We start from the raw sequence: 72,089 nt of genomic DNA, 5'->3' as shown, positions 1-72,089 counted from the left end.
AAGCAAAAAAAAGAAAAGTTGAAAATGGTACCTCAACTTATCTTTTACTGTTCCTCCTTAACCTTCAGGCCTTATTTATTTATTACTTATTTATTCAGTCATACTAAGGTTAGAACCTAGGAGTCCCCTACCAATGAACTATAATGCACAGTCCTTTTTGATTTTTATTTTATTTTTTGTTAGGTCAGGATCTTGCTAAGTTTTCCAGCCTGACCTTGAACCTACAATCCTTCTGACTTGGCTTCCTGAATACGGCTAGATGCATGAACCACCATGCCTGGCAAGGCATCAGTATAAATGTAATTTCCTCTAAAACCTTTCCGTTGTACTGCTTCTTATTTTAGGATAGATTCCCCTGTCACACATGTAGCTTTTTCCAGAAAATATGCCTAATTAATTACTTGGTGCCTTTCATCTCCATTCGGCCATAAACATCCATGAGGGTGGTGGAGATTCTCTGTTTTGCTTACTGTCCTATCTCAAGAGCCTCATTCAATTCCTGCTGTTTAAAAATGTCTTTTAAAAATTGTTGACTTAGTGAATAAAGATTAAAATCCCTCGTAGAGGTCTTCTTACATTCGATGATTCCACTCATATATCTGCTTCTGTCATGTTTTTTAGTTTATCCATATAAGACTAGACTATAACATCCCTTTGTATTTTATAGTTGGCAACAAGTAGAAAATTGAATGAATGTAAATTAATGCTCAGCTAATTTTGGTTATATATATAGCACATATGTTTATTTACAAAGGCACTCTACCTTCAAGCTTTTCTATTTTCTTTCTTTCAGGTTTGAAATAAACATACGTAGTGACAAAATAAACATCATACTTCTGGTAAATTGCCAATGGCTTAGGTACTATACCACATGGAGTATGGCTTAGGTACTATACCACATGGAGTAATCTCTTGATTTACTAAATAAATCATTACTGTCCATTTGTAGATAAACATACAGACATGTATTTCTTTGCTATATACATTTTTCTCTTAAGTAGCTGTTATGCTGCTATTTGTTGTAATTTCAAAATGATTTAGTGACACAAACAAACAAAAATCACTTCTTTAATCATGATACCAAATCAAAAAGAAGACACAGCTATCTCCTCCCTACACAAACACTAAAATATGTCAGATAACAAAATTTCAAAGAGATTTCAACCCTATAATTTGAAAAGAAAAAAAGCTTGAAGTCAACTTTATTAGTTCTTTCAGTTTTATACAGCTTTTACATATTATTTTATGTGACATGATGAACAATTTTTTAAAAAATATTTTTATAACAGAGCTTACTATTAAGACAGTGAATTGACTCATGAACTATTATTTACTCATTCATTTGTTAAGAATACTTAATTTGTTGTGATTATAGAAATAAATGGGAAAGTCTCAAACTTAGGGAACTCATAGTCCCAGACAGGCAGGAATGGCTACACAATTTGCAGGACACAGAGAAAAACAAACGAGATTTGTTCAGAAGATAGAGTAAAGGTAACAAAATTTAAAGCTTTTTTCTCCAGCCTCTTTATTGATATATGATGGAGTTTCTTATTTGTTCTTTAAAGGGCCACATTCTGGGGTATGATTATAATCCCATTACACCGTCTCAGTGACTTAACTTCAAACAGATAGGCTATGCTGAAGATATTGTAAACACAACTAAACCCACTTTTGATTTTGGACTCACTTTGATATAATCATATACTAGCTCAGGATGGAGACAGCCATATGCCCAACACTGAAATGCCATGGAACATACATTTCCTTCTGTGACAACTCTCATTTGAAGCACAGGGTTGCAGTGGTCACTGGATGGGCCTGGGAAAGAAGAAATGGAATGGGGCCCACAGCTCCAGATAGCAGATGAGTTAGCCACTGAGGATCTATCCAGGGGAGATGGGAGACAATTGGAGGTGAGATTGATACCGAGATTTTTTACGAGGTCCTTTTCTCATCAAGTTGAAGTTGAAAAATGAAATCCTCAGACATTAAGAAAGTGGAAGTAATAAACTTATTTTAAAAAGGAAGCAAGTGGATGGGCAGGTCACTCCTAGAGGCCTTGGCAGACTCCAGAGTCTAGTGAAGCCTTCTGGCACTGCCTGAGTATAACCCAAGCCATGTACTCTCAATTGCACATAACTTTTCCCCATAGCCCACTCTATCTACCAAAGAGAGTAGCAGGGTTAAAGCTCTCACCCAAGGGAGGGCTAGGATGGGTTTAAGATATACCCAGGAGAGGATACCTGATATTTATGCTGAATATAGGACTTTTTTGAAGCCCCTATGTATAGACATTAAGCAATAAAGTCCTCATTTTTTCATCTTGGTTTTCTTGACTTAGTTAACTGTCACCTGTGGTCTTTAATTCACTGAAGTCATGTGACTGTATGTTCTGTGTGTTTGTTACCTGGTCTATATGTAGCAACAACACCACAAGTCTAAGGTTGGTACAACACAGATCTTTTGTTTCTGAATTTGTGTTCAGGTTCAGTGAACAACAGAAAAATACCATCTTTCTTGGGAATGTTCTGAATTTTGTTTTTCTTAATTTTTTCCTCCTGGGAGTCCTGTTTCCTCACTGCCTGCCCTATACCTAACCCCTCAAAATGACTTTGAGTTAAAGCCCTAAGCCCCTTCTTATCTCAGTCTTTTCCTCTCTCACCCTCCCCTCCATTGTCCTATCACAGTCTACTTACAAAGCACAAATTCAATATAAAATTATTAAAAAATCTGAGATAGTGGTCACTGAAACCAGAACATGAGCCCTTCTGAGAGAGGAGCCCTGAGTGACTACACTAATTGTCATCCTTTAAAGCTGATGCAAGAGTCAGGAGAGAGGACTGTGAAGACCCAGAAACAGGAGACTATGGAGAACAGAGAGAGGAATGGAGTGCTAACTCAGTTGCAGTGCACTTGTGTGTATGTGAGTGTGTGTGTGTGTGTGTGAGTGCGTGTGTGTGTGTGTGTGTGTGTGTGTGTGTGTGTGTGTGTGTGTACACATGGGTAGACAGGGCAAGTTTCTTAAAAGGTATGGCTTCTGAGATGAAAGGTAAAAATATATAAATAGACCAACTCTAAAGAAAGATATGACAAGTACAAACAGAAAAGTCATAAAAGACATACGTTTGATACATGTGTACTGTCTGCTTAGTACAGTTCATTATTCTTGAGCCTAGGAATTAAACCAAGAAGATATAGAATATGAGAAGGTAAATTAATGGAGGCCAATATAATAGCTTACTGAAGTGCTTAGACATAACCCTACAGAAAACTGTAGTCACTAAAGGTAACTAAATTTGGGAGTTTGGTGGCCCAAAGGGATGAGCTACATTTCCACTGGCTCTGGTATTTCTTTCTATACCTTCATTCAACTATTCAAATATTAAGATCTTACAGACCCATCAAAATGAAACTGATAATTATCATTGAAAACTTATTCTGTGCTATGTACTATGTTAGACATAGCTCAAACCTTTCACCCCTAAATTTTAACATCAAATAATTGAGCTATGTACAAAAAACTAAAATTTAGAGAAGTTGATAACAGGCTTAAGAATATAAAGCTAGAAAATACCTGAGGTTGGATTTGAACTAGCTATCTACCCTTTAGAACACTTGCCTTAAACTCTGTCATGGACTTGCAGAAGAAAGACATGTTGTCTAAACTACTTTTGTTAAGACAAATCTGTTTTTAAAATATTTTATTATAACATACAATATTGGTATGTTATTGTGAATTGTTGAATTGTATTCTCACATCACAATGAAACTTAGAGTAATAGGAACATGGTAAAAATCTATTATCACTCATGTGATTCAGCCCAGTATATACCATGATTATAACTTCTTGAGAACCCAGAAGAAAAAAAATGAACTTTTCCTTTTAGTACATGTTTTTGTACATGTTTTTCCTGGGAACTTGGAAAGTTGGACAAAATGGTTAAGATTTGGTGATTCTGAGTCACAGGACTCTCTCTATGACTTTCTTTGAAAAGTAAATAATAGAAGACTCACTCCATGGCCATTAATATTTTAATGACAAGCTCAGAACACTACATCCTCCTGTATGATATAAAATTATCTGTATTATATCATAATAAAAATACAATTAAATATTACATGTGAACACACTTTTTAAACACTTAAATAATTATAACTTTTTTATGGCACTGGGGATTGAACCCAGGGGCATCCTACCTTCCTGCTGTACTCCCAGCCCTATTTTATTTTTTGTAACAGGATCTCACTAAGTTGTAGAGGAACTCACTAAGTACCTGAGGCTGACTGCAAACCTGAAATCCTCCCGTCTCAGCCTCCCAAGTTCTGGGATTACAAGTGTATGCCACCATGCCTAGCAAGGTTTTTGTTTTTAATTATTAGTTTACAGAAGTAATGTGAAGTTAAAATTAATCAAAATTTCAAATAATCTATAATTTTAATACATACAGAAAGTACAAAAATATTTGGAGAATTTACAAAAGAAACAAGAGGGGCTCTTGTTTCTGGTGATTTAGGAACTACTTAGTATATCTCCAAACCCTACTATCTCTAAACCCCTAAATTTACTATTTTATGTTTGAAATAGATAAACAGTTATGCCCACTACACTTATTTTCATTATAATATTTTATGTTTTCAGTATATCAAAAATGTTCAGATAGTTACATAATTTTAGAATTGAAGTATGTTTTTCCTCTCCATGGAATAATTCTTAATATCAGTAATATTAATAAAGATAGAAAACATAAACAACACACTGTAAACTATATACTCAAATAATTTTCTTGTGTAAACTGAGGAGCATTCATTAGGAGAAAATGAGTTTCTTTAGTAGCAACACTTGTTGATAATTTTATTTTGAACATATATTTTGTGTCTGTGGAACTGGTAACCTGGAAGGATTGTGCATGTCAAGGATGCTGACGCTCGTTAATTTGAATGCATTATTTATAAAAACCTGATCCATTTCTACTCATAGAAAGTGCTGCAACAGCTATTCTTAGCATCCCTGTTTCTAATAATTTGAATGAATGGAAACAAACAATGTAAAATGAGTAATTCTAACAGGGATCAAATATAGTCCTACCTGTATTTTAGCATTTTCAATAATAGAATCCAAACTGAAGTTCCAGCTTTCCTACTACTAATACCTATTTTGCCTAAATAAAGCATTACATGAAAATTTAGGAAAAAATAGATTAGATAGATATTTGGTTTTATATATTTTATTTAAAAACAGTTAAAATATTCATTAGCATTAACAGATCTGGGGAAAAACATTTCCAAACATTTCCTTTTTTTTTTTTTTTTTTTTTTTGGTGGTACTGGTGTTTCTGGAAGCCCTTCTACCTCTGAGCTACTCCCCAGACCTATTTTATACTTTTTTTTAAATTTTGGAGACAGGGTCTCTGAAGCCAGCACTGCTGGCTTTGAACCTGTGTAATCTTCCTGTCTCCACCTCCCAAGCGTGCGGATTGCAAGTGTGCACCACCACGCCCTGCTAGGGGCAAAACATTTCTATCCAAGTCAGTATGCTAGTTAAGTGTATATTATATAAATCAGACTCTGTGCTCTACACCGAATTTTGAAACATGACTTTTAAAATTTATTTATATATAATTAGTACATTGAAATTATCTATTATAGTGAGATTCAATGTGATTAAAAAACATACATGGTAAAAATTATTCATATGATTCAAAAATGTACCTCCTCAATTGTCGTGCTTTCTTTCAGCCTGTATACATATAAACTATGTATGCATGTGCTTTCTTACATCTTTGCGTGCATATGAAATGTTTCCCCGGCATTATGAAAATGAGTCCACTCCTTGCTTTTGAGGAAAAATAATGCCATGTATACACATGACTTTCACCCCAAGAAATGGATTTACTCATTGGATGTCATTGAAGATGTAGAAAAGATGTAAAGGTGAATGTGGTGTCATAGTGATAGCAAAAGAGTCAAAATAAATATGATTAATTCTGCTTCATAAAGGGCCCTCATCCACTAGAAATTGAAGACCTATTTTAAAGTCAGAGGCTTGAAATTCATGGTATTCTTTCATTTTTCTCTTTCTCCTCCTTTAACCTTTTATTATCTTTCCAATGAGGAAAACTTATTTCTCCTTTTATCATCTTTTCCTGGGCTCCTTCTCATATTCATCCCCTGATCTGCCTTCTTTGCCTTCACTCCATGATAGAAATTTTCTGTCAGCATTAAGTGCTCACATTTTTATCCCTACTAAATGCCAGACACTCTAAAATATGGGCACCTCAGCATTTCCCAGGTAGATATAATTAAATTTTGTACATAACAAATACAAGGAAGACTTAGAGACATGATTGATTAGCCTTTGCTCATTTTGCTGCTGGGAAGAAATACAAAACTTTGTAAAAGTTTCAAAGCTTTGCAAGAGTCTATAAAAATGATCTCTGCTGGGAACCATCACCTTAGAACCTGTCTTACTGGAGAGCATATACAATTAGAAGATAATTAGTAAAATGAATATATACTCTTTATGGAGACTGTAGCTCATACTTGAAGAATGTCAAGCTGTCTACAAAGCTACAGACATGTTCCTAACTTTAGTGACATCCTTGTTAGAACTACTCATATCACTGTACATGAAAAACCCGTAGTCTACCTTGTTCTCTTTGTTCCTTTCACACAGTATGTATGCAGTTGATTCCCAAGAATTTTAGGCAGTATAATAATGTTGAAAAGGGTACTTGTTTTGGTAGAGGGACCAAGGTCTAGACACTAAATAAATCAATAGTTGGGAAGTAGAGGTTGGCTCCACAGTTATCTCTTTGATACAGACTCTGAGTGCCTGAACAGATAGTAGGTAAAAGCAGAAAGATAAGGATCTCTGTACTTCCCTTCTTCTTTCAGTCTACATGACATATTCTTTTAAAACAATAAAACTTGAGTTCATTAATGAGAACAATTCTGACTTCAATACTATTGTCTTGCAATTACTGAAAATAGCATGAGGATTCAGGTCTCGGGTTGCTTTTCAGACTTCTCTTTTTTGAGTCATTCATTTTAATTTTTCTCCTACTTTCAAATAGTTTTATAAGAATTTAAGGAACAACATTCAAATCTTAGTAAGATGATGTTTTTTTACTAGAAAGAATTTAGAACACTTAAAAAGGTTATGTGTTATGTAAGCAGTGAGATCAATCATGCAGTCATTGTACAGGCAAAGATGGATTGTGCTATATAATAATATCAATAATGTAAAAGGTAATGACAACCAAAGACCTTTAAATCTCTGGGAGATATTTTTGAGATGTAATACTAAGCTCTATTTCTCTACCAAATCAGAGAATAATGACTGTTCTCTGTTAGGTTTACTGGTGGACAAGAGAAATGTGCTTTGTAAAAAGAAATGTTAAAATTTCATTCAGTTATTAATGATTTGTTTTTTTCTTTTATTCATCAGTTACCTCATTTATATTAGAATCACTATTTGCTTCTTGGTGTGATTTTTGCAAAATTAAGCCAAAGTTAATAAAAGTCAGTATTTAAATTTAAAATATCAGAAAATTACTTGAAGACTGAAGAGGCTGATCTCATCCAATGGCCTTTGTAAAGCTACAGGGCCATCATTACAGGTACAAAATTAAGGTTACAATGTAGTCATCATGAAAGAGATGAGTCAGAGTGCTTCTGGGATAATTCATAAAATATTGCTGAATTGGATTTAGTAAACATGATGATTTCATAGATTGAGGACCACTACTATTGTCAAATAACTATTAAACAGATGGTATTTAATTGTAAGATTTTTCACTGGTATTTAATACATATTGAATAACTATTTTGCTTCCTATTTGTCTAGTTGACACTGAATATTTTCTCTTATTTCTAGAATGATTATTTTCATCTTTATAAAATCTTTCCATTCCCAATTTACTTAAGTCCATAATTAACCTGCTTAGAAAGTTTGCTCATGAATCATTCATTCATTTAATAATTTTCCAGAAAAATAGAAGCACTATTCTTCAAAAACACTACCAAGTAAATTATATATTGATATTGTGGGGAAATATGACAGCATGATATGCACCACTCAAATATATCAGAATATTCAAAGGCCTATCTAAACAAATCATGGTAGATAGGTAGACTATCATGCAAGTAAATAATACTCTGAAGCATCCCAAGTGTCTAGCTTCCCCTTAATACTATGGCTAAAGTGTCACAGATTGCAAATGAACTAAATAGTTGGTCCCTTTGATTTATCAGTTATACTACTTGTTTTTTATAGGGACTAATGCTGGCTTCCACAATTAGGAAACAGAAACTTATCAAAAGATAGTGAACCTCCAAAAGGACTCTTGGAAAGAAAAAGTTTTCATAGTACACACACACACACACACACACACACACACACACACACACACACCCTCATTTGGACATATTAAAAATAAATATTTATGGACCCATGGCTATATTATATAGAATTTAAAAGAAATATTAAGTCAGAATTTTAGCCATCTTAAAGCTGTCTTCATATTTATTCAACTTTTCCTCAAATAAAATATACATTTATCATTGTTACAGACACTACAGTTCACTTTACTTTAGTAATCAGTTTGCCGTGATTTATGTTTTCCAGTTTTTAACTGACAACGTGGACTTATCATTTAACTTTGTTTTAGTTTTATTACCAATGATAATAAATATTTTCCTATTTTCTCTGGCTAGAAAGATTCAGTATATAGTGATTTGTTTCCTTTATTCATATATGCATTCATCCAACAAGAATTTATTAATTGTTTAGTATGAGGAAGAAGGGCTGTCTTTATTGGATTTACAACACTGAACAAACAGGTTAAACAACAAAAACAACAAAACACATCCTTCGGCCACTGTTATTCCTAATGAACAAGTAAAATATGTTCTAGATAATAAAATGTGCTAAAAATTGAAGATAAAAGATATGAGGTAAGGCGATCATAGTGTAATCGTACTTTTTGATATAAGGTAAGGCTGCAGAAAGAAGGTAATTCATGAGTTAGTTACTGATACATGAGAGTCAGCCAGCCATACAGGCAGAATACCTGATGTTTCAGCCAGAGTCACTCATTTGTTTAGTGAGTTGAAGCTATGGATAGAAGATGAAAATGGAGAGAGCGGCACAAAGAAGGAAAAATAATAGGATCATTGGCATTCCAAAGAGAATGTAACAGATGTCCAATATTAGAAGAAAGTATAAAGGGATATACTTTCTGTAGGGAATGCATTAACTACAAAAACTTACTAAAATTATTTCTGCTTTTAATTGTAACCATTCACCTAAAAAGTGTATACAATTTTAATGATAAAACATTCCTCTTCCCAGGACAGATTCCTTTCATTATTTCTGCTTAGGGATGAACCTGGTGAGACTTTATTTTATTCTCTCTTACTTTTTTATTGCTCACTGTTAATGTACAAAAAAGTAGCTGATTTCTGCTTATTGTTTTTATATCTTGTACCATTGCTGAGTCTATTTATTAGCATATATATATTTACATTATATATATATATATGTTATACATTAAGTATTATATATAATATAATTATGTCATATATTAGAGCTTATTAAGAGATCCAGTATATATTATAATTATATATTATATATGTATTAGAGCTAATAAAGAAATCCAAATAGATAGATAGATAGATAGATAGATAGACAGATAGATAGATATAGATAAATTTATTTGTGCTGGGTATTAGACCCAGGGGCATTCTACATCTGAGCTATACCCACAGCTCATTTTTTATTCTTAATTTTGAAACAGGGTCTAAGTTGTGGAGGCTTTCATTAAGCAGCTGAAGTTATCCATGAACCCAGATCCTCCTGTCTCAGCATTTTTTTAGTTCTTTCGTTGTGAAATATGTAGGTCCTTTATTGCAAATAACATGTTGTCTCTGGTTAGAGATCATTTTACTTCTTCACTTGTTCTCTTCTTTTCCTAATTAGTCTAGATAAGCATTTATCTTTGTAAAGAACCAGGTCTTTTTTATTGATACTTTGTATTCTTTAGTTGCTATTTTTAAGAGCAATATTACTAAGAATGATAAAAATAGATTTTTTTTGTAAAGAGTAGAATGAAAGGAGGGAGAATGGATAGATGAGTGAATATGAAAAAATAATATAAAAAAGGAAAAGGAAGGAAAAGTCAGACAAAGGATATGAAGAAACATAAGGAAATGGAAGGAGGAGGAGAAAGGCTGGAAAAGAAGCAAAGAGAAATAGAGGGGGAAATGCCCCAATTAGTATTTGCAAAGACTGAAGCTGAGCTAGTAAATTAACATTTGTCTAATGGATGTAGGGAGAAAAGTGACTCATTAAACCAAAGAGAGAAGAAGAGAGAGGGAGATAGGTCTTTGAGGTCAGTGTTTGAGTGTAGTGTATGTCTATTGCATAAACATTGATTCATGCTTTGAATGGGATCAGAGTGCTTTGAGAAAAAGAGATGCAGCATCAAGCAAATTTATTAGCTTAGCAAAGATGAAGATGTCATGAGCATTCACAGCACTATAGGAAGTACAGCGGTGCTGCTGCTAAGATAATCATTAACCACCAGTACATAAGTCAAGGGAAGGTTTAGATTAGAACAGCACCGAAACACTTCTGATTACAAAAACCATGGTTTTGCTTAGTGTTGTGGTCAACGACAACACAATGCCTTAGAGCTGTAACATCTTAAGTACATTATGTGAAGTTAAAAAGAATATCTGTTCTTCTGAAAGAACTTTTATAGTTACTTTCACTCTTTGAGGTCAAGAGGCACATAGATATTGATGTTGCTTTTGGGTGTTCTGCTACTACAAGGACTAAGGATGGCAAAAAGTAGTAGAAGGGAAATAAAATTGAACCAATAAATCAATAAGCAGTAAAGCCCTTTAAATTGTAAATGTTTTGATGAAATGAGTCAATACACAAGTGTCTTTATAGTTTAAGACAGGTCAAAAGGCTTTTCTGTCATATCCAATCTGCTACAATGTCAATCTTCATTCTTGTATTAGAAAGGATTTAGAGCATTTATATGTTTATTCTGATAATATTTTGGTTTATTTATACTGTTTATCCTTCTTTTTTCATATGTCCTTTCAATAGGTTAAACACTTATTATGAAAATGCAAAATACAAAATGCTCCCAAATTCAAGGTCTTTGAGCACCAACATAATGCTATAAATGAACCTTCCAGATTTGTCTTCATGCAATGTGTTGAAGTCAAAACACACATTAGAGCTAGAGTATTTGTCATGGTTTATATACAAAGTGTTCCCTAAAGTCTCGTGTATTGTGTATTGAAAGCTTGTCCCCCAATGCAGCAATGTCAGTGTTGGGGCATGTAGGGAGCTATTATTTGGAGGCACTGGCCTCAATTTTGAACTACTTTGCTGCCAGCTAAAAGGATTATTTGGAACGGCTGGAGACTATAGGCAGGTCTGGCATGACTGGAGGAAGAAGGTGTCTGGGGGCATCACCTTGGACATTATATTTTCCCGGGCTTTTTCCTTTTTCTGTTTCCTAGCTACCATGAGCTGAGCAGCTTCCGTCCCCAACCTTTCCACCATGATGCTCTGTTTCACCTCAATTAATCGACCTACCAACTATAGACTAGAACATTTGAAACTCAAAGCCAAAGTAATTTTCCCTCTGCTCAGATGTTTTTCTCAGGTATTTATCCTAGTGATGAAAAACTGACTGAAACAGCATTTAAAAATATTTAATTGAATAAAGTTATATTCAGGCTACATATACAGGGTGCATAGAAAACAGAGTTTCACATGTAGACCTGGGTCCCTAGGATGTTTCAATATGTAAATGAAAATATTCCAAAGTCAGAAAAATACCAATTTTAAAATAATTTAAATCCAAAGTATCTTGACTAAAGTATATTCAAATTGCATACATTTTGCTTTATTTTATGTAGAATTTATTTATATTTCTTAAAACTGCCAAGAAATGTTTTGACATTTGACATTTTATAGAGATAAATTTATTTAAAATGTACTTTCTTATATTAAAACATGCCCCTAACATCTTGTATTTCATTAAGATGTATGACTACAGTGCAGCAACAAAAAAATTAAAATAAAATTTAAAAATGTATACAATTACTTTGGTCACAGAGTTTATATTTTTATACTTACATATTTTACATTTGTTTTATATTTTATTCTATTCCTTTCTACTATTTCATATAGCATATTTCCAAGGCACTATTTAAATACCTTCAGTTTTTGATACTGCATAATTTTAAGACAATGTCTGAGTGGAATATTTTTATAAACCCTGTGAATAATTTTAATGCCTCATATGTAATTTCCTATATTGTTAACATTTTCTCTGAATTGTAATCTGAACTTTTTATCTATTTTATTTAACTCTGGCCATAGATTTAAAATTTCTCAATATATGGAATATGGTTACTACCTTTCTAAGATTTCATTTTGTCTTGAGATGGTATTTATTTCTCTTATGTACCTTGATAATTTAAAAGAGCTTTTCTGGGAAATATTTAAGAGGAATGGTTAAGCACCTTAAATTAACTTTGTCCATCTAATCAACCAACCTTAATATGATTTGTATTTATAGTAATTTATAAATTACAACTAGTGTCTTATTTTCCTGAAAATAATTCTTATTTAAAAGTGGTTGATTTTAGAATTAGTCTTAAAAATTTTGTCTGAGGCTTATTTTCTCACTTTGTATAAGCAAGTTGAATAAATTATGGGATGACCTTTTCATTAAGAAAAGAGTACTTGTTTTAACAAATTTCAAAGACTAAATATCAAAATCACTTGTGTTTAAAGCATGATTTTAATTTCTAAATTTCTAAATGATGATAAAAAACATACTAACATAATATGCATATGGAAAGTCTACCACATTCCTGAAAATTAAATACTTCATTTTATCAATTTTGTACTATGTGTGCTCTAATGTATTGAATAATTTACAATATAAAATTAACTTAGGGAGCTGGGTGTGGTGGTGCATGCTTGGGAGGTGAAGACAGGAGGATCATACAAGTTCAAAGCCAGCCTCGTTGGCTTAAGAGATCCTGTTTCCAAATAAAAATATAAAAATGGGTCTGGGAGTGTAACCCGGAGGTAGAAGGATTTCCAGGATCCCCAGTACCACCAAAATAAATAAATAAATAACTTAGGATGTACTTATTTCTGATCTAAAAGCTAATACTATAGTATTTGGTGAAGTAAGTTTAGCTGGTAGGCATCTATATTTGTAGAATTTATAATTAAAAGGTATACATTACAAAATATTTTATTATGGAATATACATACACATAGAAACTGGTGCATTTCCCCCAGATCCCACCTCATTCCCTCACCTCCCCACTCATAATATTAAAATTGACATTGAAATCTTCAAATTTTACATATGATTATCTGAACTCTGGCCTCTTTCTATTGCACTAAGCCTCAGTATGATGTACAGTTTACAGTGCACTAATAAAAGTATATTATTTTGTTAAGATAAAATATATTAGAAATAAAAGCAACATTTTAGAATATCTCCACAATTTCTATACTAAGATTTAGAGGAACCCTATGCCCTAGAGTGGTTAATATCCTGTTTTTCTACAGTAGTATAAAAGTATGTATATAAGTTAGGATATAAGTATGTATGTACATATATATATATATATATATATATATATATATATATATATATATATGTTGGATATTCATTAGAATACTCAAATGACTTTCTCTGATAACATCAATATTGGCTTCTGGAAATTTTTGAGAATTTTTTAAAGTACACTGAAGGGAAAATTTCATGCTTTGCTTCTAATTATTTTTCTTGGAACATGGCCCAAATTTTAAAGGAAAGTTGGCACAGAACACATGATAAAACAGTATCTTCTTAATGTAAGATAAATGTGATTGTTAAAGAGATATACTGGTGTCGAATTTCCATCCTACGTATATTTGAAGCTTGCCTCTGATACCTGCAATTCTGTGTCTCAGTGATTGACCTTTGGGGAGGTCTCATTGTCCTCATCTATAACAAGATCGTATTTGTTGTTTTGAAGACTAAAGGAGAAAATGTAGCACTTTTAGAGGAGTGACAAGCACACAGTACCTACCTGGTAAATAGCTCCAATTTTTATCTCACATATGCTGCATAATTTCCACTTTTCAAATAAAGCTCCATAAAATCATTTGTTGAAGATGTCACACATAATATATGACCTAGTTAACATTTGCAACAAGACCTGTTCGACATTAGAACTTATGACTTGTGCTGCATTTTACAGGCAGTAGAATCACTGTTGACCAACCTAGAAAGTAAGAAAAGCTAGAATAAGAAAGAGAAGTCAAACACCTGGAAAATACACTCGCTGACTAATCCATTTATGAATAATCATTGTAACTATGAGCTGTACTGGTAAAAAGACTTCATCTCAGTGGATTTAGTGCAGCTGACAAGAAAACTTTTTTTTCATTGGAAATTCACTTGGGCTTTATTTGTATAATTATATTTAAATTATGCTATTTGAATTGTGGCACAGTTGTGCTGTTAGAGCTTGGTACCAAGAAATGAATAGAGTTTTCTAAGAATATCCTTGAAGGCAACATAATGAAAAGGAGGGTTTAAAATATTTACACTAAACCTTCAGCTACTCCATTTAACAGAATATGAGTGTGTGTGTGTGTGTGTGTGTGTGTGTGTGTGTGTGTGTGTGTGTTTGGATATTCAACCAGTTATTTCTGACAGATATAAATGTAATACCTGCCAGATAGCATTTAAGGCAGCTGCAAAGGTTTAAATTAAGTGCTCTGATGTCTTCTGTTTATTATCAATTTCCCAATAGAACAGCCTCTAATTTTCTCTGTTTTTGTCATTTGCACATTAACATAAAACATGAGAAAAAGCATCTTTTAGATTTATAATTCTGCTCTGTTTTGAAAAGATAATTGTTAATTTTGCAACATTTTTGTTTCAATTTTATTGTCTTATTTATTTTACCCCCAAATAAGGGAATAAAAGTTTTCAAAAAGAGTTACCTTAATCAGTACTCTTTTAAGAGTACTTTTATACTCTTGCAACAAAAATGAACAAATTTTATTTTCTTCCATAAACTCCCCAAAATATTTTGTGAAAAAATACATTTTATGAAGTGTAATTTACATGGCAAGTGAAACTTTTTAAGCTTAATAAAATACTGAAAAGGAAGAAATGATTAAAGAAACAATTGTAGTTATTTTATGATCATATAAGACCTATTGTTGCCAATCTTACTGTTATGTGGGGAGAAGTGGGGAGTGGGTGGGACCTGAAGCAAAACCAAAATCCAGACCTGTATGCACATCTGTTTCCATTATTTTGAACCTCACTAAGATGTATAATTACAATACACCAATAAAAGTAGTTTTAAAAAACTTGAATTTTTTGTTTTATCGCTATTTCATAGACATATAAATTGTGAAATGTACATATTGAAATTACTATATATCTTTTATGTAAACATACAGAAAAATGGGTTACATTTTTCTTAATGGCATGTTCATTTAACTTTATTATTTTGTTGTCATAAATAATACATTTTAAATCTTGGTTATTATATCATTTTAAATGAATAACATCTTTTTATGGGCATTTTGATGTACTCTATACTCTGTTCTTAAAATCATACTACAAGCCGGGCGTGGTGGCGCACGCTTGCGTTTGGGAGGCGGAGACAGGAGAATCGCTAAGGTTCGAAGCCAGCCGCGTTGGCTTAAGAGACTCTGTTTCCAAATTTAAAAAAAATATATAAAAATAGGTCTGGGAGTGTAGCCCGGAGGTAGAAGGGTTTCCAGGAACACCAGTACCACCCCCCGCAAAAAAAAAAAAAAAAACATACTACAAAAATAGTGCTGGAGTAATGTGTAATTACTAATGGCTTATTTGCAACTTTTTAATTATTAGTGTGATTTAACAATTTTTATGTTTTCAGCCATTTCCATTATTTCTTTTAAATTTCCTACTTATATTGTCAACATATTCCCCCCTATAACTTAAGTTAAGTTCTCATTAACTTACAGAGGGCATCACTAAGTAGCTGAGGCTAGCCATGAACCTGTGATTCTCCTGTCTCAGCCTCCCAAGTACTGGGATTACAAGTGTGTGCCACCACACCCAGATTAGTTCTTAATTTTAATTTATTCATCTTAAAGATTCATTGGCTTAGTCATAGTTATGGGTTTTATTATATTACTTTCAAAAGATTACAAGAAGAGACAATGAGTCCATAATTAGTTGGGAAATTCTTTTTGCAGAAAGTCATTAATTAAAGGTTAATTTGATAATTAAGTAACAATATATATGCAATGGCTTTTGTAAACCTTAAAATGTTTTTTAAATATTAGTTATCAGTTGGGCATGTTGGTGCATGGTTGTAACTCCAGCCTTTGGGATGCTGAGACAGGAGGATTGTAGTTCATGGCCAGCCTCAGCTACTTAGTGAGGCTCTTTGCAACTCAATGAGACCCTGTTTCAAAATAAAAAATAAAAAATAGTGCCGGAGGTATAGCTCAGAGTTAGAAAGCCCCTGGGTTCCATCTCTAGTACCACAAAGAAGAAAGTTAGTTATCATTGTTATTGTTACTGATATTTCTTTTCATGGCACTACCAATGAATGCCTGCACTGATTGTAATTCCCACTTGATGTTCTGATCAAACAGAAGAGTGACTAAGAGCACTGAAAAGGAGTATCAGACACGTGGAATAAGGCTTCTTTCACTTACCCCCTGCAGTGGCCACTTGCACACATAGTCCAAACTAGTTTTGATCAATTTAAATAGTTTCATCTGGAATTAAGGTCCAAGATGGTGTTGGCCACCGAAAAGGACATGCATTCCTCGGAGAAGCCCTGGATTTTGGTTTAATATCTGATTGAGACAACTTAAGAAGACATTTCCAGCTGTGACTTTCTTTCTAGAATACAGGAGAGAGAGTGGATAATAGTGGAATTAGAAGCAAGATGACAAGGAGATGCACACCATACAAGAAAAGTGATTTTTGGAAGAACATCCCAGAACGAATTAGAGAAAAGAACGCTTTAGCCGCGCATACTGGGGACTCATAGCAACATTCCTTGTAAGAAAAATGATCCAGGCATGTCGGAGGAAGCCCAGAAGCACCTGGTGGGAAGCCCATCCACGCATCCCGGGGAGCTCAGTGTGCCTGGCGGTGCTCCTCTATGCTGCTCTGGGGTTTGTTGTGCGCTTGGAAGAGCAGATCCTGCTCTATGCAGTGAGGCTGTGGGCCTCCACTCTTGGAAGGGAGATAAAATTAATTGCTGCTGAGTGTTCCATCCCACAACCTTTTCAAAACACACATACTGTCTTCTCTTATTAAAAAAAAATACTGGAGAGGGGCCAAGATGGCAGCGGCAGCAGCCAGGATTCAGGAGATACAGACAAATCCTATCTAATTCAACTGGAACTTTTGGAAAATAATCCCCATGAAGGGGACTGCTCCTGCCACTCATCCTTAAGAATTCTGGACATCATATCATGTAAGGAAGGAGCTCAGCAAAAAACCAGGAGGAAGTCGGTGGCGGTGGCGGTGGCGGCAGGGGCTGTGGAGGCTAGAATTTGGGAGTATTTCTTCAGAAGAAATTGCTCCAAAGGTAGAATGCTACCACCACACATGCTCAGGAATTCTTGACAACATGCAGTGTGGGAAAAGTGTTTGGGAGAGAACTGAGATGGTGGAGGCAGTGGCAATGGCAGTGGCCAGTATTCAGGAAAGGCAGATATCTGATTCAATCCACCTTGATCTTTTGAAGAAATTTCCCCAAAGGTTGAATGCTACCACCGCGCAAGCTCGGGAATTTGGGACAACATGCTGTGTGAATAAGGTGCTCAGAAGAGAACCGAGATGGCTGTGGCAGCGGCAGAGGTGGTCAGTATTTGGTAGAGGCAGAGATTCAATCCAATCCACCTCATAATTTTAAAGAAATGTTCTCAAAGGTATACTGCTACTGCTGCACATGCTTGGCAATTCTGGAAAACAAACTATGTGGGAAAGGTGTTCAGGAAAGAACTGAGATGGCAGTGGCGGCAGCGGTGGTGGTGGTGACCAGAATTTGGAGGGGCAGACAGATCCAGTCCAGTCCACCTTGACTTTTGAGGTAATCTCCCCAAAAGTAGACTGCTCCTGCCACATATTCTCGGGAATTCTGGACAACATGCTAAGTGGTAAAAGGGTTTGGGGGTTTAAGAGGGAGCCCTGCATACCCAGGATGGGCCTACACGCTGCATGTTCTGGGAGTCATCAGCCCTCATGGCCCCTGTACTATTCTGTGCAGAGTGGGAAGCCAGGGTACATGTGGAACAGCAGAGCCTGCACTCCGAAGTGAAGTTGTGGGCCTCTGCCTTTAAAGGGAAGACAAAATTCATTGCCACTAGGTATTTGGGGTTTCAGATTTTGCAAAAGATATGTACTGCTCTCTCGTATTAAAAAAAAAAAAATCAAAGAACGCCAGGTGTGGTGGTGCACACTTGTAATCCTCGTGCTTGGGAGGGGGACACAGGAGGATCACCCAGGTTCGAGGTCAGCCTTGCTGGCTTAAGAGACCCTGTCTCCAAATAAAAATTTATATAAAAAAATAGGTCTCCAGGAGTAGAGCCCAGAGGTAGAAGGGTTTCCATGGTACTACCAAAAAATAAAAATAAAAAAGGAACATCTGCTCATAGTGAGAGACCAGAGTCCAGTGCATAGCAAGACAGCAAGGCCGGTGCTGGAATGAGGCCAGGATAGGAGCCTGCCGAGGGTTGAGGCTGGTGCCAGGGCCAACGAGGCTGGGATTGGGGCCTGCCATGGGGCAAGGCCTGTGCTGGGGTCAGCAAGTCCAGGATCAATGCCTGCCATGCTCTGAGGCTGTACCTGGAGCCAGCGAGGCAGGGATAGAAGTTTACCTTAAGGCAAGGCTGGTGCTAGAGCCAGGAAGGGAGGCTGGCATCAGAGTCTGCCAGTAGACCAGGCCGGTGCCGGGACCTTCAAGAGTGGGATCAGAACTTGCAATGCGGCCTACACAGAGAAATATCACAGAAAATAAAAAATCAGATGCTTTCCCTAATATGCAAAAACTGGGAAGAAATGGGTAATAGGAGGAAATCTAGTGGATTAAAGGGCCCTATGGAGGAGCAATTACGGTGACCAATCAGAGGGGATGGAATGGGGGAAGATGGAATCTCTTTAAAACACATGATGTAAGTAAACAAATATATCAAAGTTAATTACTAAATCAAGCATGGCATTGAGGGAAGGGGAGGGTGTGAGATGGGGATTGGATAAAGGCTAATTGGACGATGTGTACTTGGATATCCTCACAAGTCTTGTATTCCATTGTGATGTTTGACTACAATGCACCAATTAAAATATATTAAAAATAGTTTCTTGTCTGTTTTTCTTTCTTTCTTTTCTACATATAAAACTTTTTTTGAAGTGAAAAAATGTCAAGTATATCTAATACAGCATTAAAAGTATTTATTTGTAAATGTCTTACCATGTAATAATTTATCACCTTTTTAATCACCTTTTTTGAATACCAAATAAATATAGGATGAATTTAGTTAAAAATAAAAAGATATTCAAAATACTAATATATCAACAATAAATTTCTTTTCAATATTGATAAATTTTTTAAGTAAATAAAATTATTTTTTCAGTTATATTCAGGTGGTTTTCATTTTTTTTAATTTTTATATATTTTATCTTAAAATGTACAATTTTAGGCTTTCATTGATATTAATACCCAAGAGAGGCCATATATGTCTTTTGCAACTTTAGTAACTGAAATGTAAAAATTAGCTAATCTTTAAACAAAGCTGTACTTTGCATTAATATATCCCTGAAATAAGAAAGAAGCAGTATTTTTTTTTAACTATTCATTTTAACACTTCAGGGAATGGCCTTATATAGGGTTATATGTCCTGCATCATAAGTCAGTTACTAGCTATAAGATTCCTTAATATAATTCATTGTAAGAAATAACTTTCTCTGTCTTTATTTGTTTTGTTTTATTTTTTTTCTTCTTTTTCTAATGGCAAGAATCTAAGAATCTAGTTTTTAAGGCAGGCATAGCTGGCAAAATCTTTCCTCTTTACAAAATAACTAAAGCTTAATAAGAAAAAAATACAAACACAACTCCTCCTGTTGAAGGTTCAACTGTGTGTTATCTTTTCAATTATCATTGGTGAAGCAATTATTTCCACTACACACTCGGAGAAATCAAGAGCATTTACAGCCAAAATGCTACTTGGAGAATGCCCTACCTAGTCCAAGTAGGCAGATATGATAAATGGTATGCAGAAAAGTTTTTCCCCTACTCAGTGACTTCAGATAATGTGGATTTACTAAATTTGGTATTATTATATAACAATGTATTGTATATAATACTATTCATTATTTAAAGCTCTACATATTACCATGTCTGCCTTGTTCATTTTCCAACTAATTTTCTAATCTCCGAGACTTTACCCCTTGCAGAATAGAAAGTGCTCCATACATATATTTGAGTAAAATATGTATATAAAATTCTGAACATTTTAGAAAATTTTTATTTTATTTAATTTATTTTTAAATATTTTTTATTGGTGCATTGTAATTATACATCTTAATGGGATAAAATATGGTTGAGACATACATGCACACATCACCCATTTAGCCTCTACCCAATTCCAGCCCCATGCCCTCCTCCTTCCTCCTTCCCATGCTTGGCTTAGTGATTGATATGTTTGTTTAAATACATCATGTACTTTAGAGAGTTTCCGGTTTCCACCTCCCATTCCCTCAGTTAGGTCACCTTATTCGCTCCTCTATAGAATTTCCTTCTTCATCTAGAGTTCCTCCTATTACTCATTTCTCCCTAGCTTTCACATATTAGGGAAAGCATCTGATTTCTTACTTTTTTGTGACTGATTAATCTCACTTAGCATAATGTCTTCCAATTCCTTCCATTTTATTTTTTTAATACCAATCTTAAGTTTTCAGCCAGATTAAAATTAAATAAACCTAGAGCACATATTTGTCAAATCCACAGTTATGCAAAAGGAGTTTCTTCAAAATACAGGGAATGTGTCAGTCATTGTCATTTCCTAATCTACTTGGCCTTCCTCCTTTAAGAAGGAAAAGAAAAAAGGAAAACTAAAATACTTTAAAAAGATCATTAATATGCAAAGAAGACACACAATGAGCTCATTGCCCCAGGGTGATATTCACCTACATCTGAGTCTTCTTTGTTGAGTCATAGTAATGCAACTTGCTGGCACAATAGGACAATTATTTTCAAGTGAATTGAAATGATAAGTGTAATGCATTATGTGGGCATTAGTTAAAACAGCACATTAAAAAGTTTAGAATAAGAAATTCTGAGCCATTGAGAATCTGTATAAAAAGGAGTAACAACAGAATTAAAATAATAACAAAATGTGAACAAAATTAATGAAATATTAAAAGAAAATGATAGAATACTAAGTACTGGTTATTGTATTGACAACTAAAATTAATAAGCATTTAAAAATGATAAAGAAACATGAAGATAAAAATTAAAATTATTAATCACAAAACAAAAATATAATACTACATATATAATAGTGAAATTAATAAGACAAGGAGATATTATTATTAATATATCTAGATGCTATACAACTTAGATAAACGGGATAAATTATTTAAAAACACAAAAAAACTTTATCAAAAACTAATTTTAAATAATTTTAAAAGCCCTATATCTATAAAAAAAATATGAAATGAATGACTGAAAATTTCACAGAAAGAAAGCATCTAGCTCAAATTGGGACAAAGTGATTTCTATCAAACATTTAAGGACCAACATTATTTTATATAGTTTTACCAAAATTTAGAAGCCAACCCCTAGTCATTTAATAAGTTCAGAATTCACCTGCTACAAAAAATAATGCAATAAAGTACTGATCAATGTAACCCCCATGACTAGGATTAACACATATTAGCAAGCCCTGCCCAAAACTTTATAGAAAGAAAAATAATTTATGGTTAAGCAAACTTTATTCTTATAATCCAAGATTGATTTAATATTTGTGAGTTACTAAACTTTCTCATTTAAGAAAATAGAAATACCATGTGATCATCTCAGCTTATGCTTATCAAATATTTGATGACCGGGTGTGGTGTCACATGCTTGTAATCCCCGCACTTGGGAGAGATGGAGGATCACTCTGGTTCGAAGCCAGCCTTGCTGGCTTAAGAGACCCTGTTTCCAAATAAAAGGTATAGAATAGGTCTGTGAATGTAGCCTGGAGGTAGAAGGGCTTCCAGGAACCCCAAAACCACCAAAATAAATATTTTATAATCTTCCATTCTCACTCATTAGACATCTTCAAGGAAACTAGAAACATTCTCTCAAACTGATAAAGGTCATTTACGAACAACATGCAGATAACATCAATATTGACTTGATGAAAACTAGATATTTCTCCCTAAAGATTAGGAAAAGGCAAAAATGTCTTTTCTAATATCTTCTGATTTGTACTGAATTATGGGGTTTTGGGAATATTCAAAACTCTGGTATGATGACAGCCACACAATTGTATACATTTGTCAAAACTCAATGAGTTGTAAATTCAACTGAATTACATGCCAATTAACTTGCTAAACTTGATTAAAATTAAAGACACAAAGTGTGCAGCATCATATTTTAGGAAAGAACATTCTTGAATATCATTATGAAGTACAAGCTTAGGAAACTAAAGTAATAATTGAAAGTCCACGGTTACTATGCTGAAATTGGAAATAGAACTATAAGAAAGAATATAATAATGATTAGCCTATAATTCTGTTGTATTTAAATTGTGTTTCTTTGCCTTTTATTTCTTATCCTTCTCCCTTTTCTCCTATTTCATTTTCTGACATCAAAATTCAACAGTATTCACCTTAGTTTTATTTAAATTTAATATTTATAGAGAAATGTGAAAATTGTTAATAGAGCTCAATAAACTTTTATAAAATCAACATACATGTGCAACTGAAATCCAGATTATTAACTATGATTCACTATTATTTTAGAATATTCCTGATGTGAATGATTATGGTTGTTTTCACCTTTTTGTACTTGTAAATAAACATTTTCATCATCTCTATGAGATATTACATATATTGTATATCTCTCTAATATTTAAAAACATTAAATTACATAAATTTTTCTCCTTATTATATATTACTAACAGCAATACACCACATGAAATGGTCAACATATTAGACTAATATACCTATGTGCAGTATGCTTCACTGAAATACCTAGCTCCTGAATTGTATTTGAGAATTTTCATTTTTGTATAATGGTAGAAAGAAATCAGCTGAAGCTGACTGAATAATAAAGAAAGAAGTTTATTATGGCTAACATTAAAAAAGAACAGATCTTGGTGTCTCAGTGAACACTCTCAATATTGTAATCCAAAACAACTGACCATACCATATAGAAGAAGGAAGATGTATTTGCAAAATTTCTGGAGATTTCAGAGATTCAGTTCATGTCAGGCTGGATCTATGAAGCTCAGAGCATAGTGGTAAAGAGGAGAGAAGGAAGAGAACAAGGCTCTGCTCTCACATCATGTAGGCCTGAAGTCAGAGAGAAAGAGCAAGTGGAGGAGACACAATACATGATTCTCAAGGCCACACCTGCAAGGATTTCACCATAACCAAGCCCCACTTCCACCATGGCTACCTTGTTTTCCTAGTACTGAAGGGACTTTCTAAATTCAAATTATTGGATTTAGAGATAAGAACAGTTAATTATGAAAGACCATTTACCAACAGCTCATAAATATAATACATATAATGAGTCTTGTGATTCATGATAGAAAGATAGTTATATTTATAACTGAGAGATAAGAAAATGGAAGTTTATAGTTTCCTCAGTTAATATTTTTATTCAAATATTAAGACTTTTTAAGTTTTATACTATATAATATAATGAGGTTACATTTTAATCAAGGTACTGGTAAATATAAAATACCAATATATCACATAAGGATTTATAACAAATCTCATATATATGTACGTATGTACATATGTATACATATATATGTGATAAAGCATTGACTAGCTTAAAAATAACTCATAATTTTTGGTTCACAAATGTAATGAAAACAATAGGCAGAATATGTTTTATTTTTATAAGGTGAGTTAAAAAACACTCTGACTGGCTTACAGTGACTAATGATTTTATACAGCCACGTGAAAACACTAAAAATATGAATTAAAATGTCTAATGCTTGATTCAGTGTCACATTTCAGAGCTGAATGCATGCCTTTAATTGGACTATGCTTTGTCATTGGTACTATAATATACTCAAAATAAGCAATGTTAACGGAACACATATTTTTATTTTTTAATATGTTATAAAATTTGAGTTAAATAATGAGTCACAAATTTGTAAACTTTTAGTTTTCAATAATTTTGAATGTATGAAAGCAAATGATGGAAAGGGCAATGTGGGGGTAAAATAACTTTCCAAAAGACCTGATCGTCTATTCTCCAAGCAAAAAAAGAAAGTAAGTATGGATTCCTGCAGAAGAAGGAGAATAAAAAAAAAAACTCCTACTTTAACTCTCTAACCATTTTTGAACTATCATTGTCCTCTTACCTTAGGATTATGAGTGTTTTGCCTTAAATAGAGAACTGGTAGATTTAGAGTAGATTGGGCAGATAAATAAGGGGATTTTTAAGATTAGTGAAATATAGAGAATAAGATATTCTATGGTATTGGGGATAGAACCCAGGGGCATTCTACCTGCGAGCAACACTTGACTCAGCCCTATTGTTTAATTACTTGTTTTGAATCAGGGTCTCACTGAGTTGCAGAGGGCCTCACGAAGAAGCTGAGTCTGTCCGTGAATTGCCATCTTCCCGTCTCAGGCTCCCAAATGCTGGAATTACAAATGTGCACCACCACCCCTGGCTGAAAAATAAGATTTTTTTAAATACCTTTCTGAAATTCATGGAAGTATTAGGGTTATCCACATAAACAGTAAAGATCGTGATATAATACAGAATTAGGTAATATTTAGTCTTCAGTTTGTATTTCCTTATCAAAATACTGATGAAAAAGAAGGTGCACAAAGTCCAAGTCACACAATTAAAAAAGGCTTTAAGAATTTGAGAATGAGTGGATATCAGTAATGATAAAATGCCTAGAGCTTTCAAGAAGGTGTTTTGGGGATTAATCTAAGAACATTATATAGATCGTTTCATTAGTTGATTTATCCTTCCTTTGCTGATACAATTCTCCCTGACCAACCTCATACACATACCTACCTCCCAAATCATATAATTTGTATTTGGTGAGGACAGAATGAGTGTGTTCTGAAGAAGTGGGACTGGCTTACTACAGCATTGTACCATAGCTGAGCCAAGAGAAAAGTTGAAAATTACTGCTATACGTAATTATCAGAAAGAAATGGAAGTCAATAAAATCTTTTGAATTCAGCCTTCTATCAGGGTGTTTATGTGTTATCTTGTGATTTTCAGTTCCTAGGACTCAGGCTACATAAAAATCTGTTCTTGACAATGTAGCACTGCCTATTTTTCAAGGCTGGTCAGAAGAAATAGAGCTGAAGCACACTGAAACAGTAAGCTTGAAAAATTCAGGAAAATCAGCTTTGCAAAAGAAAGCCCATGCAGTTTAACCAAACAACAAAACAGCATATTAGCTTTTGCATTGCAAACCTAGCCAAGTAAGATGCTCTTCTATCGGGATACAAATAAAATTTTTCATTATTGAAGAGCTATGTTCAGGTATATTGTGCTCTCACCTCAGATTAATCTTGCTGTGAGAATCCTACTGCAGTGGCAGATTTCATATCCTGTTAAATGTTTAATAGCTATCTCTGAAAGAATGGCTCCATGCAGTATCATGTACCTTTCAGAACTTAACTCCAACTGACTTTTGACAAGCAAATGAATGAAAGCTATTATAAAAAGAATTCAACACTTCAAAACTTGGAGACATTAAATACTTTTTCCTCTGAGGTCACACTTCCTTTGATGTGTTGCCATTGTCAAAAAACATATTCTATTGCTATCATGCAAAGAATGATACTTTTAATATATTTTCTTTTTTAAAACAACTTATCATCACTATTAAACAATGAAAATGAAACAAACAGAAGTAAACAAAGTGCCACTATGTAAGAGCATCATAATATTTTATTGGGTAGCATTTTTATCACATAATATTTCATTCTGTAGTTTTCTATGCAATTTAAGGTTTAATTTAGTGTTTTGGGTTGGTTGTTTTATGTCTATCTAAATGTGTGTGATGCTGGGGATTGAATCCAGGGGCATTCTACCTCTGAGCTATATCCCCAACCCTATTTTTTTTTAATCTTTAAACAGGTTCTTATGAAGTTTTAGAGGGCCTCAATAAATTGTTGAGGCTGGCCATGAACCTGTGATTCTCTTGTCTCAGCCTCCCAAATACTGAGATTACAAGTATGCAATACCATGTCTTACTCATTTTTTTAATAGTTTTATTGATGGCAAAGTGTGTGTGGAATGTAATGGGGATCAGTCCCATGGGCATGATACCTCTGAGCTACACCTCATTCCTGTTTTATTTTTTTTTTTAAATAGAGTCTCATTAAATTGAATCAGACCATTCTAAATTGCTGAGGCTGCCCTCAAACCTTTGATCCTCCTGTTTTAGTTTTCCAAGTACTAAAATTACAGGCTTGAGTTACCACTCCCAGCTGTTGGGCAATTTATATCATATTCCTTTCTCCAAATGTGTTGGGAGAAAGCTCATCAAGTGTTGTGTGCCTAGATGTCACTAGTATTCTGAACTATATTATAACGTGAGAAGAAAATTCACCAATAAAAGTATAAAAGAAAAATGAAAAGAGAAACACTAAGTGCTTAACTTGATCCTGTATTTACAAATGATAGACATACCAGTGATGGTAAATCACAAGCATTTGGTCATTAAATATCTCAAACTCACAAGACCTCCATAAAGGGATCTTGTGTGGGGGGGAACTAGGTTGTGTGCAAACATGCACATTGGAGATTGAACTGATAGCCTAAAACATGCTAGACAAAATCTCTATAACAGATCTGCCTTCCAAGCCACCAAATTGAGTAATCTTAATGGGCTGACAATATCCCTACTCACACAGCACCCCAACATGTAAATTGCAGCACTTTACTGTACACACCTTACATTAGACTAAAGGAGAACAAAATATTAATTAGCCTTTTGTATTATTATGGGTATATATGTGTGCTATTTGTTTGTTTAAGGTTTATATAGTTTTAGCTTGAAGTGTTTAAATTAAGATAAAATATATTTTATAAAACATGTAGTTGGATTCAGGGATGCATTGTACTGATTGTCCTAGGGACAAAACTGGAGAAAGAACATTTATATTGATTCTTTATAGTGAAAGGCTAGCTTGAATAGAGCCTGGATATCAGAGAGCTTAGTTTCAAGAGCTTTCTCTGGTCAATAGATAAAAGGAGAATCAGAAGGTCATTTGTATTTATTTCAGAATTAGACCTCTACTAGAAATGCAATTTGTGCCTATGTTTAAAGTAACCCTACTTAATGTAGTTTTTTATTGTCACTACAATCAGTAGAGAAGAGTCCACAGGGATAGAAAAAGCTTCATTCATTGAAATTGATTCCATTTCAACAACAGATGCCTCAAGCTTCACATTTTCTGGATCTGCCCTAAAAGTTGATATTTGATAGTTTCTTAATTAATATCTTGAAACCTTAACACATCTGGTGGCAGTTTTTTTTTTTTTTACCATTTTGCTATTTATCTATACCTAAAAGCTGTAAATCCACATGAAGTTTATTTTTTGAGTGACATGACTTCCATGATTCACTATAGCAGTGAGTTGGTCATGTTAAGGGAACAACATTTGAGAAAATGTTGAGTGCCCATGAGTGGTGAGGAGGGATATGGGGTTCAATTTTGTTCTGTAGTATATTAGAAAATATCCACTTAGAGTCACACACTTGAATATGCACAGTAAGCACTGACTTTGCTTTCAAAGGTGTGAAAATATCTATTTTTGCATGGTGCTCTGGAGGTACTACGTACCATAAATTAACTAATATCCAGTTGTTGTCCATAGTTTTAGAAACAAAGGCAGCAATAACTAAATGAATAACAAAATCACATATTTCAAAATAACTCGGCAAATATACCATTCTCAATTTTTTTTCTTTTACAATGAAAGCAATATTTTGAGTGCTTTGAAAACTAGAAGATTTATTTGTTTTTCATAATTATTTGGACCACCAACAGTCTAGAGGAAAAAAATAGAAACACAACAGGGAAATCTGTTTGGGAATTCCACACTGCTATTCCCCCGGAGACAAGTCATACATTTTAATTAATTTTGAAGTTCTATTCTGAACTTAGTTCTTGTTTCCCAACAGAGCTTCCTATAGAAAAGCATCCGTGAGATACACCTGGAAAGAGATTCAAATATAATTCAGAGGTAATTAACCACAAGAGGATACATAGTTGAGAAAAATCCAGGCAATTTAATGAAAGGATGAAATCTCTGGTTGTATTTACAATCAGAGTGAAACCTGGAAAGAAATCTAATCAATACAAGGAATAGAAATATGATGAATTTTAGTGGCATGTGGGTGAATATAGGAAGGAACTTGGTAGGCTAAACATTAAAAATTCAGACTTCATTCTCAAGTACAAGTTAGGTTTCTCATTTTTAAAAGTTTACCCTTTCAAAAGAAATTTGAAACTAGAGTTTGAGGGAAAATATAACATGGATAAAGAACAAAATTTATTACTTATATAAAGAATTTTAAGATAAAAATTTAAAAAACTTTATAAGATATTTATAGTGGTTTGACCCAGTTAATAACTCTACCTAAGGAGAAAATATATCATTAGAATCCTTCAATTTAATTAGCTACAATTAAAAAATTAGTTTTTTGACGGGGCGTGGTGGTGCAAGCTTGTAATCCCGCACTTGGGAGGCAGAGACAGGAGGATCGCGCAGGTTCAAAGCCAGCCGCGTGTGCTGGCTTAGGAGACCCTGTTTCACAGGGTAATAAAAGAAAAGGTGAATAATTGCACCCATCATTTGTATAATCACTGCTGAGTATTAGTGGTGGATTTTTACTTTGTAAGTTGTTATTAACAGGAGATAGCCTCTCATTGATCTGAAGCACAGAAAAAGAAAAGTAGCAGGTGCAATTAGGTAAATAAGTAATATAAGTATTCTACTAGGATATTTATAAAAATATTGTGTGTAAATTGATGGGAATTTCAACTGAACATATGAGAGAAATATTGCTTGCCCTTTCTTTGTACTGTAGTTTGAATCTGTGTTGTACCTCAAAGACCTATGTATTAAATGCTTGCCTGTCACAGTTGTGTTATTGGGAGGTGGTAAAGTCTTTAAGAAGTGAGGCCCACTGGCACACCTTGAGGTAACTGAGGATGAGTCCCTCAAGGAGTCTCTATTGTGTTTTGAATGATTGCCATTCTAATTGAGATTAGGTAAAATCTCAAAGTATTTTTGATTTGCATCTCTCTGCTAATGATGTTGTATAGTTTTCATACATTTATTAGCCACTTGTATTTCTTATTTTGTGAAGTGTCTATTTTACTTGCCTATTTTTGGATGGAGTTAATTTTTGCATTGAGTTTCTCTGTATATTCTAGATATTAGTCCTCTATCAGAGGAGTAGCTGGCAAAAAAATATTCTCCCATTCTGTTAGCTCTCTGTTGGGGCTACTGATAGTTTATTTTTCTGCACAAAAGCTTTGCAGGTAAATGCAATTCCACTTATTAATCCTCATTTTAATTTCTTGTGCCTCTGGGGTCTTGTTAAGGATGATTCTACCCATTCCTATATGTTGAAGCATTGGTCCTATGTCCTTTTTAAGTAGCTGCAATGTCCCATCCAATTTTAAGATATTTTATCCATTTTGAATTTACTCTTGTTCAAAGTGATAAAGTGGAGTATATTTTCTTTTTTTTTTTTAATATGTGCACCCAGTTTTGACAACACCATTAGTTGAAGAGGCTCTCTTTTTACCAGTGTATGTTTTCAATACCTTTAACAAAAGTCAATGGGTATAAGTGTGGATTTTTTCTGAGTCTTCTATTCTGCTCCATTAGTCTATATGTCTGCTTTTGTACCAATAACATGCTGTTTTTATTACTATCAAAACTATAAAAATATAGTAATACTATAATAATTATCTTATTACTATATTATTCTGTAATATTTGTTTGAAGTCATGTATTGTGATGCCTCCTGCATGGTTCTTGCTTCTGAGAATTATTTTGGGTTTTCTAAGTCTTTCATTATTCCAAATTAAGGACTTATTTTTCTTGGTAATTACCTTGGGATAAATTATCTTGGTAATTTACTTGGAATTGCACTAAATATGTAGATCATGTTTGGAAGAATAATCTATTTATTCTGCCTATAGAAGAGCAGAGAAGGTCCTTCAACTTTCTAAGATCTTCAACATATACCATGACCAAGTAGGGTTCACCCAAAGATGCAAGGCTGGTTCAACACACACAAAAAAACCAATTCATGTAACTCATCACATAAACATAAACAGACAAAAATCACATGGTGATTTTAATAGATGCTGAAAAAGCTTTTGATGAAATGCAACACCCATTTATGCTAAAAGGGCTGCAGAAAATTAGAATAGAAGGAACATACCTTAACAACATAAAGACAACATAAAATAGGACCACAGCCAACATCATATTAAATGGGAAAAACTTGTGAGAATTTCTCCTAAAAACAGAAACAAGCTGGGCGTGGTGGTTCATGCTTGTAATCCCAGCATTTGGGAGGCTAAGGCAGGAGGTCATGGTTCACAAACAGCCTCGGCTCCTTAATGAGGCCCTTTGCAACTCAGTGAGACCCTAGTTCAAAATAAAAGAATAAAAATTATGGCTGGGGATGCAGCTCAGAAGTAGAATGACCCTAGGTTCCATCTCCAGTACCGCAAAAAAAAAAAAAAAAAAAAAAACAGGAACAAAACAAGAATGATCATTATCATCAGTTCTTTTCAATATAGTACTTGAGACCTTAGCCAAAGTAATAAGAGTAATAAGACAAGAGAAGGAAATTACATGAATACAAATAGAAAAATAAGAACAAACAGTCTATTTGCAGATGATATGATATTATACATAGAAGACCCAACAAGCTCAAACAAAAATCTTATAGAACTGATCAACAAATTCAAAAAAGTTTCTGGAAGCAAAATTGATCTTAAACGTGAGAAGCTTGCCAGACGTGGTGGCGCATGCTTGTAATCCCCGCACTTGGGAGGTGGAGACAGGAGGATAGAGCAGGTTTGAAGCCAGCTGTGCTGGCTTAAGAGACCCTGTTTCCAAAAATAAAAAAGTATAAAATAGGTCTGGGAGTGTAGCCCGGAGGAAGAAGGGCTTCCAGTAATCCCAGTACCATAAATAAATAAATAAATAAATAAATAAATAAATAAATAAATAAATAAATAAATAAATAATTTAAAAAATGAGAAGCTTTCCTGTATGCCAATCTCAAATCCAACGAAAAAGATATTCAGAAAATTCTACTCAGAATATTCCACACAAAAAAATAATACTTAGTAATAAACCTATATAAGAAGGTAAAAGACTTCTACAAAGAAAATTATGAAACATTGAAACAAGAAATCAAAGAAGACCTTAGGAGATGTGAAAGATATTTTTTCGGTATTTTATAATTATTTCAGGGGTCTTTTACCTCCTTGTCTAGGTTAATTACTAAGTATTTATTGTCTGAGGGGATATTGTAATTGGGTATCTGGATTTCTTTTTCATTGAATTTATCGTTGGCAAACAGGAAAGTTTCTTTTTTGTGTGGTATTGGGGATTGAAGCTAGGAATTCTACCTTGGAGCTATACCCCTACCTCAATTTTTTATTTTTAAGCAGGGTTTCACTAAGTTGTGGAGAGCCTCACTAAGTAGCTGAGGCTGTACAGGAACCTGAAATCCTTCCTATCTCAGCCTCTTAAGTACTGAGATTACATGTGTGTGTGTCACTATATGACCAACAAGCAGAAGTTTCTGATATTTTTAAATTGATTTTTAATCAGAAACTGATGAATTGGTTGATCAGCTCTAAGAGCCCTTTGATTGAGTTCAGTGAATCTTCTAAATGTAAAATCTTATTACCTGAAAAAGAGATATCTTTAGTTCTTCATTTTCTATTTGTATTCTTTTCTTCTCTTGCATTATTTCTCGGGCTATAGTCTCAAGTGCTATAGGTAAAAGTACTGGTTATATTGGGCATTCTTCTCTTCTTTCTGTTTTTAAAGAGAAAACTTGTAATTTTTTCTCCATTTAGTGTGATACTGGCCTATTTAAATTGACTTTATGATGTCAAGGTATGTTTATCCTATTTTGAATCTTTGCAGTGTTTTGCATAAATGGGTGTTGGATTTTGTGAAATGCTCTTGCAGCATCTGTTCAAATGATCATATGATTTTTGTCCTTCATTCTTTTTTTGTAGTGCATTACATGGATTATTTTTTATATATTGAAGAAGTCTTGGATACCTTGAATGAACATGACTTGGTTGTGGTTTATAATTTTCTTGATATGTTTTTGAATGCAGATTGCTAGTATTATGTTTAGAGGTTGTGATTCTAAGGTCATCAAAGATATTCACCTATAGTTTTCTTTTCTTGAGATATCTTTATTTAATTTTGATATTAAAGTGATGTTGGCATCATATAATATATTTAGGAAAATCCAGTTTCTTTCTCTTTCATGGAATACATTGAGAAATATTGGAACTAAGCCATCTATAAAGATTTATAAATCTGGCTGGGAAGCCATCTGGACCTAAGATTTTCTTTTATGATAGGCTTTTTATTGATGTTTTAATTCCTTTGGTTTTTATTGGTTGGTTTAAATTTTCTATATCTTCTTGGTTCAGTTTAGGAAGGTTGTATTTGTCTAGATATTTGTCAATTTTTCCTAGGATTTACATTTTGTTTGAGTATAGATTGTCAAAGTAGATTCTGGTTTCTATACTGTCTGTGATAATATCATCCTTTTCATCTTTTATTTTAATAATTTTGATTATTTTTTCTTAGGTTGTCTACTGGTTTATCTAACTTGTTATTTTAAAATTTATTTTTATTGGTGCATTGTAATCATATATCACATTGGAATACAAGACTTTAGAGGATATACAAGCACACATCATCCAATTAGCCCTCATCCAGTACCCATCCCATTCCCTCTACCTCCCTCGATCCCATCCTTGTTTGGTGATTAACTTTGATATATTCGCTTATGTACCTCCTGCGTTTTAAAGAGGCTCCATCCTCCCCTATTCCATACCCTCTGATTGGTCACCTTAATTGCTTCACTATAGGGCCCTTTCTATAGCTGGAACTCTTCCTGTTGCCCCTTTCCTCCTAGTTACTGCTGATTAGGAGACGCATCTGGTTTTTATTTTCTGTGATATTTCTCTATGCATGCCCCGTTGCAAGTACTGACCCCACTCTTGACGGCCCCAGCACTGGCCTGGCTACCCGGTGGACTGATCCAGACCTCGCTGGCTCAAACAGCGGCCTTGCCTGATGGGAGACCCCATTCTGGTCTCACTGGCCCTGACACCGGCCTAGTCCCACAGCTGGCTCCGATCCCGGCCTCGGTGGCCCCAGCACCGGCCTAGCCTCAAAGCAGGCTCCGATCCCGGCCTCGGAGACCTCAGTAGCAGCCTTGCCTCACAGCAGGCTCCGATGCCGGCCGCTGCCCCAGGCACTAGCCTAACCCCTTGGCAGACTCCGATCCTGGCCTCGGAGGTCATGTAAGACCCCCGCCGAGGGGAGACCCTCAATCAGCCTCGAGATAAGCGACGACAGCAAGAACACATGAGAAACTTTAATTTCCTTGATGCAAAAGCAAAAGGTAAAAGGTTTATTAAGGAGCCAGTGCACTGGGGCCGACTCATATAGGAGTTCGGCCCCGAGCCACTGAAACTGAGGGTATTTATAGGGAAAAGACCATTAGTTAGGGGGTTTTGGGCTAAATTGCATGCGTTTACAGGAAATTACAGAATCATTTGAAAAGTACATTCTGTAGTCAAGTGTTAGATAAAATACCAGGTGCAGTCAGTAATCTCCCGGGTCAAGGCGCTCTGGCCCAGACAGTATAGATAAGATGGGGTGGGCTTATCGCATATCTTACATTCCTAAGCTGTAAGCTGCAGTAAAATATACTTTTTCTTTTTAACTATTAGCTGGCTGTTTTAACTATTAGCTAGCTGATAGGGGCTTATGATTTTTCTTCTAAATGGAGCCTTTCAGTCCCAGCACCGGCCTTGCCTCACAGCAGGCTCCAATCCTGGCCTTGAGGGTCGTGGCACCGGCCTAACCCCTCGGTAGGCTCTGATTCCAGCCTCGGAGGCCTCAGTAGTGGCCTTGCCTCATGGAAGGCTCCAATGCCGACCGCTGGCCCTGGCATTGGCCTAACCCCTTGGCAAGCTCTGATCCCGGCCTTGGAGGCCCCAGTAGCAATTTTGACTCACGGAAGGCTCCGATGCTGGCCGCTGGCCCCGCCAACGGCCTAACCCCTTGGCAGGCATCGATCCTGGCCTCGGAGGCCCCAGCACCGACCTTGCCACAAGGCAGGCTCCGATCCTGGCCTCCCTTACCCCAGAACCCCACGGCAGTCTCTGATCCCGGCCTTGGAGTCCCCAGCATTGGCCTTGCCTCAGTAGTGGCCTTGCCTCAAGGCTGACTCAGATACCAGCCATTGGACCCGGCCCCAGCACCAGCCTAACCCCTCAGGAGGCTCCAATCCCAGCCTCGGAGGCCCCAGTAGTGGCCTTGCCTCACAGCAAGCTCCAATCCTGGCCTCGCTGGCCCCGGCACCACCCTAAACCCTTGGTAGGCTCTGATCCCAGCCTCACTGGCCCCAGAACTGGCCTTGTCTCACAGCTGGCTCCAATTCTGGCTGTTGGCCCCAGCACTGGCCTAACCCTCGGCAGGCTCTGATCCCAGCCTTGGAGGCCCCAGCACCGGCCTTGCCTCATGGCAGGCTCCAATCCTGGCCTCGCTGCCCTCGGCACCGGCCTAACTCCTCAATAGGCTCTGATCCTGGCCTTGGAGGCCTCAGTAGAGGCCTTGCCTCATGGCAGGCTCCAATCCCGGCCTTACTGGCCCCAGCACCAGCCTAACCTCTCAGCAGGCTCCAATCCTGGCGTTGGAGGCCCCGACATCAGCCTAAACCCTTGGCAGCCTCTGATCCTGCCCTCAGAGGCCCCAGTAGCAGCCTTGCCTCATGGCAGGCTCTGATCCCGGCCTCACTGGCCCCAGCACCGGCCTAAACCCACAACAGGCTCTGATCCCGGCCTCGGAGGCTCCAGCACTGGTCTTGCCTCACAGCAGGCTCCAATCCTAGCTTTGTTGTGTCCGTCGCCGGCCTCACCCCTTGGCAAGACCCAATCCAAGCATCCTCTTCACCCAGCCATTTGTCCCCCATTCTCAAGGGTGTGTGGTGGTAGCATTCTGCCTCTGGGGTTATTACTTCAAAGGTTCCAGGTGTAATGCATCAGATCTCTGTCTCCCCTGAGTACTGGCCACTGCCATTGCCACTGCCTCCACCATTTCAAATCTTTCCCAAACTCTTTTTCCACTCTGGATGTTGTCCAGTGTTCTGAAGCATGCGCAACGGAAGCATTCGACATTTGGTTTAATTTCTCCAAAAAAAATAAGGTTGGTAGGATCCAATTTCTGCTTCTCCTGAATATAAGTCTCCACTGCCATTGTGGAGACCACTTTCAACACTGCCTTTCTCCTAGGTCTCTGCTAAACTTTCCCCTTACAGGTGATGTCCTAGATTCTTAACAATATAGAGAAGAAGCAGTCCTTCTTCGTGGGGAATTTTTCCAAAAGTTCCAGTTAATTTGGATAAGTTTTGTCTGCATTTCCAGTATCCTGGAATCTGCCATGGCCTTCTTGACCCCTCTCTGATATTTTTCTTTTTTTCTATTTCTTTTTCTTTTCCTTTTTTTTTTTTTTTTAATAAGAGAAGACAGTATGTATGGTTTGAGGAGGTAGTGGGATCAGGCACTCAGTAGCACTGTGACCCAGGCCCGGTTTCCCCAGGGGTCCAGCGTGTTCCTCACGACTCCACCTGGGGCCCAGAGTCTTGCGACCTGGGCCCCGGCTCTTCCACGGGTCCCATGTACCCCACTTGACCCCCGCCTGTGGCCTATGGCCTTGTGACCAGCCCCGGTTTCTCCAGGGGTCTGGCATGCTCTGCGTGATCCCCCGCAGGGCCCAGGGTCCTGCTACCCAACCCTGGTTTCTCAGGGGGTCCAGCGTGCTCCGCTGGACCCCCGCCTGGGGTCCAGGACCTTGCAACCAGGCACTGGTTTCTCCAGGGGTCTGGTGTGCTCCACGTGGTCTGGCCAGGGTCCAGAGTCCTGCGACCTGGGCCCCGGCACCTCCAGGCTCCGGCATGCCCCTCCTGACTCCCGCCCAGGACCCAGAGTCCTGCAACCCAGGCCCTGGCTCTTCCAGTGTCTGGCGTGTCCCACCTGACCCCTGCCCGGGGCCTAACTTATTATTTTTTAAGAAACAAGTCTGGTTTTATTATTATTATTATTATTATTATTATTATTATTATTATTATTATTATTTTTGTGTGCCTTTGTTGTTGTCGTTCTCTACGTCATTGATTTCTTCTCTGATTTTGATATTTTGTCTTCTACTGGCTTTGGAGTTATACTGCTCATGTTTTTCAAGAGCTTCGAGATATGCCATTGGGTTATTTATTAGGTGCTTTTTTTATGTGAGCACTTAGTGCTACAAATTTTTCTCTTAGTATTGTCTTCAAAGCATTCCAGAGATTTTGATGTGTTGTGTTTCTATTTTGGTTTGTTTCTAGAAATGTCTTAATTTCTTCTCTTATTTTCTCTATGACCCATTCCTCATTTATCAGTGTGGTGTTCAGTCTCCATGTGTTTGTCAAGTTTCTTGGGTCTTATAGTTATTTTCTAGTAACATCCCACTGTAGTCTAAAAAGAAGCAAGATAGGTTATGTCACATTTCTATAATTTACTAGTGCTTGATTTCTGGCCAGGATGTCCTCTGTCTTCAAGAAGGTTTCATGAGAAACTGAATAAATGTGAATTCACCTGTATTTGGATGGAATATTCTGTATATATCTAGTAGGTCCATTTTGATTTATGGTGTTCCTTAAGTCTGAGAAATCTTTACTGACCTGTTATCTAGAAGATTGGTCTAGTGGTGTGAGAGGAGGGCTGAAGTCTACCAATATTATTGTATTAGTACCTATGTAAGACTTTATTCCATTAAAAGTTTCTTTTATTAAAGAAGTTGCACCTATATTTGAGGCATAAATTGTTTACTACTATTATATCCTCTTACTCTATTGTTCCTGTTCCCAGTAAAAAATAACCTGTTTTTCTCCTCTAACAAGTATAAGTTTGAAGTCTATTTTGTCTGATATGAGAATTGGTACCTTTGATTTTGAGTTCCATTAACATAGATTTCCTTTCTCTAGCCTTTCATCTTTAGTTTGTAAATATCTTTACATTTAAAGTGCACTTATTTCAGACAGCATATAGATGGATTATGATTTTAGCCTATTTTGTCACCTAATGTCTTTTAACTGGGGAATTGAGGCCAATAATATTCAGCATGATTTTCAGGGATGATTATTTTTACAATGTTATTTTATTTTTAATACAAAATTTTATTGAACATAAATGGTATACATTTAAACTATACTTGGTGTCCCATTTTCCCTCCCCCCCTACCACCAATGATTGTCCAGGGTAACTATGCCATATTCATACTTTTACACATATTCAGATGTAGACCATCATTAATCAAGTTCAGCCTTCCTCCTCTCCTATCTTCCTCCTCTCCTATCTTTCCATTCATCTTTGCTGATATTTCCCCTCCATTATCTGGAGTCCCTCTGGTATCCCCTATGATCCCTAGTTTGGGCATATTAGAGGAAACATATGTACCTTCTCCTTCTGTGTTTGGCTGATCTCACTTAACATAATGCTCTCCAGGACTTTCCATCTTCTTGCAAATGACATGATTTTGTTCTTCTTTATAGATGAATATAATTCTATTGTGTGTATTTCCCAAAATTTTGCAATCCATTCATCTGTTGATGGAGACCTGGGTTGGTTCCATATTTTGGCTATTACGAATTATGCTGTTATGAACATAGGTATGCATATGTTGCTATAGTTCTCTGGTTTCAACCCCTTTAGAAAAATTTAGGAGTGGTAGAGCTGGATCATATGGTAGATCTATTCCCACCTTTCTTAGGAATCTCCACAGAGATCTCCATAGTGGCTTAACTAGTTTGCACTCCCACCAACAGTGTAAAAGTGTCAAAGAGTTCCTCTTTCCCCACATCCTCACCAGCATTTGTTGTTATTTGATTTCTTTTTGCTTGCCACTCTTACTGGGGTTAGATGGAATCTCAGTGTAGTTTTGATTTGCATCTCCCTGATGGCCAATGATGTAGAACATCTTTTCATGTATCTATTGGTCCTTTGTATCTCTTCTTTTGTGAAGTGTCTATTCATTTCAATTGCCCATTTCTTGATTGGGTTGTTTGTTTTGCTAGTGTAGAGTCTTTTGAGCTCTTTGTATATTCTGGATATTAGCCTCCTATCAGAGTGGTGGCTGGTAAAGATCTTTTCCCATTCTGTAGGCTTCCCCTTTAGGTTGCTGATAGTTTCCTTTGATGAGAAGAAACTTTTTAGTTTGATGCCATCCCACTTGTTAATTCTTGCTTTAATTTCCTGAGCTTTGGAGGTTTTGTTGAGAAAGTTACTGACTGTGCTAATATGTTGCAGTGTTGAGCCTATGCTCTCCTCTAATAACTTCACAGTCTCAGGTCTAATTTCTAAGTCTTTGATCCATCTTGAATTGATCCCTGTGCATGGTGAGATGTAGGGATTTACAGAAATTTAAAGTCCCAAAGATAAAAATATAAGTTAAATCTGAATTAAATCTGATTGTAGGGCACAGATTAACTCTGGAGTGATATTTGAGAATGAATCATTTAAGGATAAAAAGAAATTAAAACAATAAAAAAATGAACATTTTGTAGTGTGATATATATATATATATATATATATATATATATATATATATATATTATATATAATCTTAAATCTGAATTTCTAACATAAAGGCCACCATCATGCAGGAAAGCAGAATATAAAAGGACAAATAAAAGCTTTCAGGTAGAACAAACAGGTAACCTATTAGGAAGCAAACTCATATGCAATGGAATATAACTACTATCAAACAGTGGCCCCAGTGTTATGAGGAAAAACTATTTCCATCCAATAATTCTACAAAAAACAAACATTGCAATAAAGTATGTGGTTAAAAGAAAATAAATCAAAAAGATTATCTATGGCAAAAATTAACTTTGGGGTGGTATTTGAAAATGAATCATTTAAGGTTAAAAAGAAATTAAAACAATAAAAACATGAGCATTTTGTAGTGTGTGTATTCGAAAAATTCAATGGGTAAAAATACTATAGATAATGTATAAAAAGTTAATAGTAAATATATTTTTATTGTGAGTTTAAATTAATTGAAGTCCATGAAAGTGATACATTTAAGCAAATTTACTTAAGAAAATTCCAATTTTAGGCCTCTGAATATATCTTAGAGTAAAATAAAGCTTATAATAAATTCTCAAAAGTTATGTTCAAGACAGACATAGGGATGCACGGTTGTCATCCCAGTACTTGGGAGGTTGAGACATGAGGATCATGGGTTCTCATCCTGCTTCAGCTACTTAGTGAGGTCTTCTGCATATTAGTGAGACCCTGTTTCAAAACAAACAATAAAAAAGAGGGCTGGGGGTTTAGCTTAGGGGTAAAATGTCCCTGGGTTTCATCCCCAGTACCATATCAAAAAGTTATATTCAATGATTCACCTTGGATCTCGAAAAACCAGCTCAGTCAAATCAATGCACATCTCTAAAGCAATGAAAATTTTCAATTTTTCTAGGACACATTATTGTACAAGTACGGGGTGACATGGGTGGGTAAGCATAACCTACAAATAGAAGGTGTGGAGTTGGAAATGAAAGATAAATGGAACAATACCTATTCTCAAGGTGAACATCAAGAAAATAACTTGACCATATATGGAAGAGTTTATTTCTAGGCTTTTTATTTTACTCCACTAATTTATATATCTGCCTTTATAGCAGTACTACACTGTTTCAGTTATTGTAGCTTTATATGGTTTGAAATCAGAAAATATACATCTAGCTTTGTTCTTTTTTGAGATCGTTTTGGGTATCTAGAGTCCATATTCCATATTAGGATAGATTTTTTGTGAAAAATAAATAAATAAATATATGATAGTTTCACCTTAAAAAAGAAAAAGAAAGAAATATTCTCTGGTAAGAAAGAAAGCAAAAAGAAATATTGAAATGTTATCTTTAAGTCATCAAAAGCTTGGTATCAGACAAATGATACTGTTATGTGAGATTATCAACGTTAATATTGGATAAATTGCTATAATACTAGATGTCAACCACTAAGCCAAGCATGGGAAGGAGGGATGGGGAGGGGATGGAGTGGGGATCGGGTAGGGGCTAACTGCGTGATGTGTGCATGTATGTCTACAAAAGTATTATTTTTATCCCATTATGATGTATGAATACAGTGCACCAATAAAAAAATTTTAATAAAAGAAAGATCAGAACTTTGTAGGCCTATGTGAGATATGACTAGCCACAATGGGTAATGAGACAGCCAATCATGAACAATATAGTTTTGAAGATCTTTGAAAATAGAATCATATATGTCTCTTTTGATTATTATATTTCAAATTAACCCATAGTCAGTTTAGTGATTACTTTATATACTTATTTAAAATTAAAAGCATAACCTTTACTCAAAATCTAAAAATGTATAATAGGCATATTATAAGCCACTTCATAAAAATCTATTCTCTACAATCAAAAACTTATCAGTAATATCATTTTGATTTTCTAATGATGACCATAGCATTACATCTTCAACCTGAAAACAAGTTGTGCTTTATGCTATTAGAATTATATGTATGACAAAATGTTCATAATTTCTCCAAAGAGAGAGACAATCATCCTGATTGTCCTAAATAAAATATAATGTCCCTTTTCCTTTCAGACAAATGTACAATGCATAACCACTTAAACTGCTAATGCACTGATATTCAGTCAAATTACTTTCTCATCTACCATTAAATACTTTAGATACCATGAAATGAAGCTTGAAATGTAGGGTCAGAGACCATGTCTTCTCTGTATTTCATTAATTTGAGTATAGTTGCAAGATAAATGTTGGATGTAAGACAGAGTTAGAATACTGAATACATTAGAGAAAACAGAGATGATTCACAAAAATATAGAAATTAAAAATAATAAATTAATCTATTATTCATCAAACTACGGCATGCTAGATTTTTTAGTTAAATATATGAACAAATTATAACCCATTCCCTCAATGACCTGACAGTCTAGTGAGGGATGCCATCAGCATGTAACATTTAAGACACCTGTATTAGTTGCTTAGCAACCTCTATTTATTTTGGAAAAAAACCTCATGTATCAGGGATGTTGGCCAAAAATGTCATAGAGTATATTACATTGATGATGAGTTATAGCAACTTAGCAGGTTAAAGCTATAGAAAAAAATAGAAAAGATATTCTAAAATGAAAGACATGTAAAATGTAAGGAACTCAAGATCCCTTTACAGTCACAAAATAGTATATTACTCTAGTGAAGTAGAATTTGATTAAACAATCAAAGTAGCCAGGCGTGGTGGCATTCCCTTGTAATCCCTGCACTTGGGAGGCTGAAACAGGAGGACTGTATAGGCTTGAAGCCAGCCTCAGCTACTTAGTGAGGCTCTTAGCAACTTAGTGAGACCCTATTTCCAAATAAAAGTATAAAATAGCTGTAGGAGTATAGCACAGAGGTAGAAAAGCCCCTGGGTTGCACCCCCAGTAGCACCAAAAAAAAAAAAGTAATAATCATAATAGTTGCATTCACTTAAACAAGTATTTATAGAATGTTTATTATATACCAAGTCTTATTGTAGACACCAGATAAAGCTTTAATATTTCCTATGTACCCAATACTATTTAGATCCATTTTATCACATATATTTATTTTTGTCTATCTACCTTGTACACCCATCTAGATCTCTCTCCACATATATCATATACATTTTATATAAACATATCATATATATATTGTATATAGCAGAATATGTGATGCCTATGTAAATTGTAACATAGATTTTATTCTCATTTCAAATGTTAGATTAAATTCTGCCTTAAGATGTTTCTGTTGCAATAACAAAATAAAATACCTGAGACTGAGTAATTTAAAAAGAAAATAATTTTATTCAGGGAGCAGTTCCAGGGAACAGTATGAAATCCACCTGTCTGGCCTTCTAGCTACATTCCAACATGTTGAATGATATCATGGTGGGAGTGTTGTAAAAGTAAAAAAAAAAAAAAAAAAAAATGGTGAGATAGCAAGCAAGAAGGATTTGGGCTCCAGTCTTGCTCCCTTTTTGGTGCTATTAAAACTACCTTAACCCCTAACAAGAGCAACAATGACTTAATCATTTTCCACTAAGCCCCACATCTTTCATAAAGGTTCTACAACTTCAACACTACCATATCAAGGAGCAGGCTTCCAGAACATGAACCATTTGGATACATTCAAACCATGTACATACAATAGTAATTCTCCAAGAGTGAAATAATTAGTTCAAGAAGGTCCATTCAGTAACTGTTGAACAAGAATTCAAACCTGATATGTATGACTTATAAAATAAGCATGTAACCTTTAAGAAATGAAATTGGAGAAGTAGGCAATTATTTATTAGGTTAATGCTTTTTGGTTCTCATAAACCCAAAGCAAGTGACAACATAAAATATACCTGATTTTTTTTCCATTCTTTGAAGATATAAAAAATATAATTTGTGTAAAATAATCTTAATATGCCAGATTTTTATTCCAAACAAATAAGCGAATTTGTATCATAAAAAGTAACAATGTATTATTATACTCTCAGGTAGCAAATTTTCATTATCAATGATATATATGAATCCTGTAAGTTTCCTTTAAAGAGAAGCAAAGGGATCTCTTGCTATTAATACTATGTATGTCTTTATTTTCTTTTGCAGCAGGTAAATATAGCTTTGGTATAAAGTGTCAAAAAATATGAATATTTTATAAAACTCTGGTGCATTTTTATAGTCAATGTTAGTATATCAGAAAAATCAGTATTTCTTGTGTGCAATTCTCTTACCCATAAATGCAGGAAGAAAGCCATCAAAGCCATAGAAACACGTTCAGTGTGTCTATCTCATAATTTTTTTTCATGTTGAGTATTTTAGTAATAAAAATTTTGAAGTATAAAGGGAAAAAATGAAACTTGAATTTGTTAAAAAAAAAAAACTAAATGCATTGCCTTTAAAGCCACTTGAAAAATTTATATTATCGAGCCAAAAAAAAAAAAAACCCCATTGTTGATATCTTGATTAAACAAGTTTTCTTGGAATGGCTGAGCTGTTTTATGACTCAAAGAAATGAAAAAAAAAAGTTGAGTTATTATTTTAAAAATAAATCAATTAATCCTAAAATATACACCATATTTTGAAGTATCCCATGGAGAATGGGGAGCTCAACTATGACTTATAAGTCCAAGAAATCTTATAGTTACATTGACAATGATCAGTTCAATCATAAACTTTTTTTCAATGTTGTATTTGTTATTTCATATCAGTAGAATAAAATACCTAATTCTGAGCCACTTAAAGAAATTCTAACACCCCAGTGCATCCTTAATTAACAAATTATTTTTATTATTTATTTATTTTATTTCTTTTTTAAAACAAATTATTATTGTTATTATTAATTATTATTATTATTATTATTGGTACTAGGGGTGGAACCCAGAGGCTTGGAAACAGGGTCTCACTAAGTTGCTGAAAGCATCACTAAGTAGCTGAGGCTGGCTTCGAACCCGTGCGATCCTCCTGTCTCAGCCTCCCAAGCGCGGGGATTACAAGTGTGCGCCACCACGCCCGACTCTAAAACAAATTTTTTATTGAACATAAATGGTATACATTTAAACTATACTTGGTGCCCTCTCCCCCCCACACACACAGTTAAACATCTTAATGGAGTACAAGATGGTGGAGGCATACATGCATACATCACCCAATTAGCCCTTACCCAATTCCTGCCCCATTCCCTTCTCCCTGCTTCTCATGTTCGGCTTCGTGATTGACATTGATATGTTTGTTAATGTGCATCATGTACATTAGAAAATGAATTATTTTTACAAATATTGTTTGCAATGAAAATCTAGGTCCTCTGACCACAGATAAAGCTCTACAAATTAAAACAAAAATTATGTAGACATCTGGTCTGCTTCTATGCAGAAATAAGCTTTGATGTCTTAAGCTTTAGTCTTTGCTATTGGCAAGCATTGGTTTCAGAAATAATTTCTTGAGATGAGGATTTTTGTCATGAAGCACTGATATGCCTTATGTAGTTGTCAAGCAATAAAAAGAGAATATGCAGTTCTTCTCCACTGAATAAATATTCTTTTTTTTTTTACAAAATGCATCTTTAAATACTTAATTGGATTTAGAGTCTTTTTTTTTTATCAGAGAAATTGCAATCTCACTTTTAGAAAAAGATGCGCTTTAGGATTACTTAATCTGTTTTGTTCCTGAGAATACAATTGTGCTTTATAAAAGAATATCTTCTTTCTTTTTACCATATGGACAAAATAATGTTCTTGAATGGACTCTGTTGAATTTCATTTCTGCTCAACTTTGCTGTGAACTTAAAAATACTCTTAAAAATCAAGTCTTTTGTTTAAAAAATGACTATCAAAAGTACATTTGCATCATGTGACAAACATGCCTTTATAATTCAAATTACCTAGCCAAGCAAGACAATAATGCCTAGTAAAATTAATTTCTGAAGAATAAAATTTGGCTTTTAATTGATATAATTTCAACGCATTCTTACTTATCAAGTATTTCTTAATTTAGAACAAAATGAGGTATAAAGATGCAACTTTGCTTATAGTTTACAAAATTCCTGTACATAAAATTAATTTTAATGTAGTACATGTAAAATTTTCTACATATAAATTTGTGAACATTTGGAAAGAGAAATGCCATATTTTCACCAGCTTCCTAGAGCTGCCTGAGAAATCAAAATAATAAAGGCTAGCCGGGCGTGGTGGCGCACGCTTGTAATCCCCGCGCTTGGGAGGCAGAGACAGGAGGATCGCGCGGGTTCGAAACTAGCCGCGCGCTGGCTTAGGAGACCCTGTTTCCAAATAAAAATGTAAAAATAGGTCTGGGAGTGTAGCCCGGAAATAGAAGGGCTTCCAGGAACCCCAGTACCACCAAAAAAAAAAAAAAATAATAATAATAATAATAATAATAATAATAATAATAAAAATAATAATAATAATAAAGGCTAAAATCAGGTCGCGGTGGCACATGCTTGTAATTCCAGCATTTAGGAAGTTGAGGCAGGAGAATTGCGGTTATTCAACAGCCTCAGCTATTTAGTGAGGTCTTTTGTAACTCAGTGGGACTTTGTTTCAAAATAAAGAACAAAAATAGGGCTGAGGGTGTAGTTCAGAGGTAGAATATCCCTAGGTTCCATTCCCAGTACTGCAGAAAAAGAAAAAAAAAAAAAAAAAGAAAGGCTAAAGAATAAAATTATAAAAATACAATAAGTCATTGACAATTTTTTAAAAAATAATGTTCTTGAATTCAAATAATGTGAGTTGAGAATTGAGTGTAGAAGGGTTGAGAGATTGTCCTTGAAAGTGGAGGCCTTGACAGATATTTGCAAAATTATAATTTATAATTTTAAGCCAAAAGTATATCCTATGTGGTTAAGTGGTCACATGACCATCTACAACAGTACCAATTAAATTAAATCTTCTAATTGGAAAACAGGCTCTGTTTCTCTCCAAGATTTCATAAGTAAAGGATTTATAAAATATAAGAAGGCTTCCTGTTAGAACTTTAGTTCTAGAGAAAAAGAATGAGTAAAAGTTGTAACTCTCAGATGGTGTTATATCCACAAGGAAAAAAGGGAATCTGGGGAAAGAGAAAGAAAGTATTGGAAAAATTTTTCAATTTTAAATAGGTTAGTAATTGCGGAATAATTTAATATCAAGATCAAGACTAGAAAGTGGTAGGAAGGAAAGCCATTTGATATGTGAAAGAAAAATAAAAGGCAAAGCAATCAGTAACTGCAAAATTCCCTAAGGTGCAACATGACCAGAATCCTCAAGGAGCATTAATTTGGCCAAAGTGGCTAGTGTGGAGTTAAGACAAGAAGTAATTGATGGTAGCAGAGAGATTAAGGGAATTGGAATAGGGATCTTGTGAAAACGCTTTGGGCTCTTTGAGCAAACAAAACTGTTCCTGAAAAACAAGTCTATGCTAGGAACAAAATGTAAACTTAGAACAAAATGTGATGATGTACTGACTGAGCAGAGTCAGGGTGAGGAATAGACTCCTTATCACCACAAACAAACAAACAAACAAACAAATAAACAAACACTTGCCTTTCAGTTTCATCAAAAAAGTGTACCAAGTGTAGTTTAAATGTCTTAAGTGTATTTATTTTTGTCTCTAGAATCAGACAACACCTTAATTCATAAGATAGAATAGATATTCCAGTGATCTGAAATGAATATGTTGATTTGTAAACAGAGAAGAATTGAAGAAGTCAGAAAGAAAGAAGGAAAAATGGATTGATTATTTGCAAGTTATTTTCTTTGTAGAGTGGGAACAGAAGGAGAAAACGATAGAAAAAATAACTAATGCATTTACATCAAGTTACTTGAGGTTACCTTTTTTGTGTAAGGATTAAATCAGAGGGACTTTTATTATTATGCCAATTGAAACTGGTATATTTGAGAAATGTGGCGATTATTTCTGAGGATTTTGCAGGAGATAAGAAAGGAAAAGATTAATTTTGTCTTGGTGACAGGAGTATTGTCATGGATGATTCCATTCTTGTTTATAGTTTGGTATATTTGGGGGCCAGTGAAAGAACATAGTTTAAAACAATGTATCTCTATGATTTTTAATTTAGATTTTTAGAATGTGTTTGTTCAAGAAAAACACATAGAAAATTGAACAAAAATTAGCACCACATAACTATAGAGTGCTGTCAACTTATACAAAAGAAACTGAAAGAAATAAAATCATATCAAATACACAAGATGTTGACTATATTAAGGAAAGGAAATACAGATATTATTTTAGGCAGTGGAAAAAATTTAACAGCATTCCTAATTTACCAACAGTTCTTTCATACTTTTTCTTTCTCTCTTTTTCTTACTTCCTGTTTTCTTTCTTCCTTTCTTTTCTTCCCACTTTTTCTAAGTATATTGCCAATTATAAAGTTGGTATAAGAGGAAAACTAGTCAGAAAAGTGAAAAGAATTATTTCAAAAGGAGAGCCAAAGTCTACTCTGCAAAATGCTGATGAGGAGATTATTAAAAAAGAGAAAGAAAAGTCAAGTAGCCATGGGAGTTTTCATCAGAAAGATCACTGGCAACATCAGCAGTATGTTTTTAAATTTAGTTGTGAAGAACGAAGCCAATTACAGAAGGTTAAAGAATGAATAAAGAATTGAGCTTCCACAGGGTTTTAGACTAGACTTTAAGAAAAGATTTTATGTTACAATAAGACATAGATTTTTTTACCAAAAATATACTGCTAAACATTTACAAGATATTGTTGAGCTAATAAAAAACTGAAAAAAATACTAAAGGACTTATCAAAATAAGCTAAGGTCACAAACAAGAATATGAAGGAAAAGCAGAGACCACGTACCCTGGGGAAAAAATACCAGAACAGGAAGTGAAGAGTTTTAAGAATTTTATCATTTTTCATATGAACCTGAAAGGAGTCCATTATAGCTGCCACCATCTCTGTGAATGGGAAGGCTAAAATAAAAGAAAATCATGAGAAACACATTTGACTTTAATTACATCATGAAAACAAATGTACCTTCTGAGAATAAATAAGGATAGACTGTTTATATATGTTTTGGGAATAAAACATTTAGTTTTTTGAAGCCAGGAAAATCTTAACCCAAGATACTTAACTGGAAGTGACTATAGATATAAAGAAACCCAAAAGAATTTAACCTCAGACTCCTCCAGATGAAAGCAACTTTAACACAGGTAGTGATAGGTAATGGCTAGAGATGAGCAGGGCAGGGAAAGAAAATAGGTCAGGGAAGAGCCTTAGTGAGAAAAGATGGAGATTGTACCACCCAGCTGTGCCCACACATTTCCAATCCATTACATTGCAACTTTAGATACTAGGGAAAAATTTCAACGTGACAAATTTACCAGTCACACTAAGCAGCAACTGCCCCAAATTACTATGCATGAGGACGGGTGGAATTTTTGGACAGTATAAAACTCACCATGTAACACCCTTTTTCTCTTTCAGTTCAAGGACCAGTCAACTTTGTCTCCCTCCTGGTGAACCCACCCAATAAAACCAATTATGCTCACTCTCTGACCTTCAAATGAAATATTTCTTTTGGTGAGACAGAAAATCATGGGAAACTTATTTCTCTGTGACATAAGTGGTGCCATGAATTGGATTATACAAGGTAAGATGCTGAAACTTTCTTAAAGTCAAGTGGCCATGCCTCTGGTTTTCCTTTCCCACCATTCCATGGGCTAGTCAACTACCTGTCTGATCCTACCTTATCTGTCTTTTCAGACATTTTTTTTAGATTTTTGTCACATTCCTAAACCTTTCCTGGTCATCTTTGCTGCTTTTTAGACTCCACGGGCCAGGATGCCATGTACCTGGCTTCCCTGATCTTCTCTGCAGCTTTTAGACTCCACAAACCAGGCTGCCATATGCCTGACTTCTCCAGTGGTCCTCGCTACTTGTTAGACCCTAAAAGCCAGGACACCATGTCTGGCTTTTCCTCAGTTCTCCCCATAGATTTTTTTTAAACTCTGAGGACCAGGCTGCCACTGCTATTTTCCTAGATCTGCCCCAGCTGACCCTGCTGCATTCCTTGGGCCAGGCTGTCATGCACCTTGCTCCCCCATGATTATCAATTTTTAGATTCGGTGGGCCAATCTTCCAGTTTCTTCCCTACTACTACTAATACCTGTTCTCCATTACTTTCTTCTGATAACCCCACATGTCAGCCCATCATGTTCTTGGGTATCCTGTTCCAGTACACCCTTCTGAGTAGCTACATTGGGCAGTTGTCTTCTCCTATCCACACCTCTCAGGGGTTACAATGATTCTTTTCCTACATGTCTAAAATTTTATCATGCCTAGAAAGATCTGCTCACTCAGACAAATGGCAATGCCAGGGCAGGAAAGCAGACTAGGATGAATCCAACTTCGCAGTTTTATGGAACTCAGACAACCACTTTCATAAACAGCTTATGCCCAGATTCTACTGGCTCCTGAAAAAAGAGGTTATGTGTTGTGACATTTGTGGTTTTACATGAACATGGCATCCTGGCTGGACACAATTTTGGTGTTTGAGACAGACTCCACTGAGCAAGGCTTAACTCTTTTTTTTTTTTCTTTTTTTTTTTTTGGCATTCCAAGCTTGCTTTCTCTTCTTTCTTTCTTTCTTTCTTTCTTTCTTTCTTTCTTTCTTTCTTTCTTTCTTTCTTTCTTTCTTTCAGGTTTGGAGGTGAAACCCAGGGGCATTTGACCTCTGAGCTACAACCCCTGCCCTATTTTTTTTATTCTTCATTTTAAAACAGAATCTCACAAAGTTGCAGAGGGCCTCACTAAGTAGCTGAGGCTGTCTGTGAACTGTGGTCCTCTGGTCTCAGTCTCCTGAATGCTGGGATTACAAGTGTGTGCCACCACGCCAGGCTAGCAAGCTATCTTAATGGAAGAATAACTTCCCCTCCTACCCTTTGACAGGGTTTTGGCTCATCTTCTCATGGACAGTGCCATTTTTAATTGCTCCAGGCCACATAGTTTTTAAATGTCAAATGCAATGCTTTTTCTCCCTAGATAACAAACCAATAAGGTTCATGGTTTGTGGAATGTCTTTGACAGAAAAAAATGATTTAAAAAACTAACTTTTTTTTTGGTGGTACTAGGGTTCCTGGAAGTCCTTCTACCTCTGGGCTACACTCCCAGACCTAGTTTTTATATTTTTATTTGGAAACAGGGCCTTTTAAGCCAGTGTGGCTGGCTTTAAACCTGCGAGATCCTCCTGTCTCCGCCACCCAAGCGCGGAGATTACAAGTGTGCACCACCATGCCCAGCATAAAACTAACTTTTTAAAATCAAATGTCTTCATTTCTGAGGTAATTTATAACTGTATAAATTGGTAAATGAAAACCATAATTAATGCTCTAAAATATTCTTGGCTTTTTAAATTTAAGATAACATGGACAACATGGCTTTTTAGGACATTTTTACTAAAGGCAACACAAGCTGCTGGACTTATCATCTTCTTTTTTTTTTTTTTTTTTTTTTTGGTGGTGGTACTGGGGTTTCTGGAAGCCCTTCTACCTCTGGGCTATAGTCCCAGACCTATTTTATATTTTTGAAGCAGGGTCTCTTATGCCAGCGCAGCTGGCTTCGAACCTGTGCGATCCTCCTGTCTCAGCCTCCCAAGCACGGGGATTACAAGCGTGTGCCACCACACCCGGTGTTGCACTTATCTTCTAATTCCAGTATTACTGTTGTGCCTTTATGGCCCTTATAAGACCTCACTGATTTTTGTTTGGACTGACCCAGCTTTTACCCCTTTAGCCAATGGCTTATGCCAATAGAAATGGCAATTTGCAAAAAATTATCTGGCTTTCATGTGCCCTCTAGGAATATCCTTATAGATAGGAATCAATATATGCATTTTGGTAAAACAGGACCATCTGGTGCAGCACAACCTCTCATTCCTTTTTTGACCCTAGTATATGCAGCCACTCCTGTATCCGAGTAGTATACTTTAAGGAGCCAAACTGGTTACTGGTTGACCTTAGGGACAGAGTTAGCTTCTTTCCATGAGGAGTCCTTCATCAATAGCAAAGGATTCTATTTTCTTTATGGCACTCATGCTCATATTTATTTACAAAGTAATTGGACTGTAGTCTGCACACTTTCTCTCCCCTTCTATATCCCTGGTCCTTGGCAACATGTTAAAGTCCCTGCCTCTATTCAGGTCTTTGTTTCCCTCAAAGACCAGATGCAAATGAGAAATCTAATATATTTTCTTCCTGGTTCGCCTTGGTATCACTTCTGTAATGGCAATAGATATAGAAAGTTTAATATCTTCCTCTTTAATCTACAAACATCTACTAGTTAATGAAGCAGCTTATGGGCTAGAGAATACAGTCAAAGCACTCACAGACCTAAAATTTTAGAATGACTCTCTCACGGGAGTTGTTCTTCAAAACAGATAAGCATCAACTTCTTATGTAGAATACAGGAGAGAGAGTGCATAATGGCAGAATTAGAAGCAATATGACAAGGAGGTGCCTGCCATGCAAGAAAAGTAATTTTTGGAAGAACATTCCAGAAGAGATTAAAGAAAAGACTGCTTCAGCATGCTGGGGACTCTTAACAACATACCTTGTAAGAAAAATGATCAGGACATGGTGGAGGGAGTCTAGCAGTGCTGGGCAGTAAGCCCGGCCACGCATTCTGAGGAGCCAGCATGCCTGGCCTTTGCACTTCTCTATGCCACACTGGGGGCCGGGATGCGCTTGGAACAGCAGATCCTGCTCTATGCGGTGAGGCTTTGGGCCTCCACTCATGGAGGAGAGATAAAATTCATTGCTGCTGAGTGCTCAATCTCACAACCTCTCCAAAACACACATACTGTCTTCTCTTATTAAAAAAAATATTGGAAAGATTCCAAGATGGCAGCAGCGGCAGCCAGGATTCAGGAGATGCAGACAAAACCTATCCAATCCACTTTGAACTTTTGGAAAAAAAATCTCTGTGAAGGGGGACTGCTCCTGCCACACATGCTTAAAAATTCTGGACATCATACCATGTATGGAAGGAGCTCAGCAGAAAACCAGGAGGAAAGTGGTGGTGGCAGGGGCAGTGGGGGCCAGTATTTGGGAGATGCAGAGATCCAGTTCAATCCACCTTAAACTTTCAAGGAAATTGCCCTACAGAAATCACCCCAAAGGTACAATGCTACCGCCACACATGCTCAGGAATCCTGGACAACATGCTATGTGGGAAAAGTGTTTGGGAGAGAATTGAGATGGTGGAGGCAGTGACAATGGTGGCAGCCAATATTCAGGAGAGGCAGAGATCTGATTCAATCCACCTTGATCTTTTGAAGAAACCACCCCAAAGGTAAAATGCTACCTCTGCACATTCTTGGGAATGTGGGACAACATGCTGTGTGAATAAGGTGCTTGGAAGAGAACTGAGATGGCTGTGGCAGTGACAGCAGTGGTCAGTATTTGTCTAGGCAGAGATCCAATCCAATCCACCTTAAAATTTTAAAGAAATTGAGCTGGACATGATGATGCATGCTTGTAATACTCGCACTTGGGAGGCGGAGACAGGAGGATCGCCCAGGTTCAAAGCCAGCCCTTGCTTAAGAGACTCTATTTCCAAAATTTAAATAAAAGCCTAAAAATAGGTCTGGGAGTGTAGCCCTGAGGTAGAAGGGTTTCCAGGAACCCCAGTACCACCAAACAAACAAACAAACAACAAAAAAAATTAAAGAAATGTCCTCAAAGGTAAACTGCTACTGCCACACCTGCTCGGCATGTCTGGAAAACATACTTTGTGGGAAAAAATGTTCAGGAGAGAATCAAGAGGGTAGTGGTTGCAGCAGCAGTGGTGGTGACCAGTATTTTGAGGGGCAGACAGATCCAGTCCAATCCACCTTGACCTTTTCAGGATATCTCCCCAAAAGTAGACTGCTCCTGCCACACTTGATCAGGAATTCTGGACAACATGCTAAGTGGTAAAAGGGTTTGGGGGTATCAGAAAAAGCCCCACATAGCTGGGATGGACTGCCACGCTGCATGTTCTGGGAGATATCAGCCCTCATGGCCACCGTGCTCCTCTGCACAGAGCATGAAGCCAGGGTGCACATGGAGCAGCAAAGCCTGCTCTCTGAAGTGAAGCTGTGGTCCTCTGCCTTTGGAGGGAAGACAAAATTCATTGCCACTAGGTATTTGGGGTCCCAACTTTTGGCAAAAGACATGTACTGCTTTCTCATATTAAAAAAAAAAAAAAATAGAAGAACGCCGGGCGTGGTGGTACACACTTGTAATCCCTGAGCTTGGGAGGCGGAGACAGGAAGATTATGCAGGTTTGAAGCCAGACTCACTGGCTTAAGAGACCCTATTTCCAAATAAAAAAAAAATAGGTCTCTGGGAGTGTAGTCCGGAGGTAGAAGGGTTTCTAGGAACCCCAATACTACCAAGAAGAAGAAGAAGAAGAAGAAGAAGAAGAAGAAGAAGAAGAAGAAGAAGAAGAAGAAGAAGAAGAAGAAGAAACAAGAAAACATCTGTAGACGACCTGCTCATAGTGATAGAGACCAGAGCCCGATGCATAGCAGGCTGGTTCCGGGGCTCTAAGGCTGGGATAGGAGCCTGAAATGAGGCAAGGCCTATGCTGGGGCCTCTCAGGCAGGGATCAGAGCCTGCATAGGGGTGGGACCAGTGCTGGGGTCAGCGAGACCTGGATTGGAGCCTGCTATGAGGCAAGGCTGGTGCTTGGCCTCCAAGGCGGGATTGGAGGCTGCCAAGGGGTGAGGCCATTTCTAGAACCAGTGAGGCTGGGATTGGAGCCTGCCATGAGGCAAGGCTAGTGCTGGGGCCTCTGAGGCTAGGATTGGAGCAAGCACAGGGGTGAGGCCAGTGCAGGGACCAGTGAGGTCGGGATCAGAGCCTGCTGTGAGGAAAGGTCTATGGTTGGGCCTCCGAGGCCAGAATAGGAGCTTGGCATGAGGCAAGGCCGGTGCTGGGGTCTCTGAGGCTGGGATCAGAGCCTGCTGTGAGGCAAGGTCTGTGTTGGGGCCTCTGAGGCCAGGATCTGAGCCTGCCCAGGGGTGAGGCCAGTGTTGGGGCCAGTGAGGCTGTGATTGGAGCCTGCCATGAGGCCAGGCTGGTGCCATGGCCTTCAAGAGTTGAATTGTAATTTGCAATGTGGCATACACAGAGAAATATCACAGAAAATAAAATATCAGATGCTTTCTCTAATATGCATAAACTAGGAATAAATGGGTAATAGGAGGAAATCTGGTTGAAGAAGGGGCCCTATGGAGGAGCAATTAAGGTGACCAATCAGAGGGAATGGGATAGGGGAAGATGGAATCTCTTTATTTATTATCATTATTATTATTGTTGTTGTTATTATTATTATTTATTATTATTATTATTATTATTATTATTATTATTATTATTTGGTGGTACTGGGGTTTCTGGAAGCCCTTCTACCTCTTGGCTACGCTCCCAGACCTATTTTATACTTTTTTATTTTTGGAAACAGGGTCTCTTAAGCCAGAGCGATACTCCTGTCTCTGCCTCCCAAGCGTGGGGATTACATGAGTGTGCCACCACACCCGGACTGGAATCTCTTTAAAACACATGATGTATTTAAACAAATATATCAAAGTTAATAGCTAAATCAAGCATGGGATCGAGGGAGGGGGAGGGAATAGGATGGGGACTGGATAAAGGCTAATTAGATGATTGTGCTTGTATATCCTCACAAGTGTTGTATTCCATTGATATGTTTGACTACAATACACTAATAAAAATATATTAAATAGTAAAAAAACAGTTGAGCATCAAACATGATTATAACAGCCAGAAAAAAAGTATATTTATGCTTCAGGAAGACTACTGCTTTTATGTCAACAAATTGGGTCAGGCACAGAAAATTATTTGACACTTTTTTGTGGTACTAGGGGTTGGACCCAGGGACATTATACCTCCAAGCTATACCGAAGCCTTATTTTTTATTCTTTATTTTGAAATAATATATCACTAGGTTGCACAAGGCCTCACCAATTAGCTGAGACTGGCCACAAACTGAGATCCATGCCTGGCTAGTATTTGATTGACACTTAACAGATAGGACATCAAACCTGATGGAGAAATCTACTCAGGGATGTATATCATGGAAGAAAAATAGTCCTGGCTCTCTTAAAATTTGCCTTTCAAGGGGCCTTTGGCCACAGTACTCCTATTTTTACTCCTTGGCCTTTGTATCCTAAATCTATAACAAGTTTGTTTCTTTCAGACTTCAGGCTATCAAAATTTAAATGAGAATCAAGCTGGACTACAAACCCCTTTCTAAAAGGAACACCAGCTACTATTGGGGACCCCCGGGCTGGCTCACCTTCCAGAAGCTTGTCCTGTCCAAACAAGACCTGTTTTGACTGAGAACAAGAGAAAGAAGTCTTGACATGTCTACATTTCCATCCAACGTGAAGAATCTACAGAAAAAAGAACATTGACCCTGTTCTCTAAATTATTTCAAGGCCTCTCTCTTTTGAGGGCAGGATCTTATGTAGTTAGGCAGAGATATGCAGGACAAAGAAAGAAAATAGGTCAGAGAGGATCCTTCCTTAGAAGAGATATGGAGATTGACCCACCGGACTGTGACCCAACTGTGGTATGAAACTTATAATCCATTACATTGCCATGTTAGATAACAGCAGAAAATTTTCACATGGTAAATTTATCACAATTGAACTAAGCAGCAACCACTCCACATTAAGATGATTGAGGAGGGGTGGGATTTCTGGAGAGTATAAAACTCACCATATAACAGGCTCATCCTTTTTTTTTTCCTTTTTGCTCCAAGATCAGCCAGCTTTGTGACCCTTCTGTTGAATTCATCCACTGAAACCAATTATTCTAATCATATCCATGTCTACCAAATGAAATTATTCTTTTTGGAAGACAAGAACTCAGGGGAAATCACTATCCTGTGGCAGTACCTGTATAGCCATTTATATAAAATTAAGGAAATAAACATATATTTACACACTGTATTTTCTAAATATTTAGAAGAAAAATTATAAAATTGTGGCATATAAAATGTTTTAGATTTTTTTAATTTACTATATAAATAAGTGATGTACAGAAGGTATCAAAGTGAGCCAGGCAGATTAAAAATCAAAGAAAAGATCTTGGATTTAAACTCACATTGCTAAGTGTTTGGAAAATATCACTTTCATTGATAGAGTAAGCACAAACCTAAAAGCAATGACCTTTCTTGAAAAGATCAAAAGTCTAACTTTAGTCTCACAGAAAAGTATCATTCTGAGATTTAGAGAGAAGTTGCATCCAAAGAACACAGGTCCAAAAAAAGTCTTACCCAGAACAAAACCTGTAGGGGCCAAAAACTAATAGGGACTCTTTTTTTCTACCTCCGGGCTATAATCCCAGACAATATTTTATTTGGAAACAGGGTCTCACTAAGTTGCTGAGATCCTCACTAAGTAGCTGAGGCTAGCTTTGAACCTGTGCGATCCTCCTGTATCAACCTCCCAAGGGTGGGGATTACAAACGTGTGCCACCACACCTGGCTAATAGGGGCATTTAAATTGTGAGTTTGAAATTTTTCTAGAGGCTTAATGACAATTAACATGTGTTAGATATCCTTGGGTGATTAAAAATTGGAACATTCACATAAATATTTTTTGTGAGTCTATTTTCTAGAAACAGTGCATGGTTCTCATGGTGAAGATCCAAGAAAGATCCCTTACTTACTTGGCAAGGAGGGTAAAGATGTAATCATGTTGAAAGTATTTTTTTTAATAATAAGAAAGATCTAATGTCCAGGGCAAAAAAGTGGTGTGGTATAACATTTTCTTCATATTTCCTATTTCACCTAACGAGAAGAAAGGAAAGTGAACAAACATTTGTGAATGTCATAGCCCAAAGACATATCCTACCAAAAGACAGATTTATTCAGAATATTATGCATCTCAGGCCTCTCCACAACTTTCCCCACAGCAAAAGTTCCCCAGTGTAGTAACAAGAGGTTAGAGTAGAAAAAGTAGAGTTAGAGTAGAAAACGATGCAAGACTTAGAAACTCTCTAAAAGAGTTCTTAGGAAAGCTCAGAATTTATAAAAAAGAAAAAAGGACACTAGAGAAATTTGAATCTTCAGTTCTAACAGCTATAGGTAGCCTAATTCTTGGCCACAATTAAAAAACATGCTCACAGTAAAAATGATTTACCTCTGTTTCTACTAAATGAAACAATATGCCCATCCTTCCAAACAATATACAAAATATGGCAAAAAGCAAAAGAAATAAAGCGTGGACAGACAAACTGTTACAGAAACAGACTCATAAAGGACAAAGATATTGGAATTATTAGGGAATGTTAACTACCTTTACTATTTGTGTTAGTCAACCTTTCACCACTGTGAAAAATACTAAAAAAACAACCTACAGGAGGAAAGACAGGAGGAGAGGGAGAGAAGAGAAAGAAAAAGAGAGAGAGAGAGAGAGAGATAGAGAGAGAGAGAGAGAGAGAGAGAGAGAGAGAGAGAGAGAGAGAGAGAGATGCTAAGGATAAGATAAAACATTCCAAGGCAAGTTTCCAGTTACCTACTTACTACAGCTAGGTCCCTCCTCAAAATAATCCATTCAAATAATGGACACATGAGTAGATTAAACTTGTCTAATAAAAATCAGTAAGCTTGCAAACTTGAAGTTACAGGACTCCATTTCTGCATTGCAGCACAATTTTGTCCTCCCTCCCATTTTTCCTTTGAAGTCTCAGTGAAAGTGCCCATGTTCCAATAATTCTTGGATTCTGCTTGCCTGAGAAGCCAGTACTACAGGGCCATGCCAATGTCTGCTGCCTGCATATGCTGTGCCCACTTGAACTGTGGCTGTAGTGGCCAGCTCATCCATACTATATAAGGTGGAGTGGAGGGATGGTTTGCTATAGAAAACCAAGAATAAAAATTACAGTAGGCACCTTATCAAACATTGAAAGCCAGAAGAGAAAGAAGAAAAATATTTAAAATTCACTAGAGTAAAAGTCAAATTACAACTGTATTGCCATAGAAATTACCTTTCAAAAATAAAGGAGAAATGAAGGCATTCTTTGACAAGAAAAATTTAAAAAAATGAAAAACCATTTTAAGCAGCTCCTCTTTGCAAGAATGTTGAGATAATTTTTTCAGGCAAAAGAAAAATTATGTGGGTAAGAAACTCAGTTCTCCATTTTAAAAAGCAAGGATGGTAGAGAAAAGAATAAAAGAAGATATGTGTTTTATTTTACTGAATCATTATTAGCCTGCTTTCAATTTTTAACAACTAATAAGATCACTTTTGGAATAACAGAACAGTAAATGATAAGGATTCCCATTAAATACAGGATTGGTAAAACTTTCTTAGGAGAGACCTGCACTGCATGCAGATAAATAGACTTTGATTAGGTAAAAGTATATAATGCAAACTCTATAATAATCACTGAAAATTTTAACAAGAGGAATATTTTATATTCTCAGGAGGTAAAATAGTATCTTGTAAATGTTCAAATAATGTCAAAGAAAGCAATTAAAGAAAAGAAAAATCAAGTACTCATACAACAAATGGAAAACAGTGACAATATATTAATCCAATAGTTTATATATAAAAGGCAAAAATTCTTATAATGGATACATAAATATGTACAAATAAGTGTTGCTATCAAGAAGCACTCCAATTATAAAATTTCAGTTTATTTTTGAGAAAAGAGATTGTGAAATATGTGCTATATTAATGCACATGAAAAATAAAATAGCTGAATAGTTTTAGAAAAGAGACTTCAGACAAGGGAAATTACCAAAGATACAAAGGTCATTGCTTAATGATGCAGAGGTCAATTATACAAGAAGTTATAGCCATTTTAACTTAACTCAAACTTAAGTTCTGTCCAATTTATCAGCTTAAATAACACAACTGTATTACCTCATGTCGGAAATCCAGCCCAACAGCTGACGGGGCTTGATGAATTGATGAGTACCGACGACTCGAACACAAACCCACGAGCCCGAGCCGGGAGTCAAGTCAAGCTAGATCTCATTCATTTCTCTCCAAGCACTCATATTATATAGCATCAAACCACGAGGGGAATTACCATGAGAAATAGCCTGGCCTATCTGGGATAAAGATCATTAGCACGTAGTTTACAGCCAATCCCAGGCCAGTACATGAGCCATTCATATGTGTGGAAAGCTCCTTTAAAGGTAGAAAGGGAAAATCCGCTCAGTCTCCCCACCCATAATGAATGGGGAAACCACGCCTTCCTAGCTTCCTCCAGGCGCCATCTTTGCCCCTTTTTTGCTGAATCACTTTACTTAAAGTTTTGCCTTAGGCTGCATGCCGCTCAGGCCGAATCTCCTTAGGCGCTATATAGACACACCCCTTCAACCTCAGAGTTCTGCAGATCAAAATTCTGACACAGGTCACACCAGGTTAAAGTGAAGAGTGTATCAGGGCTACCCTATAGGCTCTAGGTAAGATATATTTTTATAGCTTAGTGGCTGCCTGCCTCTCATGGATCAGGTCACTATTGTCAAAGCTTCAGCAGGTAAGAGAACTCTTATCATGGTGATATTGCTTCCATAATCATATCTTATGTCTCATGTCTTACTCAGATTTCTTCTTCTTCTGCCTTCAATTTAAGTGCTTCTGCCTTCATTTTATTCATAGGCACACAGAGAATATATTTATGGCCATCTTTGGAAGACCAATACTTTTCTGACAAAACCACCTAGGCCTCTAGAAAAGATTCATGTATTTTCCACATGCAAAATACATTTACCCACAACCCAAGGTTCTAAAGAGTATCGACGCATTAATGAACATACTCAAAGTAAATTATCCACATCCATATTTTATCAGTTTGACAGTTATAAACTAATAATATACAAGATCTGTGTTATCCATGAGTGAGCTTCCGGATGTAATTCATTTTCAGTCTTGTGGAACAAGAGAACAATTTATCTGCTCCAAAAATGCAATGGTAGAACAGTGTTAGAAAATCAAGCACATGCTTTCCTGATCTAAAAAGAAGAAAATAGAATGAAAGAGAAAGTCACAATCGTCAAACAAATTAAAAACTCAACCTGGAAAACTTATTTATGTTCAAGGACTGCTACTAATTCTTTGGTTATTAAAGAGCCACAATTGTAAAAGAAAATATTATGTATTTGCAGTTCAATATTTTTGTCATTAGTTTATGACCTACAGATTATTAGAGAGTTTAATGCTCTTCTTTCATTTCATTTTCCTTTTGTTCCTTTCAATATAAATTGACAGTGTTTTTACTTGTATAATATTTTCAAAAACTTGGTGGGTCTCCATAGTTTATCAGTACAATTCACTCCATTAGACAAGACGCTTCTTATTCCATAGGTATTTCATGAATAATCCCATGTCTAGAGTTATTTTCTGCTCTCATGACTGAGAATATGTTTAATTTGGTAATGAAAAATGTTTAATCTCTTCAAAAATACCTTTATGTCACTGAATATTCTGACATTTTTATTCTTCTCAGTCATTAGCTAAAGGTTGACCCTCATGCCCTTTCTATAATCTGTTTTATATGATTATAAAATTATGACTATCCTAATTATATTATTTTTAACAATCTGCATAAACTGAGAGCTTTCTTAATAATCAAGTCCTGATTTCTGTTTGCTTAATTTTTTCCTCAAACTATGTCTTTCTTCACACAGTTTTAAGTAAACAAGATACATCTTCCTCATTCATTTGGAAATACCCTCAACTAAATATCAAAATATACAAGCTTTTCTCTTTTGAAACAATTTTAATAGGGAGTGAGATTTTGTTAAGGAGAAATAGAATGTCCTGTGATTATTTCAAAACCCCAATTTTTTCTCTCTAATTTGAAAGTGTGATAATTTTATTTTTCTAATCTTCACCATGAAAACCTGTTGGGGCTCCAGAAGGTAAGCATTATGAGAGTGTATCTCTTCTTCCAAATTCTTAGCCCTTGTAGATTTACACTGATTCTTTATCAATCCATCAATGATAATTTAAATATTTCTACTACTACTGGCTCTACCACAGGCTTTACTGCTGGGCTTCTGCTCTTTGTTACCTGTGATTCTATATTTACTTGCTTCTCCAACTGTGTAGGAAATATTTGTCTTGTGCCCTGTTTTCTAATGAAAATAAGATGAATTTCTGATTTTCAGAAGGATGAGCTTTTCTCTTTTTTGAGAATGGGAGTGATAACTTTTATGTGCTTACATGTCAGACAGAACACTGGAAACACCCAAATACATATTCTTGGTGAGATTCTTATAATAAATCTGTGGTTTATTTAGAAGGTTAATCAATTGATCTAATTAATTTTTTGATTTTTAGCAATATCAACACACAATGTATAAAAAGGTGGTCCTTTTCCCAAAGGATTTAGGTTACTTAATGTTTTAGCCAATATTCTCACTGCTATAATCCAAAATAACTGACCACATGATTTAGAGGAAGGAAGACTTATTTGCTCACAGTTTTGAAAACTTCATGGTTCAGTCCTTGTCAGGCTGGTCTGTGGAGTTCAGGGTATAGATGGTGGGAAGCAGACAGTAGGAAAAAATAAGTATTTTGCTTTCACATCGCAAAGAATAGAAGCAAAAGAGTGAAAAGTAGGGAAAACCATACATAATCCCTAAGGCCACACTTTCAGGAACCCCTCCTTGGCAACCAAGCTCTACCTTCAACATGACTGCCTGGTTTATGTCAAGGTTAGGGGGGCATTCTAAATCCAAGGTATTATACACATAAAACTAATTCTTCAGTCCCCTTTCCCATCATTTTAAATACTTAGTATTTTGAGATTTAGATATCACAAGTAGTTTTTGGCAATACTTTACACGATAATATTATATTATGGAAAACACCTTATTGTTTTAATTTAGAGTGTTCACAAATGTAGTGCTAAGCACTGGAGTAAAAAGCAATTAATACAAAGTTTCTGCCTTCTTTTGAAACTAACTCTGATTAAGGAGGTAGATATTTACATCTATAAACTATTAACATGAGATAGAAGATTAATAATAAAGGGTTTTGTATTAGAAAACTACTGCTATGGTGCATGAGTTGTAATACATTAGCAAGACTGTAGGAAAAAAGAAAAAATGCACAAAAAGTTTGTTAAAAAAAAGATATTTCCTGGAGGATAGAAGAATCCATCACAGGTGCAAATGCTATGTCTACTTCAAATCAAGATGGATAAAGTTGGTTTAGGAGAAATGACAGAAACCTTCAGAGAAACTGACAAATCAGCTTTATATGATGATATAGGAAGAGTCTGGGCCAAATAAGTTACCTGAAATGGACAGAATCCAATAGTCCCAGAAGAAGATCCATTTCTTAAGACATGAAGTATGGTAGTCCTATGGATTCAGAAGCTCTGAAACAAGTAATTTAGTCTGCAGTCATAATTGATCAAAATGTGAAAACAAGGTAGGAGATTGTAGTTAAAAGGAGAATTTTGGATGTTCTCAGAAAACTCTGAACAGCTCAATTTTCTCAACAAACAGTTCAGGTTGTTATCAATTGACAAGAATAGTCTTGTTCACACCAGAGTATTACAATAGATTCTGAGAAAACCAGAACACAGGTTTATCTTTATATTAGAGAAAAAAGTAAAAGAAAAAAAGATGAGAGGTGCCTGGAGCAGATGGTATATTATTAATGAAACACTAAGAATAATTAGAACAATTTGAAAGAAAGACAATCTTAGAACTTGCATTCATAATCTCATGAGAAAGTTATATATCTAAATCTTATATTTAAAAAAGCTTGATAATAAAGCTCTATAATCATTTTATAGTAATCTGTAGTCAGAGAATTCCTAGTATTTTAAAACTTGTGAGACATAATTCTAGTTTACTGTGTGTGTTTTATCTTTTGATTTAGTAAATCAAAGTAAACAAATCACTTTGTAGTTTGTTTAAATATATGCCCAAATATTAACTACTAACAGTTTAGTAATTTAGAAATAGTCACACAAAAGAAGAAATCAGATGATTTCCCAAATATGCAAAAGCTATGGAGAAATGGGTAACAGGAGGAACTCTGGATGAAGAAGGAGATCCTATAGAGGAGCAAATAAGGAGACCTAACTGAGGGGATGGGGAGGGGAGAGAAACTCTCTAAAGCACATGATGTACTTAAACAAACATATCAAAGTCAATCACTAAGCCAAGCATGGGAAGGAGGGTTGGGGAGGGAAAGGGATGGGGAGTGGGTAAGGGCCAATTGGGTGATTTGTGCATGTATGTCTACACAAGTCTTTCATCCCATTAAGATATATGACTACAATGCACCAATAAAAGAAATTAAAAAAAAAAACAGTCTAATCCTGTTTTCTTTAGTATAATATGAATCTCAAAATATCTTGCATTAAGTAAAAAACTGAAGAAATTATATACACATTATATAACTGGTATATTAATATCTAAATAAGAAAAATTATTTAGAATATATGCTCTAAAAATATACAGTAATTAAATATGATTGTGCATCCAAGTTATATTTTATTACAAAAAATTGAATACAATCTCAAAGCAGCTTGCAAAGTGGAATTAATTAAATTGACTTATTCTCTTTTTTTCTTTCCCCTCTTCTTTTCCTTCCCTCCCTTCTTTCCTTCCTTTTTCACAAACTATCATTCTATTTTTCATTCCATTTTGAATCTCTACTCAAATATTTACCTAATTTTAAAAGAAAAATTTCTTTTGAAAATTTAAAAATATAAGGAGCAAAGAAGAGTACACAGGTAAAGTGAATTTTAGCACATGTGGCTTACCTTTTACAAATTATTGGAAACTTCTCAAAATAAAAGACTCAGGTTCATAATACATTTTTATTTTTTCAACAATCTAAACCCTTTTTATATGTATTTTTTCTCTTTATATTGAGGCATTATTTTGACAAGTAGGTATGCCCACATCTTAACAATGTGCCTGAATTAATTTTATCTATCTATATGTCTGTGAAAAAAATATATATAATAAAGAATTATGTGTACAACAGGTGTGGTGGTGGTGCACATTTGCAATCTCAGTACTTGGGAGGCTGAGACAGGAGGATCCGGGTTCGCAGACAACCTCAGTTACTTACTGAGGCCCTTTGCAAGTAGTGAGACCCTGTTTCAAAATAAAGAATAAAAAATAGTTCTTGGGCATAGCTCAGAGGTAGAACGCCCCTGGGTTCCAACCCCAGTACTGTTAAAAAAAAAAAAAAGAATTATGTGTACAAATCTCTATGTAAATATGTAGTTTTTTATTGTGGTTTTAAATTGAATTTCCTAGATGCATATGGGCTTTTAACACTTTTTGTATGTATGGTTATATTTTTTATTTCAGTGTTTTCCTCCATTACTTTAGTCTTTTACCCAATTCTTAAGTTGTGTGAAAATTTTATTTTTCTTATTGATTTGTGGTTGTATTTTTATATTCTGTTTAAGTGTCTAAAAAGTTCCTCCTACTCTCTTTCTTGATTTTTCATGCTTCCATTTCAACATTGTGTATAAAACCCAATTGGCTTTTGTTCTTGTTTCATTCATTAATATGTTTTATATACACTTCATGATTTACTGGTGTAATGTATCATTCAGTTTTTAGTACTGGGGAACCATATATTAATCTTAACAAAGGCTTACATATTAAACGATTCTATAAATAATCCAATACATGTAATTATTTGTTTATTCCACGTGCCTGTTTTTAGGCAAGCAGTGTTGTGATTTATCCATGAATCAACTATATGGAAATTATTCATAAAAATAGAGTCTGCTTTACTTCAAGGATTGTGCTTTTAAGCCAATAGCTATATACACAATTTTCTAGTTACTGTATTTTTTAAAAGTAAAATAAAAATATATTTTAAATGAAAGTTCTCTGAACTTTAAAAGCTGATGCTATTTATTTAAACAAGAAAACATTAAGTGTTTAAAAAGTGCTAACTGGGGAAATAAGGATGTCTCATAGCTGGGAATCTACTGATTTATGACTTTCATTATGCTTTTACAATTAGAACAAAAGATCTGGAAACTTTATTGTTTGAATTATTAGTCTTTGTATGAGCAGATTTATCTGTAGATAACTGCACAAAATAGTCACACTAATACCCATACTCAAAAGAAAGAATGAATACAAAATTTCCAGTGACGTTGCTTTGTTCCTCTTTGACTCTCCTATTTTCTTTCTTGAGAAGGCAGAATATACTAGATAATTAAAGCTTAATTATTCATGCTTTTTCTACATCAGCTAATTTTTCAATAAAATTACTGGAATATATAAAATATGTGCATAATTTCTCTATGAATAATAATGGGAAGGCAGGATTATTAATATTTTCTATCAATAGCGTTTTTCTGGATGTTCCAGAAACTTCCAAATATAATCATTCAGCTAATATTTATTTAGTGCTTAGTAATTTAAAAGTCCCATAAGAACCATAAAGACAAAATAATTATTCTCATCTTTCAGAAAAAATATACTTAGCTAAAAGAACAAAGCTGAACAAATTCCAAAATAGAGGTTATTGCAAGAAAAAATACATATACTCATGCAAAAAGAAATACTACAAGAAGAAATATGTATATATCACAATGGGAATACTAAAAGAAGAATCTATTTCAACTTTTATTACTTATATTTTTTCTTTTCACTGAAGAGAGAAGCTATCTTCTCTTAGAAAATAAGAGGTTCTTCTGAAGTGGGGACGCCTAACTCATTCTTAAAATTCATGTTGCCACTAGGCTGTTGGACTCAGGGGGTAAGGTGTTCGAGCTGAGAAAGAGGGCATATAAAGACATATGAAGTTATGAACATAGGTAGAAATCAGAATTTCACATCTGCTTTGGCGTATCAGTATGCATAAGGACAAACAAGAAAGAAATTTGGAGGGACTGTATGTGACTGTTCTGGATGAAAGTATCATCAGGCAGAAATAGAGCATGTTGAGCCTACTATTAAGATTGCTATTCCCATTGGCTAGTGATGGCAGCAGGGGTAATAAATAGAATGAAAAATTACCATAGACACTAAGATCTAGGGCTCATCTTCCCAATTCACATTTTAAACTTTATAAGAGGCATAATAATGGGGTCTCTTATCTAGAACTGTTCTGCTGACACTACCATCAAAATTTAACTATATATGTACCACACATATACAGACAGGTCCATAGAAATAATTGTTCAATATAATAGGATAAATATCTACGTGCTATTTTCTAGAGGTGGCCTGATATCCATCAGTCTGTGTTATATTTCTATGGATCACCACATACAGATATTTGAACAAATTGCAAGCATGAAAGATTTCAACAAAAAATATAACAAAATGATGTCAAAATAACTAAGAGAACACACATCACAGGTGAGAGCAAGAGGGTAATCACAAGCAATGAACACAGTCTGAAAGAAAAGGTCAGAAGAGGGAGATCTGACAGAAGCTTCTACTGACATAAAGGAGCCATGCTAATATTCTAGAATTTTGTCTCTTTCTCGTGTTTAGACATCAAGAACAGCATGCTCAGTTTTAGTGGACAAAAAAGAGTAATGCTAAAAATCCTGGAATTTTGCTCCTATTTTTTGTTAGATTTGAAGAACAATATGATTAATTTTATCTGAGATTCACTTGTCTACTACATGGAATTGCCTCCATATGATAGGTTTAAAGTTAAGAGGTTACTACTCAATAGAAAATACTGTCTGAAAGGAAGTATATTAAAAATGTATACTATAATTAAATATAAAAACGAGAACCCTTAAATGAATAAAATAATTGTCCTGGGCCAGGTTGGGTAGGGATGTATTATAGAAAATCTAAAGAGAAAAAAATAGGAAATACATTTCAGTCATAGGGACCTGGGGACCAAGGTGTATTTACCTTTAGTGCCAATACCCATCATAATTCCATTCCCATAAAGAGACTTAATAAAAATCCATTGAATGAATGAATGAACTGGAAATATAGCAGATTGGATAAACCTAGCACATTAGTCTGCTAGTCTTATTTTTACTGTGTAGAAGGTGGGGGATAGAAAAGGTTGGTGCTGCATGTTTAATGAAATCGCATTTACTTAGCCCTGCTTAATATACCATTATCTCAGCTTTATTTTGCCAGAATTTAAAATGGTCATTACCAAAAGAATATAGATTTCTAAAGAGTAAGGATATTGTTGTTTTCTTAAATCAAGTAGAAAACTTGATGCTGCCTTTCATTTCCAATTAATATTCAGTCTTTCTCTTTCTCTTCCAGTTTTTCCCAGAAAACTGACTATATTGACTAAATCAGCTTTTTCTCTTACCCTCTGACTTCCTATTGGATTTGGCCCAAAGGGAAAACTAGTAAAAATCATCAGTAAGGAGCAGGTAATGTCAGGTACATACAACTCTGGCACCTTCTATTCCATACATCAGGTCATCCAGGCCTGCCTATATCCTGGTAAGAAGGCAAGAAGGCCAGCTTAGCATAGTCCTCTGCCTGCTCCTTGTCTTTTCAGAGTTAACAATATAGCATCCCTGCTATTGGCTCCACACTGCTACTAAGGAGGTTGAGGCAGGAAGATCACATTTTCCTGTCCCCAAATAAAAAGAGCCTTGTGTGGTGATGCATTCCAGTTTTTGTGGTACTTAGGAGGCTAAGACAGAAGGATCACAGGGTTGAGACCAGTCTCAGCAGCTTAAAAATACCCTGTTTCAAAATAAAAGAATAATAAATAAAAATGGAACAGTGTATAGCTTGGAGGTAGAATGTCTCTGGGTTCAAACCCTAGTACCCCAATACTACTGCTAATACTACTACTATTGCTACTGCTACTACGACTACTACTACTACTACTACTACTAATAATAATAATAATAATAATTATAATAACAATAATATAATAATAGCTGGGGATATAGCTCAGTTGTAGATCACTTCTGAGCTCAATCCCCAGTTCCACAAAATATTTTTAAAAATAGATAAATTCCTCATTCTGTGGCTAAAATCTTTCAAAAGATACTGATATATATATATATATATAGTCAGCATGGATTACATGAAAAATCAATAATGATTGTTGCAGAGCATAAAAACATACTTAAAAATATCTGTGAAAACACTGTCATTCAGTTTTATGAGTAGATGTGTATGAATAATAAAAAGTTGTATAAACTACAAAAGATCTAATTAGAGTCAGATGTGATGGCACATGCTTGTAATTGCAGTACTTAGGCGGCTGAGATAGGAGGATCACAGGTTTGAGGCCAGCCTCATATACCTACTGAGACTCTCTACAACCTAGTGAGAACCTATTTCAAAATAAAGAATAAACAATAGGGCTGGAAGTGTAGTTCAGAAGCAAAATGACCCTGGGTTCAATCCTTAATATGGCAAAAATGACTCTCTCTCTCTCTCTCTCTCTCTCTCTCTCTCTCTCTCTCTCTCTCCATATATATACATATATATAACCATATATATATATGGTTAGGGTTAGGTTTATATATATACATATATATATATATATATATATATATATATGATGTGATTCATAAAATTCAAGGTCGGTTTTGTCAGGAGAATATATAATAATTTGTATATTTGCTTAATATTTTTAAGAGAAATTACCTTAGAAAGTTTAGCATTTGTGCCTGAAAGTGGTTTTAACTAGTTGGCATAAATGATAAAAAATTTCTATAAAATAATTTGATATATTGATTTCTTGTCAAGAAAATTGGAACTTCAATGACTGTTTTTGATTTTTAATAATAGAAGAATTTTTATTTTGATTTTTACAAAAATTAATTAAAATTTTAATTCTGAGAAAACTATAGATTCATACAGAGTTATTCAGAAACAACACATGTGTTTCTTACTAGATTTCTCCCAGTGGTTTAAAAATGTAAAATCTATATTGCTATTTCACCACTAGGATATTAACATTGATGAGGTTTACATATTTTCCATAGTTTACTTGTATTTGTGTATGTACACATAAATCTGATTCTAAAAATTATTATTGGTATAGAGTTCCTCTGTCAACTTTAAATGAGTATTAGACTAAATTAATTATAATCATTTTAGTGATAAAAGGATTTAGGATGAAAATCCCTTGAAAAAAATGTAACTATTTGAAAAAACTAAAATTAGTTTATTAAAACAAGGATTTTAATTTAGTTTTAATGTGCCCATTATCATAATGAAAACATTTATTTAATTTAATTTAACAAATACTTCATTATTCCAGGATTTATTTTTCCTGGGATTAAAAGTGAAGATAATTATAAATTAGAGGAAATTATAAAGTTATCTTTGGAGATAATTTTTTTTTTTTTTTTTTTTTTTTTTTGCGGTACTGGGGTTCCTGGAAGCCCTTCTATCTCCGGGCTACACTTCCAGACCTATTTTATATTTTTTATTTGGAAATAGGGTCTCTTAAACCAGCAAGGCTGGCTCCGAACCAGCGCGATCCTCCTGTCTCCGCCTCCCAAGCACGGGGATTACAAGCGTGCGCCACCACGCCCGGCCTTGGAGATAATTTTAAAGTATCACAAAAATACTTATCAAAAATGACATTGAAAATCTATTCACTTCTTCCCACCACCTGATAACTGTTTAAATTTGTAGCTGAGATGTTACAATAAGGGAGGAGCTCAAGTGACCCTGAGTCTCGAAAAAACATTCATCAGTATACCAGAAACTTTCACTTACAGAAAACAATAAAGTAAAGCATGTAATTGACCTCAACTTGCAGCTCTTTCTCTCAAAAAAGATGGAGAGAAAGTTATAGACACCCAAAGCCTCATTAAAGCCCCCAGATTTTATAGAGTTAAGGAATGGACGAGATGATATGTAGTGGGCGAAATAAGGAGCACTCTATTATCTGTCTGTGGCCACCAGCATTTTTCTTAGGAGGCTAAATATAATGTGGCAGCAGGTAATCTAAGGAAACAGCAGCAATTGCAGTATCCTTGAGTTGGCAATGCCACTATCCTGTAACAATGGAAGGAGGCTAAGCACAGACCTATCTTGTAATTTTGGTACCTTGCTCCAAAGAATGCAGGATGAATAAAACTAGCTCCCAAACAGTACATCCAACAAAAGCTTATCAGACAAAAAGCTGTAGTAAAACACTTTCTTCTGAGACCAACTACAGGTCCAATTATTTTCCAACTCTTCATTTACTCTAACAAACAGTGGATGCAGTCTAATTTTAACCAGGTGCACTCTGATGTTGGCAAAGAATATAATTTCTCTTATTTTTTGGTAAATGCTGGGGACTAAATATATGTTTATTTAAAGAGGAGTGAATTTTGAAACATAAATAACAAATAGCCTCTATTACTTATAAAACTTGTCAATCATAAAACCCAGACTATATTTCAGTCACGATACAGTAAAAAGAATTGAAAAATACTATGTTAGTGAACTGAAGAGCAGCTTCTCAGTGGATTGGAAAAATAGAGGGAGAAACAGAAAGTTGAAAGACTAATATGTGAAACAGTGGGATATTGTAGGAAGTAGAAATTAAATTTATAAGTGGAAAGCTTCCATATAATGATAGTTCATTGAGTATACTGTGGGATATGTTTATTAGTTAGATTGGAAGCAAATCTCATCAGAGGTGAGAGCAAAAAAAAAAAAAAAACAGATTCAGATGTGTATATTCTAGCCTTGAAGTCAGTAAAGACAAAGTAATAAGAATTAATGTCAAAGGTTGAGAACCAGAAACAAGAGAAATTAAACTAGGACTGTAAATGGAAGAAGTGGAAATGGCTAAAAAAGTAAGAGTAGAGACCATGACCCTAAATAGTTTGTATTCAGAGTGAACAATGCATAGATTGAAGTCTTTCAGTGCAAAACAATATGGCTGACGTATAATGAGCCTTCTATATATAGTAGTTAAATTTGTGTGGTTATGTCAAAAAGCAGAATATTAGGTAGTTTCCTTTTCAGCAATTGACTGATATATCTATATTTTGTTATTTATGGATAAAATCTATGGAGTGAGATTGTATTGCCTCACTGTCCTGCTATGGTGTGATAGAATGCTCCCTGAAGAGATCATGTATTAATGATATGATTAAGTGATGACTGTTGTAATCATATCCATGGATACAATCATTTTAATGGATTTACTGAGTGGTAACCTAGGCAGGTTGGGTATGGCAGGAAAAGGTGGGTGTGACATTAGGCATTGTGCTTTTGTCTTTGAATTTCTCTTGCTTGCTTTTTCTTGCTTCTAGCCTTCATGATGAGAGAGCAGAGACCTTGCTCTTTCCCTCTCTATATAAAATTTGGAATACTTCCCACTGTCTTGTCCTGAGCTATACAGACCTGGCCTGACCTGGGTTGAACTCAGAAATCTTCAATAAACTATGAGCAAAAAAATCTCCTTCCTGTAAATTGTGCAATCAGTTGTATTTTATTACAGCAGTGAGTGTTAACTGAGATATGCTCTAATATAAGCTCTGCTAAGAAAGAAATGACAATATGATTTATTCTGCTTATGTACATGCTTTACCACACAAAGAAGTGATAATTGGTTTTCTTTTAGAGAATTAAGGTATGATTGAATTAATTTTAAACAAATTTATAAATTCTACTTTTTTACTGAGATTTATATAGAGTATAAAGAATTACCATATTTTAAATTTGTATCTGAGATTTTGAATGCTGTAAAAAATTTCTCTATTGTGTAAGCCTCGAAAAGAGGCTAAAAGTGGGTCCTCTGATGCTAGTTGAATCAGATTTATATTTGGGTTTCATCTCTTATCAAATATATCACCTTATTATCAGCTATATCACCTTAGGTGATTTAATTACTTTTTTGTGCATAAGTTTATCATTTATAAAGTAGGGATATTAAGATAAGGTATGTAGAAAAATCATTTTACCCTGTATCTGACATATACTGTGCCTCATGCACCTACTACATAGAAATAGTATGTGTGGT

Source organism: Muscardinus avellanarius (assembly GCF_963383645.1).
Source record: "Muscardinus avellanarius genome assembly, chromosome: 13".
NCBI classification, from domain to species: Eukaryota; Metazoa; Chordata; class Mammalia; order Rodentia; family Gliridae; genus Muscardinus; species Muscardinus avellanarius.
This window is presented reverse-complemented; position numbering follows the sequence as displayed.